Genomic DNA, 72,089 nt, shown 5'->3' with positions numbered 1-72,089 from the left:
TTAGGCCCGGGCCCATTTGGCCCATTTAATTTGGGACAGGCCCATTTGACAACCCTACCTTGAATACAACAAAAACCCCAAATATACCATAATACACACAATCAACAAGTTATCAATTAGCCTAAAATTACAACGACGAGCGACCAACCTACTACCCTACCACATGTGGTGTTTCTCTACGCCCTTCATCCTTCCTATCTCTATAAATCAGCAACACAATAGGTCAACACGAGTGGACTATAAAACAGTCCAATAAAAGTAAAATTTATCGAACTCACGGCTTACGATCACCGTCCCATGAGTTCTAACTATTAGGAAATAAATCTATCAACCCTCCTTGATATTTAAAAGCTTAAATACAGAAATTAGATGTTTTCTTAAGTATAAAGTACCTTCCAAAACTCAAACTACAAAGGAAAAGAGAGGTGGTATAGCGATACTTACGTCGTAGGGATCGTTCTAATGTTATCGCCTCTTGATTTCGTACTCGGGATGTTAATCTTCTTTGAAACCCTTGTAGAGAGCTTAAGGGTAATTTTATGGGGGTTCTCTGGTCGTTTTGTATGAAAAATGAAGAGAAAGATTATATATATATATATACATATATATATATATATATATATATATATATATATATATATATATATATATATATATATATATATATATATATATCAACTTTTGAAAAGTCAAAGAGGTACTAGCTTGGCACTCTAGCATTGGCCCTTCTTGCTATGCTTTTATATATTTATCCGGATGTCCTATGAACAAATGGTTAAGAGAATTGGAAACTAAATTCCAAGAACTTAAATTTGGTATATAATATGTCCCAAAAAGACCTCATATAACACACGAAACATACTGCTCAAAAAGCTTCAGTGACACACCTACTTGTCATCTATGCAGTCTGCGCAGTCTCACGAAACTACAAATATCTATTTACTATGATATTGTATCGATGAACGGTTTAATGAGTTAGAAACTAGACTCGTAGATATTCAATTTGATATTTGGATCATCCCGTAATTCAAAGTATATTGGAAGAAAAGCTCCGCTATATTTTACCTAATATTCAGCACATTTATGATTGTAACTTGTCATGACTTTTGCCAATTTTTGTTACACAATTCACTTGACTTAAAAATATAACACACGACTATCATACGACTAAAATAACTCATAAAATAACCTCCTTATCATGTTAATAACCCTAGTATCACCCCTAAAGTACATGTTATAACATTCTCAACTTGTCGACATTCGACAAAACTTATTTTGTTCAATTTGTGTAGCTTCTAAGCCTTTCAACCCTCTTGGTACTTGTTATCCATGATCTTAAATATTTGTAACCTCCAAGGTAATATGATTAACTTATTTTATGTACTTTCAAAGATTATCTCATTTCTGAGCGTACATCAATTGACTTATGACGGATTCTCACGTACAAAAATATGGGGTGTAACATCATTCCTCTCTTTGGAACATTCGTCCTCGAATGTTGACTGATGCGCCTATCAGTATCATAACCTATAGGTTTTATGAATACTTTAATATTGTCCTTGCCATCTAGGTAACTATTCTGTGAATAAATTCAAAGGCCAGGGCATTCCCCACTTTAGGCCTCTTTCTCACACCATGACTTGTGGTCGGAATCCTTCCAATCTTGTCACTGTTGCTACCTTCTGTGATGCAGCCTGTATGACTCTGTCCTTTTAGGCGCGACTCTTCTCTCCTTTTTCCTCCAACTTTTAGCCCATCTCGTGGCCTCACTTTGTGAACATATACAGAATTATAACAAGTTATCCCTCTAGGAATCTATAGGTGTACTGAAGTTGTTGTCTTATTACTTTGTCGAACTTACGACTATTGCTATATCTTATTTCAAAGCCTCGGTTATCTATGCTTATGGATTTACTACATCTAGGTAGGTCATACTATACCATAACTCTTACTTCAGTTTATTATTACCGGGGTATGCTACCCAACTCCAGGTTACTCTCTCGCTTCTTATCCTATATGTATAATTCTAAGTCCTTTAGTTCTTCTTCATTATTGTTCATCTTAAGAATGACGACCTAATCTCATCTCATACTTTGTAACTTTTATCCATCCATTGTTGATTCACCTTAATGTTGATCAATAATCTACCATTGATAACTTGAAACCTCTTACGTTATACATTGTCACTAGGGCTCACATCTCATCGGGGAATATTTGAAGTGATTTTCCTAATCCACCTAGCGATGATACTATACTTCAATACCCATATTTCATAGTATCCCAACACGATTCATCACATGGGTTCTAATTCCGTGCAATTCATGAAATTCCTTTTCTCAAAATCATTACTCAATCAAAGGCCGAAACGGCATCCTCTTATCTATCACCATTACACCCTTATTCTACTACCAGGGCAGCATTTCATCTCTTCTAATTTATCCTAGTCTTAGACTCCTCTGAGTCATTCAGGCTGTACCGAGCTTTCTTTAACTTAGGGAAGCCATCAGCTCTCTTGTTTTGATGGGTTTAATCTCGAGGACTTACCTATTCTCGTCACCTTTTCACTCACCTTTTCTTATCCTTACTCCTATCTACCTAAAACCTTGTCGCTCTACCATACTTTAGCTTGCGACCTACATATATCTATTCATACTACTCGCAACCTTTCTTTAACTTGTTAGCACCATAGATTTCCTTTTGTTCCTTCTCAGTTGCCTTTAAACATAAGCAATTACTTTTCCTGGTCGTTCAGCCACTTGTTGCATGAATTCATGGCTTATCTCATTGCCCACAAATACTGGGATTTCTGATTTTTTTCTTCTTCCCGTTCATTAGCCATGATAGGTGTCACTTTCTTATGGAGCGCATACAATGTTGTTGTGAGACTGTTGTTACAAGACCATTTCTTCTTTATGGCACTATACTTAAGTTGAAGCCTTCTTCCTTATTTCCTCAACTAGTCTTTTTTTTTAGTACTTAAGGGAGACCCTTTGACTCCTGTAAAGCTGGGAGCTTATTACATCGTATACCCTAAAGAATTTAGTTGATGTTCTTACTCACCTATAATTATCCTTATCTACTTACCCCCACGCCCTTGTGCTCGTAGGATTGCTTCTGAACTGAAAGTTTTGACTGTCTCTCTCTCTCTCTCTCTCTCTCTCTCTCTCTCTCTCTCTCTCTCTCTCTCTCTCTCTCTCTCTCTCTATATATATATATATATATATATATATATATATATATATATATATATATATATATATATATATATATATATATGCGAGACTGAATTCACTATGTTGGGGTTCACTACGTTTATCTTGCATAATTTGCTGAGTTGTCGGTATCCTCTTGTCTAGCTATAACTAAGCTCTTCCTGAATCAACTACTAACTACTCGTTGGTCCATTCTCATATCTATATTATGTGTAATATCTCTTGGGTTATGTCCTTTGTCCTAACTTACCCCTCGCGCTGGCTTCTAATGTATCAAGTGTCCATTCGCATTGGCTTCTAATGTATCAAGTATCTATTCGCACTTATTTATCAATAACATCCTAGCTGGGAACTCTTACTGCCTCTCCCCGGCATCGTGCTTGCATAATATTCTAGAGTCGCGACATATCTGTAGGAGCTGAATAAATGAAACCTCTTCCTTTCGCCTTTTTACCATATTCTTCCTTTACCATTCCATAGTTACTTGAACCACTTAACTCTGATTTAATACCACATCACACCATCTTCCCCCCTTTAGGGGAGTACTAAGCTTTAGTGCTACGGCGATCTACCTATAGATGTTTTACGTCTTCATCTTTGGCATTTTTTCACATCATAAATGACCCTTACTCGCCTTAAGGTAACCCTTCTGTACCAGGGATAACTGAATTCCTAATGCACAAGGGTGACACCTAGTGTAACTGGCAAGCCTAGTCCTTTAAGCTTAACTCTGCTCACAGTGCTTGCTTTAGGGAAGCGTCTTCATGAATGACCTTTAAAATGTTATTTTGTTGCTGCCCATTCTATTATTGTCGGAACACGATCTCTGAAATTCTCACGATGCCGACTATTATCAAATCTTTCGATCCCTAATTCATGTTCAGTTTATCTTGTTCACTAGTCCATACTGATTTCTATTTCTCTGTGGGTCTAACCTTTCCTTCCGGTAATCACATTGGACTCACCAACTCATTTCCCGAAATGAGGATATGACTGTAGGGCTTATACTCTTGTACTGTTTCAAGGATTGTCTCCTCTTGTCTTTTCCATCACTTGACTATAGACTCTGTCATTCTATCGTATTTTGATTTACCGTTATCACCCATTTATCACATCTGACTCAAAATGCTTCATTTACTCACTTCTTATTCACCTACTAATATTTCCGTCTATCACTTTATTCTGAAAAATTCAACAAAATATTCTTTTACTTTTAGCTCCCCTTGCTTTATCTCACTAGCTCTTCGGGTCGCCTAACATTCTCTTTTTTCCTAGGGGCGGGAGTCATACTAAGGTAAATATTTATCCCTTCTAGGATTCCACTGCCTATCTTCTGAAATTTTTAAACATTCTAGTATTCATAAATAGCTGTACTAATCTAGAGTGCACTATCTGGGTGTCTCACAAGGAGATCTATTACCACGTTTGCACTATCCTTCGAAAATATTAGCTAATGATAACAATCCATCCACCATTTTGGGTTACTCTAACCCCACTTGGATCCTGATATCCCATCCTTCTCTTAAACTATATCTGTTAGCTCCCATAGGGAATAACTGAGATGGGTGTGGCCAATTGTACATACCTTTGTTACTGTTCAAGGTAACTCAAAATACTTATATTTCTCTACCTAAATTGTAAATACTAATAATCTTCACTAACTGGGTACCTCGTATCCTTCTTCGCCTTGCTTCTTTTACTTGTTAAAACTTGTATCTACCTTCTGATTTTCTCGTTGCTTTTTACCATTGGGGTGGATAGATATTCATGCCTTATGGTTCCTTATCAAGAAGCTTACACATCTTAGTACATGCATGATCTGCTGAAGACCTTACATTTACTCATCATAAGCATGATGCAAAATCGAGTTCCTCTTACTCAACTCTTCCACAGCCATATTCAATCTCTTACCAAATGTCTTTCTGGATGTAGATATCATTGCATTACAAATAAAATAGAATAATTTTTTGAGACCCATGAACAAACGATATAATAATAGGACGCATGGGGAATCAAGAACATAGGCACCCCTAGTACTTCTAAGAGTAGAGTCATTTGTGAAAGTTTCGCGTTTGCTCGTTTCGTTTGTATCATATGGATCATGCCAAAAAGAAAGAAGGGATAGCCTTAACATATCTCAAGTTGTCAATGCAACTCAACAACAAGCTTACGACAACTAGCACGCCAACCCTATAACAAATAAATACATGTACAACTTAGATGGTGCTAGTATATCACGTATCTCAAACGATAACTCGATTCTAAAATAAAACGGGTAACATTTTCCCTGATTTTACTTCTCCCTCTAGCCTACTAAAAGAGAGATATAAACACAATACATCAACAACTCAAAAACAACCTAACTACAATTCGGGACCTTCAATACAACAAAAAATCCAAATATACCATAATACACCCAATCAACAAGTTATCAATTAACCTAAAATTGCAACGACGAGCGACCAACTTACTACCCTACTACATGTGGTGTTTCTCCACGCTCTTCATCCTTCCTAACTCCATAAATAAACAGTACAATAGGCCAACATGATTTGACTACAAAACAGTCCACTAAAAGTAAAATAAATAGAACTCACGGCTTACGATTACCGTCCCGTGAGTTCTAACTATTAGGAAACAAATTTATCAACCTTCTTTGATATTTAAAAGCTTAAATACAGAAAGTAGACGTTTTCTTAACTATGAAGTACCTTCCAAAACTCAAACTACAAAGGAAAAGAGAGGCGGTATAATGATACTTACGTCATAGGGATCGTTCTAATGTTATCGCCTCTTGATTTCGTACTCGGAATGTTAATCTTCTTTGAAACCCTTGTAGAGAGTTTAAGGGTAAGTTTGTGAAGGTTCTCTGGTCGTTCTGTATGAAAAATAAAGAGGAAGACGATTTAAAACCTATAAAGAGGTGCTAGCTTGACACCCTAGCATTGGCCCTTCTTCCAACGCTTATATCTTTTTATCCGAATGTCGTATGAACGAACGATTAATAACGTTAGAAACTACATTCCAAGACTTTCAATTTGGTATATAATATGTCCCAAAAAGACCTCATATAACATATGAAATATATTACTCAAAAAGCTTCAATGACACACCTACTTGTCACATATGCGGTCTGCGCAATCTCACGAAACTACGAATATCTCTTTACTCTGATGTCATATCGACAAAAGATTTAATGAGTTAGAAACTGGACTCGTAGATATTCAATTTGATATATGGATCATCCTGTAATTCAAAGTATAATGGGAGAAAAGTTCTGCTACATTTGACCTAATGTTCAGCACATTTATGAATGTAACTTGTCATGACTTTTACCAATTTTTGTTCCACAACTCGCTTGACTTAAAAATGTAACACACGACTATCATACGACTAAAATAACTCATAACATAACCTCTTTATCATGTTAAGAACCCTAGTATCACCCCTAAAAGTACATGTTATAACATTCTCAACTTGTCGACATTCGACGAAACTTATTTTCTTCTATTTGTTTAGCTTATAAGCCTTTCAACCCTCGTGGTACTTGTTATCCATGATCTTAAATATGTGTAACCTCCAAGGTAACATAATTAACTTACTTTATGTACTTTCAAAGATGATCTCATTTCTGAGCTTACATCAATTGGCTTATGACGTATTCTCACGTACGAAAATATGGGGTGTAGCATCATCAAAGCGCTTTGACAAATAGGCAAAAATGCAAAGGGCGGATCGGAACAACTACTGAACAGAGTTATTCTTATACTCTCTCTGTTACAAAGTAGATGAGGTACTTTCTTTTTAGCATATTCCAAAATAAATGACACATTTCTAAATTTGAAAATAATTCAACTTTAAATTCTTCATTTTACCCATTTTACCCTTAATAAAAAACTTTTATAACCACACAAATGTCATTGCCCCACAAAACTTTTACCTCTTAAGCTTTTAAGACCACAAGTTTCAAAAGTCTTCCTTTTTTTCTTAAATTCCGTGTCGAATCAAATTATTTCATCTAAATTGAAACATAGAGAATAATAGCTAGTCTCGGGAAATTACAACTGCCAATGGCAAGCTTAGTACTGCAAACTACCTGAACTTTTGTTCATTTTCTGCCATATGACACCTTTAATTTGCCGAATAATCCAAACGTGTTACTTTATCCGTTTCAATTTAGATGACACATTTATCTTATTAGTCTGTTTAAAAAAGAATGACACATTTCTATAATTGAAAATAATTCAAATTTAAACTTTTCATTTTACTCATTTATCTTTAATGAGAAACTTTTATAATCACACAAATGTTATGATCCCACAAAACTTTGACTTCTTGAATTTTTAAGACACAACTTTTATCTTAAACTTTATGCTTATCTGTCTAAATTGAAATGGGGGAGTAAATCTTTTCGGTGCGTACTGTATAGCATTAGAGTATATTTGATACTATTAAATATGTAGTCAATTAATTACTTATTTTAGCAAATGTAACTACACACGTGCTATTCAAGCATGAAAAATATAAAAAGAATACAGTGCAATCAAACGCTCCAACATAAAGTTTGGTAAACTAAACACTGATGTTGAACACTCACAAGTATTTTATGAAGAAGTTTTCTACCATCTCTCCAACATAAAGTTTGCTTAACTGATGTTTGTCATGTCTCATTGTCTCGTTAGGGTAGATTTTTATGCTAAAAGATGCTTCCTCGGATATAGGGTCTGTCGATTTAAAAAATATGAGGATTATCAAATCTAGTTGTTCCCTAAAATGTATAAAGTACATTTTACGTAGCATGCATCTACTTCTAAATATGCTTTGTACCACTATTCAACAGCGGGTGAGACAAAATACATCAACTTTCGTACTACTATCTAATACTTTATGTAAATTTTAGCATTTAAAGATTTAAAACTAACAAATGTAAAGATCCATTTACTTGGAATTGACAAACGATAACAGAAGCTTACAGTAACATATACCCGAACTTTGAAATCCAAGCAAATCGTAGTTTTTACCATAAAATCGAGCTTATAACCTCGGCCCTTTCTTTTGATTAAAATTTTTGGTAATCAAGAAGAAAGCAACCAAGAGAGAGCTTCTCTAGAAAATTAGGGCACCAAAGCGTGGTTGTTATGGGTAATTGTATTAGCTGCATTTTTTAGAATTGTTTTTTATGAGAGAATATTTCTTAAAAGATATACTCCATTAAGGATGGTATACGGTCAAAATCGAGTTTGCCTTTTATGTGACTAATTAAGATTGGGGCATGATGGACCGAGATGTGTCATTGTAATATCGAGCTATCATATGAAGTCGGACTGCTGAGTTCGAGCCCTAGAAACCAACCAAGGTCAGAATCAGCCAAGATCGATATCGAGCCCAAATAGTGGTCGAGCAAATAGAGACCGATCGAGACCGAAATCGTCCGAAACAGATATCGAGCCCAGATAGAGGTCGAGCGAATAGAGGTAGATCACGATCGAGAGCAGCCGAGTTCGGGCTCGAGCCAAGGGACAAAAGAGCCGTTATAGCCGCATTTGGGGAGAGAATCTCGGCGGAAATCAATGAAAAGCCAATTAATTAATCTATCATGAGATCCTCACTATATATTTAAAATTATTTCCAAAGTATGATTCCTTTACTATATTAAGAGTAGGTTATCATTTATTCAAGGGGGAATTCATTGATTCACAGATTCATTCATATATTCATAAATTCTCATATTCAGAAATTATTGAGATTTACATAACATCAAGCAAATATTATCTTTTTTGGGCTTTTGATATTGATTCATCTTGTTCATTTATAAATCATTCTCTATTCAATTTGGGTTTGTATTCATTCCTTTTTACAGTGAATATTTGATATATCTCTACTTATTTTTTTGATTTGTACCAAGTTATACCACGTATCTTTAGAACTACGTATAAATTCAACTTTATCCGTTTTTCGGGTAAACAGTTTGGCGCCCATCGTGGGGCTAAGGATAACAGTGGTTATTTGGTACGAATCTCTGCAAAACACACCATTTTACACTTGCTCTTGAAAGTGTTTGATTTCAGGTTAAAAACGCCGAACTTTCAATTAATGGCCGTACATATCGACAACGAAACTGGCCTTCAAGATAAGAACAACAACCTGACAACTGGAGATGAAAGGCCACTTGTCGATCCCGCTGGAACTCGGGTCGTATATCTAATTGACATTAATTCACATGTGGCCATCGAGGCGAACCAACGTTCCGACCCCGAAAATAGCATTCATGGTGGAATTCGATCTACAATTCGAAATACCCAAAATGTTGGGGAATACGGGATCAGCCTGCGTATAATTTTCGAAATGTTGCAAGCTCAACATGTAGCAATAGCTCAGTTGTAGAGCCAAACCCAAGCACCGAGCAAGGCCGAGCCCGGTCCACCCCGATAAGTCACCCACAAAACAGGGCCAGTTATAGTAAGTTAAAATGAACAAGAATCGACGACTAATCCTGAAATTATTAGGATGCTTGAGGAACTGACAAAATGAATTGAGTCAGGAGAAAAGAGGATTGAAGCAAACGATAAAAAAGTAGAAAGTTATAACTTCAGGGTTGATCAGATCCCGGGGGCACCACCGGTATTGAAGGGTTTGGATTCCAAAAAATTCGTACAAAAGCCTTTCCCCCGGACTGCGACTCCTAAAATGATCCCCAAGAAGTTCCGCATGCCCGATATTCCTAAATATAATGGGACGATCGACCCCAACGAACATGTCACCTCTTACACATGTGCCATTAAAGGAAATGATCTAGAAGACGACGAGATCAAATCCGTATTATTGAAGAAGTTTGGGGAAATTCTATCAAAGGGGACAATGGTAAAAGCACATGCTGGAGCCATAAAGGTCGAGACCAGGAAGTCGGACCTTTTTAAGGTAAGGCAAAAACATAACGAGATGCTAAGAGAGTTCGTATCTCGTTTCCAAATGGAAAGAATGGATCTACCACTGATCACGGACGATTGGGTTATTCAAGCTTTCACTCTAGGATTGAACGAATGAAAATCGATGGCTTAACGGTAGTTGAAGCAGAACTTGATCGAATACCCGACTGTTACCTGGGCCGATGTACACAATTGATATCAATCAAATATAAAACCTCTACAGAAAAAACTAAAAAGGATGTAGAATATGGATTTGATGAAAAAGATAAGGAACAAATAAGAAAGATCAAAATATTGTGTAAAAAACTACCAAAACTATACTTCCCAGATGAAAATAAGAAATTTACTTATATTGTAGAAACAGATTCGAGTAATCATAGTTATGGAGGAGTTCTTAAATATAAATATGATAAAAAAAAAATAGAACATCATTGCAGATATTATTCAGGATCTTATACTGAACCACAAGAAAGATGGGAAATAAATAGAAAAGAATTATTTGCATTATATAAATATTTATTAGCATTTGAACCATATATAGTTTATAACAGATTTATTGTAAGAACAGATAACACCCAAGTTAAATGGTGGATAACCAGAAAAGTACAAGATTCAGTTACAACAAAAGAAATACGCAGACTGGTATTAAATATATTAAATTTTACAATTATAATTGAAATAATCACTACTAACAAGAATGTTGTTGCAGATTACTTATCAAGACAAAGCTACCCAAACTGAACCAGATAATATAATGGAAAATATACTCTTAGCTATGACTACACTTTGTAAAAAAGTGGAAAGCATAGAAGAAGAGATACAGATATTAAAGAAAACAGCTAGTGGTCAGCAGCATGACTTGAAAAATACGGAGATAAGACGATCGGAAGTCTCTAAAATTCCAGAGCTAGAAGGTGACGTTGAGAAACACCTAAAAACTCATAACAGTTTGTTAAATGCAATTGCAGGAAGTAGCACAGCTAGCAGTTTATCTGCAAAGAAGAAGGAAGAAATTAAACCCAGATATACAAATACAAATATGAACAATCTATTTTCAAAACCATTCATACAGAAAAATATCCAAAATACCCAGAAAGAAATATTCCTACCACCACAGATAAACACCTACAAAGAAAGCCTAAACCAAGCCAAAAAGACATACAACCATATAACCCGTACATATATAGACAACATATATAAAATACAAAACTTCCTAAACAAAAATTTAAGATCCCAAACTACCCAAAATCCAGATGAAGATTATATTACTCATTATCTAACAGGATATAATAAACTAATAGCATTACCAAATACAAATACAAAACTAGTAGCCACTTGCTACAATTACGGATTACTAGATACAGTATATACACAGACAGGACAAGAAATAGCTACCATACCAGAAGTATACAGAGCATTTATGCAGTACAAAAGAATAACCAAAGGAACATTATTCTATATACGATTCTATTCAGCTACAGCAGAGATACTATATGAAGAAATAAAACCCATCATACAAGTTATCAAGATCGGACTTACAAGGGAAATGCTAGTACCGGAAAAAATAGAAGAACAAGAAGAAATAGAAAAAATAAATATTCCAGACTTTTATGCAAATAAAAGGATTATCGGAATATCCACTATACTAAATGAACTAGCAAACAACTACCTAAACCAGAATGCTATTTGGAGTTATTATTCAAGAGAACAGACAATGATATATTCAAACTGCAGAGAAATACGAGAACCAGATATGGAAGAATTAAGACAATGGGTCTTAAGTCTTTTGAAGCCAGAACAATCTACAACCACAAGAGCTATAAGGACAAATTTTATTTCTCCAGAATTATTAACAAGATATTGCAAGTTAATCAGTCACAAATATCCAGATCACATATGCTCAAAATGCAAAGGAGAAGATAATATTGTTCCAGACGTACAACTAGAATAAACAAGAAGAAGATTACTGAAGAAGAAGACGACAAGCTAGACAAAGAAATATGGCAGACAAAATAATATGAAAGAGATATTAGATTCCTTTCTTTTCTTTATGTTATTTTGTTTTTTGTAAAAGTCGTAAAGTAAATAGTAATAGTAAGAGTCAGTTTTCATGAACAGTAAAGGTCGTTCATGAATAGTAAGAGTCAATAGTCAATTTTCATGAACAGTAAAGGTCGTTCATGAATAGTAAGAGTCAAGAGTCAGATTCATGAACAGTAAAGGACGTTCATGAATAGTAAAAGTCATTTTGTAATATTATAAATAAGTCTTTCGATTATGAAATAAAACAGGCTACATCTTCAGGCCAAGGGCTTCTCTCTCCTCTCTCTTCTCTTCTCACAAGAAATACTTACAGATAAAATACTTAAAGATAAAATACAGGAAAGCTATGGAAGATAAGCAAGATATGAATCAGCAAGAAAATATGAAAGATCAACAAGAAGACACCATGAATCTACAAAAACAGGTATGTAACACTATGAACATGACTAGCTAAACTAGTATATTCCTGATAATCTCTTATATGTAGATTATAAGTATCCATCATATAATAGTACTGTTATAAAAATCATCTTAAGTAAGTTTGCCATGAAAATATGCTAAGAGTAGGTAAGCCCAGACTATGCATCCTAAGGTTGAAACCGGTAGGCAGAGAGGCCGTTTAGGGGAGTAAACAAAAGTTGAAGCGCTGTTAGGGTAACTGATTGAAGCAGAAAATCATGGTAGTGACCGGAAAAGATGATTAAAATAACTTATTATAATATGATGAATAAGGATAATAAACATAGAGATTAAAAGGAATATGTTTTAGCAAATCATATGATAAGATGAATACTTATCTAATAGACGACGATATTACCTATAAAACACTTATACTTTATATACTAAAACACATTAATAATGATGTAAGAAGAATAATCTATGAAAAAATATTAGCCTTTGAAATAACAGAAATAATAGACCAAAATTGGACAGAACTAATCATACCAGAAACAGATTTATATGAACTAGACCTATATTTTGATAGCATATAATGAATCATACATATCTACAATACTGGCAACAAACTACAGAAAATATAAATTTACTAAAAAATCTAATAGAAAATAATATAGAAGACTATCAAAGAACCCAAGATATAGAATATATAGAATATGTATTAGAATGCATATCAGAAATAATTAGACTAATTCCACTACAAAGAGAATTTTATGAAAAAGCTTTTAGATCAGACTAACTAACAAATGAAACTAATTAACAACGAAAGGGACACTAAAAATGGTATCAGAGCTATAGATTAAAAAATGAACAAAGAAGAATTTGCAATAGATGAAAAAAAACTATGAAAACCAAGACGGATTAAAAATAAAAATAATATTTTCAAACTTAGGCAGAAGATATAAAAAAATAGGAGACCAATTATACTTAATGGTAGAAAAAAAACAGCAAGATTAGAAGATAGCTTAACAGCTATGACAAGAATAAGTAGAGAAAATGAGGAAATTGATAAGAAAAGAAATTGAAATTATTAAAAAACAAGCAAGCAAAGAAATACAACAATTGGAAGAAACCAAAAATACAAAGATTATAGCATTAGAAAAAGAATTAAATATGTTAAAAGCACTATATGAAAACAAGCAAAGAGAAAAGAATAAAGAAATAGAATTAACAGATGAAATAAATAAATTTAAACAAATATTACAAACAGAAGAAACTCTCAGAATTGAAGAAATAGATAATAATGTAGATGACCAAGAGTCAGAATCAAGCGAAATAAGTGAAACATATACAGAACTTTTAGAAAGTATAGAAAAACAAAAAAATGTAGAAGTAAATACAGGAGATGTAAATATGGATGAAAAACCTAGTACATCAGGTGTAAAAAATCCAAAAGGATTATACCCAAATTATTATACAGCTAATTATGAACAACATGATAGATATAATACACTATGGGATAGTAGATTAAATAAAAAATGGACACCAAAACCAATATCAGAACAATATAACTTTTTAGATTTAGATTGCGTAGCAGATATAAATAAAACAATCCAACTATGGATAGGATATGTATCTAAACAATTGGTAGATAATAAAATAGGAATGACAGAAACACCAGGATATATAGAAAGAACACTCATAGGAACGGTAAAATTATGGTTACAAAATTTAACTACTGAAAGTGTAGATACCTTAAGAAGCAATAAAAAATTTAATGGTGAAATAGCAACAACAAATATAGAAATATTATACAAATATGAAATAGCCATAAGAAACGAATTTAGTAGCATGACTACAGAAATTGAAGAACAAAATAAGGAAAAATAAATAAATAGAAATCTAATAACAAAATTAGCAATATGTAATATGTGTTATATAGACGAATATACTTGTGCATTCAGAGAATATTATTATAAAGGAACATATAATGCAGAAGAAAGCAAAGAAATAAGAAAATTATATTTCACAAAACTACCAGAACCTTTTAATTCTAAAATAATAAAAGAATGGAATGAAGCAGGATTAGCAGATACTTTAGGAGCTAGAATAAAATTTCTACAACAATGGTTTGTACAATTATGTGAAAAATATAAAGAAGAAACAAAAATGGAAAAAATATTAATAAAAAACTTAAGATGTTGTAAAAATAAAACAGCACCACAATTTGGATGTACAGATAAATATTATAATAAAAAATAGAAAACAAAGAAATATAATAAATATGTCAAAATATAAAAATAAAAAACCAAGAAAAAGATATTATGTAAAAAATTTTCAGAATAAAAGACCATTTAGACCAAAAAAGAAATTAACAGAATGTACTTGTTATAACTGTGGAAAATTAGGACATATAGCTAAAGACTGTAAAGCACCTAGAAACTTAAAGAAAAAACAAATAACTGAAATCATAATTGATGATGAAGAATATATGCAAATGGAATATATAGACTATGAACTAGATAGTGAAGATAGTGTATATGAAATATCAGATATAGAAGATGAAATAGGAGATGAAATAACTAAAGAAGATGATGAAACCTAATGACTGAAAAAGAAATAAAAATAATAACACGAGAAGAATATAAAGATGAAGAATCCTCAGAACAAAAGATTATATTTGATAATAGTATATTTGAACAAATAAAAGGAAAAGAATTAGACCTCAGTGTTGAAAAAATATTTGAAGTACCTACAATAAAAAATTGGTTCAAAAGACAAAGAGAAGAATACTACGTAGTTAGCCAAAAAGAACATATAATTGACTGTAAATATACAAAAGGAAAAGCCAAAATACCAATAATAAATAAAAAAATAATAAATAAAGAAATACAAGATATAAAGGCAAAAAACCCAATTAAATATGTACACCTAGGAGGAACTGAAATATTAATAAAAGCATGTTTTAGAGAAGGAATAGATACCCCTATAGAAATATATTTAGCAGATGATAGAATAATCCAACCTATAGAAAAAAGCATAATAAGTGCAATAAAAGGAAATCTTATATACCAAAAATTTAAATTCATAATATGTGCCAATTATTCAATAGCAATAAACGATAGGAATATAGATAAATCATTAGTATTATACTGGAAAATATCAGGAATAGAATTAACACCTGGAAGTAAAATATTTACAGCTAGATGTAAAAACTTATACGTTTTAACAACAAAACATAAAATAGCAGCAAAAAATAAAATTAATAAAATAAAAATAGAAAATCCATTTGAAAGAATAGTTACAGTTATTGATAATAATGAATATAGTTATAAAGAAATTGACATGGAAGAAGACTTAGAAATAGTAAAAGAAAGATTAAGTACATCAAGTATACCAAACCAATTAACTTATGAAACACCAACATCATCAAGGATAAGTACATCAAGAAGGGAATATATAATCCCAAAAAACTTAATAAGAAACACAAAAGAAAAAATAAATCCATACCATTACTATATAACTGGAATCATGGAACAAAGAAAATATCAAATATTAATAAATACAGGTCAAGAAGAAAATTATATCACAAGAGAATTAGTAACAGAAACTGAAATAATAACTACTGAACAACTATGCCCTGAATTACCCAAGGAATTAATAATAAATGAAGAAATAACAGAAAAAGAAATAATTATTGGAGGAATACCTTTGATAATACAATTTAAAATATATCAAGAAAACGAAAACGAAAATATTACATTAGGAATAAAATGGTTAGAAAAAGTAAAACCATACAATCTAGGAGATAAACAATTAACCATAACACACAAAGATAAGAAAATAATAATAAAAAGAACAGAAGAATGAAAATATATATACTCGCAAAAATCATAGTAGAAGGATATTATAATAGATACTATACACCAATGATAGATACAGGAGCAGAAGCTAATATATGTAAATATAATTGTTTACCAACAGATAAATGAGAAAAATTAAAAACACCTATGGTAGTAACAGGATTTAATAATGAAGGTAGTATGATTAACTACAGAGCCAAGAATATAAAAATACAAATATGGGATAAAATATTAACTATAGAAGAAATATATAACTTTGAATTCACTACAAAAGATATATTACTAGGAATGCCATTTTTAGATAAACTATACCCACATATAATAACAAGGACACACTGGTGGTTTACCACACCATGTAAAAACAAAGTAGGGAGCAAAAAGAGTAAATAATAAACAAAGAAAAAATACAGAATGGATAAAAGGAAGTGAAAAAATCACACAAAAATTAGAAAATATAAGTAAAAATACAACTACTCAATTAGAAATTATTATATTTACAATAGACAAAGTAAAAATAATCCAGAATGAATTAGAAAAATTATATAATGATAACCCTCTAAAAGGTTGGAATAAACATAAAACAAAAATAAAAATAGAATTAATAGAAGAAAACAGCATAATAACACAAAAACCTTTAAAATATAACTTTGATGACTTAGCAGAATTCAAAATGCATATAAAAGAATTATTAGATAACAATTACATACAAGAAAGTAATAGTAAACATACAAGTCCAGCATTTATAGTAAATAAACATAGTGAACAAAAAAGAGAAAAAAGTAGAATGGTTATAGATTACCGAAACTTAAATGCAAAAACTAAAACATATAATTACCCAATACCTAATAAGATATTAAAAATAAGACAAATCCAAGGATATAATTACTTCAGTAAATTTGATTGTAAATCAGGATTTTACCATCTAAAACTAGAAGATGAATCTAAAAAACTAACAGCATTTACAGTACCACAAGGATTTTATGAATGGAATGTTTTACCATTTGGATATAAAAATGCACCAGGAAGATACCAACATTTTATGGACAATTATTTTAACCAACTAGAAAATTGTATAGTATATATAGATGATATACTACTATATTCAAGAACACAAGATGAACATATAAGATTATTAGAAAAATTCATACATATTGTAGAAAACTCTGGCATAAGCTTAAGCAAAACCAAAGCAGAGATTATGAAGAATCAGATAGAATTTTTAGGTATACAAATAGATAAAAATGGAATAAAAATGCAAACACATATAGTACAAAAAATAATCAATCTTGATGAAAACATAGATACAAAAAAGAAATTACAATCATTTTTAGGACTAGTAAACCAAGTAAGAGAATATATACCTAAATTAGCAGGAAAAAAAAAATTACCTATAAAACACTTATACTTTATATACTAAAACACATTAATAATGATGTAAGAAGAATAATCTATGAAAAAATATTAGCCTTTGAAATAACAGAAATAATAGACCAAAATTGGACAGAACTAATCATACCAGAAACAGATTTATATGAACTAGACCTATATTTTGATGGTCTCCTATTTTTTTTATATCTTCTGCCTAAGTTTGAAAATACTATTTTTATTTTTAATCCGTCTTGATTTTCATAGGTTTTTTCATCTATTGCAAATTCTTCTTTGTTCATTTTTTAATCTATAGCTCTGATACCATTTTTAGTGTCCCTTTCGTTGTTAATTAGTTTCATTTGTTAGTTAGTCTGATCTAAAAGCTTTTTCATAAAATTCTCTTTGTAGTGGAATTAGTCTAATTATTTCTGATATGCATTCTAATACATATTCTATATATTCTATATCTTGGGTTCTTTGATAGTCTTCTATATTATTTTCTATTAGATTTTTTAGTAAATTTATATTTTCTGTAGTTTGTTGCCAGTATTGTAGATATGTATGATTCATTATATGCTATCAAAATATAGGTCTAGTTCATATAAATCTATTTCTGGTATGATTAGTTCTGTCCAATTTTGGTCTATTATTTCTGTTATTTCAAAGGCTACATCGATCGAGAACCAAGGTCGAACAAGGACCGATATCGGTCGTATAACGGAGATCGTAGGGGTAGCGAACCTGCACGAAACCACGTACGAGGCGAAAGAAAAAGTGATCGAGTCCAGGGGTCTCAGGTGTTGATGAACAAGAATGGGTTCGACAGGCATACCGGACCTAAGGAAGCACCATTGTTATCAGAATATAACTTCAACATCGATGCATCCACCATCGTGTCGGCTATCGTACGCATCAAAGATACTAAGTGGCCTCGACCTCTGCACTCCGATCCGGCCCAAAGAAATCCCAATCAAATATGCAAGTATCATGGCACTCATGGCCACAGAACCGAAGATTCTAGGAAGTTAAGAGAGGAGGTAGCCCGGTTATTCAATGAAGAGCACCTTTGAGAATTTTTAAGCGATCTGGCCAAAACCATTTCAAGAAGAACCACAACACATCATCCACATGATCATCGGAGGGATCGATGCCCCTAGGGTCCGGTGCTTAAATGCACTAAGATGTCGATTGTAAGAGAGAAGCGATCTCGCACTCAGGATTACACACCTAAAGGAACCTTGTCCTTTAGTGACAAAGACGCGAAAGGAATCATGCAACCCCATAATGATGCACTGGTAATATCTGTATTTATAAATAAAACTCAAGTTAAGCGTGTGTTCATTGATCCAGGTAGTTCGGCCAATATCATTCGATCAAGGGTCGTAAAGAAACTCGGTCTACAGGACCAGGTCATGCCCGAAACCCTGGTACTAAAGAGATTTAATATGGCATGTGAAACTACTAAGGGCGAGATACTTTTCCAGTAAACATGGTTGGGACCATCCAAGAAACAAAGTTTCCACGTGATCAAGGGCGATATTAGATATAACGCCGTGTTCGGGAGGCCATGGATCCACAATATGAGAGCGGTACCCTCGACCCTTCACCAGGTTCTGAAATTCCCAACATCAGAGGGAATTAAAATGGTTTACGGGGAGCAACCGGCCGCAAAGGAAATATTTTCAGTCGATGAAGTAGTTCTGATCTCTTTACTATTATCGACAAAGGGATCAAATTTGTGGGATACCAAATAGCATCACAAATGTCAGCCTCGACCCAACTAGAAAATTAGAAGACTCGCGAAGATGATGACTATGGGATCCCTCGATCCTTCATAGTCCCCAATGATTCCGACGCTACCAAATCGACGATCGAAGAACTGGAGCAAATCATGCTAATCGAACATCTGCCCGAGTGAAAGGTATACCTGAGCATGGGGTTAGATCCCGAGCTCAGGAAAAAGCTGATTCAATCTCTTACAACTAACATGAACTATTTCACTTGGTCCCATCTTGACATGACAGGGGTCCCACCGTAAATAACCACTCAGAGACTAAGCTTGGATCTGAAATTCCATCCGGTAAAGCAAAAAAGGAGGCCTCGGTCCGAGGTCAAACATGTCTTCATCAAGGACGAGGTAACCAAACTTCTTAAAATAGTATCCATTCGAGAAGTGAAATACCCCGAATGGATAGCAAATGTGGTGGTAGTCCCTAAGAAGGGAAACAAACTTAGAATGTGAATATATTATAAAGACCTGAATAAAGCATGCCCTAAGGATTCTTTTTCTTTACATAATAACGATCGTATGATCTATGCCACGATCGGCCACGAGACTCTCAGTTTTCTCAATGCCTACGTCGGGTACAACCAGATACAGATGAATCCGTAGGATCAGGAAAAGACCTCGTTCATCACTAAGTACGGTACCTACTGTTATAACGTAATGTCATTCGATCTAACCGAATGTTCGAAAAACAAATAGGAAAAATAATGGAAGTTTATATTGATGACATATTAGTTAAGTACCTACAAGTAGAGGACCATTTAAAGTATTTGTAGGAAACTTTCGATATACTGAGGGAGTACAATATGAAGCTCAATCCCAAAAAATGTGCATTCGGGCTTAGCTCGGGCAAGTTTCTTGGTTTTGTGGTATCCAATCGAGGAATCGAGATCAACCCCGATAAAATCAAAGCTATCGAGGACATCACGGTAGTAGATAATGTAAAGGTCATGCAGAGGCTAACGAGACGGATAGTCGCCCTAGGATGATTCATTTTGAGATCCTCAAATAGGAGCCACCGATTTTTCTCACTACTTAAGAAGAAAAGCAACTTTGCATGGACTCTGGAATGCCAGCAGACTTTGGAGGAACTGAAGCGGATTTTATCGAGCCCGACTCTACTTCATACCCCGAAAGTGGATGAACAACTTTACTTGTATTTAGCTGTCTCGGAGATAGCGGTAAGTGGAGTCCTGGTTCGAGAAGAACGAGCTACGCAATTTCCTATTTATTATGTAAGTCGAACCTTAGGCGAGGCCGAAACTAGGTATCCACACTTAAAAAAATTGGCGCTTGCTTTAATAAGCAGCTCTAGGAAACTAAAACCATATTTCCAATGTCATTCGTTACATGTTGTAACTACTTGTCCTCTTCGAAGTATTTTGCACAAACCCGAGTTTCGGGTCGATTGACCAAATGGGCCATAGAAATCGGCGGGTACGATATTGAGTATCGACCCCGAACCGCTATCAAATCTAAAATCTTGGCGGACTTCATGGCCGACTTTACGTCGACCTTCATACCCGAGATTAAAAAAGAACTACTGATAAAATCAGGCACCTCTTTAGGAGTCTGGACCCTCTTTATGGACGGTGCCTCGAACGCGAAGGGGTCCGTACTGGCCATCATACTAAAATCATCCACAGGTAATATAGTTAGACAGTCTATCAGAACTACAAAATTGACTAACAATGAGGCCGAGTATGAGTTCGTGACTGCAGGTCTCGAACTAGCTAGAAGCTTGGGAGCGGAGGTCGTAGAGGCTAAGTGTGATTCTCTCCTCGTGGCAAACCAAGTTAATGGGACTTTTGAAGTCCGAGTAGATTGAATGCAGAGGTACTTGGATAAATTATAGGTGACTCTACATTGATTTAAGGAATGGACTGTGCAACGTGTACCTTGAGAACAGAACAGTGAGGCCGACGCTCTAGCAAACTTAGGTTCATCAGTTGAAGATGACGAACTCAGCTCGAGGACTGTCATACAACTCATAAGATCGGTGATCGAAGAAGGTCACGCGGAGATAAACTCCAAAAGTCTAACCTGGGATTGGAGAAACAAATATATAGAGTACTTCAAGAACGGGAAGCTTCCATCAGATCCAAAGAAATCGAGAGCTCTGCGCATAAAGGCAGCACGGTTCACCTTGTCCGAAAATGGGACGTTGTTTAGAAGGACGTTCGATGGACAATTGGAAATATGTTTGGGACTAGAAGATACCGATTACATCCTACGGGAAATTCACGAGGGCACTTGTAGAAACCATTCCGGTACCGATTCGCTGGTCTACAAAGTAATCAGAGCAGGGTATTATTGGACCAATATGGGCAGGATGCAAGTGAGTTCATTCGAAAATACGACAAATGCGACAAATGCCAAAGGCATGCACCCATGATTCATCAACCCGGTGAGCTACTCCATTCGATCCTATATCCATGACCTTTCATGAAATGGGGAATGGACATCGTCGTCCCCCTCCCATCGGCCCCAGGTAAAGCTTAGTTTATTTTGTTTATGACTGATTATTTCTCTAAATGGGTTGAAGCACATGTTTTCGAGAAAGTCAGAGAAAAAGAAGTGATAGACTTCATTTGGGACCACATCATATGTCGATTCGGGATGCCATCCGAGATTGTATGTGATAATAGAAAACAATACATCGACATCAAAGTAACTAAATTTCTCGAGGATCACAAGATCAAAAGGATCCTATCAACACCCTATCATCCCAGCAGAAACGGACAAACCGAATCGACCAACAAAACCATCATGCAAAATCTTAAGAAGAGATTGACCGACGCTAAAGGAAAATGGAGAGAAATACTACTCGAGGTCCTATGGGCATACCGCACAACATCGAAATCCAGTACCGGAGCAACGCCATTCTCGTTGGTTTATGGCGCCGAAGCTCTGATCCCGGTTGAGGTCGGAGAACCTAGCATCAGGTTTCGATATGCAACAAATGAGTCGAATAACGAGACCATGAATACAAGCCTAGAAATGTTGGACGAAAGACAAGAAGGCGCTCTCGTCCGATTGGCCGCCCAAAAATAACGGATCAAAATGTACTATAGTCGAAGAACCAATCTTCGACATTTTAAAATCAGGGACTTGGTGCTAAGGAAAGTCACCCTCAACACCTGAAATCTGAATGAAGAGAAACTGGGTCCGAACTGGGAAGGACCATATCAAGTTCTCGAAATCGTCGGAAAAGGATCCTACAAGCTCGGTGTGATAAACGGCAAACAACTACCGAGCAATTGGAACGTATCGCACCTAAAACGATGCTACTGCTAAGGTACGACCCTCCCATGTTCATTTGTATTTCGAAATTAACCCTTGCAGGTGTTCGACCATAAACAGAGATGGATTCTTCAACTCAAAGACTTTAGGTCTGAAACCATGCGTTGCACTCTTTTTCCCTTAGACCGATTTTGTCCCAAATGGGGTTTTCAGCGAGGTTTTTAATGAGGCAACCATTGATCGTGCTAACTTCGAACAATTCAACAGTATCCGAGGCCTCTTTACAATCAACCTCGAATACTGGGGGGCATTTCCCTAGAATATATCAAGTTTGATGCAAGGAAAATACTTCATGGCAGCAGGGTCTCGATAGAAAAAATTTGTAAGGGCCAAATGGTCAAACGAACCATGTTCGCGTAGTTTGCTAGAGCCCTGGCACAAAACATGAACGCATGTATAATGACTTATAAAGAGAAATTTCTTATTTACCGATATCTCATATCTCAAAAAGATTCTTCGACTTCATGTTCTCGATCTATTATGTAAACAGGCTTAAGGGCCGACCATGACCGGAGTTCGAATGATTACCCCATAAATCGGATACTGCCATCCGAAAAATCAACAAGATCAAGCTCTACAAAGCCTAAGGGCTATGTTGCTTCAAGTTCGAGCAAACTCTCACTCGACTACAAAGCCTAAGGGCAACCTTAATTCGAGTTCGAGAAATCATCCTCAGTCGACTATAAATCCTAAGGGCTACTTTTCTTCAAGTTCGAGAAATCATTCTCACTCGACCATAAAGCCTAAGGGCTATTTTTTACTTCGAATTCGAGCAAACACTCACTCGACTATAAAGCCTAAGGGCTACATTGCTTCGAGTTCGAGCAAACCCTCACTGATACTACAAAGCCTAAGGGCTACCTTAATTCGAGTTCGAGAAATCATCCTCACTCGACTACAAAGCTTAAGGGCTACCTTAATTCGATTTCAAGAAATCACCCTCACTCGACTACAAAGCCTAAGGGATACCTTAATTCGAGTTCGAGTAAACACTCACTAGATCATAAAGCCTAAGGGCTGTTATTTACTTCGAGTTCGAGCAAACACTCACTCGACTATAAAGCCTAAGGGTTGTTACTTTACTTCGAGTTTGATCTACACTCACTCGATCACAAAGCCTAAGGGCTGTCTTTTACTTCGAGTTCGAGCAAACACTCACTCGACCATAAAGCCTAAGGGTTGTTACTTTACTTCGAGTTCGAGCAAACCCTCACTCGACTACAAAGCCTAAGGGCTACCTTAATTCGAGTTCGAGAAATCATCCTCAGATGACTATAAAGCCTAAGGGATACTTTGCGTCAAGTTCGAGAAATCATTCTCGCTCGACCATAAAGCCTAAGGGCTATTTTTTACTTCGAGTTCGAGCAAACACTCACTCGACCATAAAGCCTAAGGGCTACGTTGCTTCGAGTTCGAGCAAACCCTCACTGAGACTACAAAGCCTAAGGGCTACCTTAATTCGAGTTCGAGAAATCATCCTCACTCGACTACAAAGCTTAAGGGCTACCTTAATTCGAGTTCGAGAAATCACCCTCACTCGACTACAAAGCCTAAGGGATACCTTAATTCGAGTTCGAATAAACACTCACTAGATCATAAAGCCTAAGGGCTGTTATTTACTTCGAGTTCGAGCAAACACTCACTCGACTATAAAGCCTAAGGGTTGTTACTTTACTTCGAGTTTGATCTACACTCACTCGATCATAAAGCCTAAGGGCTGTCTTTTACTTCGAGTTCGAGCAAACCCTCACTCGACTACAAAGCCTAAGGGCTACCTTAATTCAAATTCGAGAAATCATCCTCAGATGACTATAAAGCCTAAGGGATACTTTACTTCAAGTTCGAGAAATCATTCTCGCTCGACCATAAAGCCTAAGGGCTATTTTTTACTTCGAGTTCGAGCAAACACTCACTCAACCATAAAGCCTAAGGGCTACGTTGCTTCGAGTTCGAGCAAACCCTCACTGAGACTACAAATCCTAAGGGCTACCTTAATTTGAGTTCGAGAAATTATCCTCACTCGACTACAAAGCCTAAGGGCTACCTTAATTCGAGTTCGAGAAATCACCCTCACTCGACTACAAAGCCTAAGGGCTACCTTAATTCGAGTTCGAGCAAACACTCACTCGATCGTAAAGCCTAAGGGTTGTTATTTACTTCGAGTTCGAGCAAACACTCACTCGACTATAAGGCCTAAGGGTTGTTACTTTACTTCGAGTTCGATCAACACTAACTTGATCATAAAGACTAAGGGATGTCTTTTACTTTGAGTTCGAGCAAACACTCACTCGACCATAAAGCCTAAGGGTTTTTACTTTACTTCGAGTTCGAGCAAACCCTCACTCGACTACAAATCCTAAGGGCTACCTTAATTTGAGTTCGAGAAATCATCCTCAGTCGACTATAAAGCCTAAGGGCTACTTTGCTACTAGTTCGAGAAATCATTCTCACTCGACCATAAAGCCTAAGAGCTGTTTTTTTACTTCGTGTTCGAGCAAACACTCACTCGACCATAAAGCCTAAGGGCTACGTTGCTTCAAGTTCGAGCAAACCCTCACTGAGACTACAAAGCCTAAGGGCTACCTTAATTCGAGTTCGATAAATCATCCTCACTCGACTACAAAGCCTAAGGGCTACCTTAATTCGAGTTCGATAAATCACCCTCACTCGACTACAAATCCTAAGGGCTACCTTAATTCGAGTTCGAGCAAATACTCACTCGATCATAAAGCCTAAGGGCTATTATTTGCTTTGAGTTTGAGTAAACACTCACTCGACTATAAAGCCTAAGGGTTGTTACTTTACTTCGAGTTTGAGCAAACACTCACTCGATCATAAAGCCTAAGGGTTGTCTTTTACTTCGAGTTCGAGCAAACACTCACTCGACCATAAAGCCTAACGACTATTTTTTACTTCGAGTTTGAGCAAAACACTCACTCGACCATAAAGCCTAAGGGCTTTTACTTTACTTCGAGTTCGAGCAAACACTCACTCGACCATAAAACCTAAGGGCTATTTTTTACTTCGAGTTCGAGCAAACACTCACTCGATCAAAAGGCCTAAGGGATACACTAGTTCGATTTTGATCAAATTATCTGAACCTCGGCCTTAGAAAACAACTTCACAATTCTATAAGGCAGAAATGAAGTAAATTTTTTTATACATGTCAAAAATAATTTACAAGGTAAGCATGCCCCAATCAAATTTCTTTATAAAAGACCAAAACGGTCTTATAAGAAACACAAAAAATACTAAAAGACTTAGTCCTCTCCAGGAGCAGCGTCTTCACCCTCGAGGGCCTTTTCACTTTTATATCCGCTCGCACTCCTGATATCATCATCATCATGAAAGGCCAACACTCTGGCTTCGACTTCAAGCTCCTTATCTTTCTCGATCTCGGTTGTAAGATCAAAGCCACGAACATGGATCTCTTCGAGACTGGCATTTAACATGATCGGCAACCCAATTTGCTCGAGCCTGAGAAGCCTTGGTGAACTCCTTTACTCGAACCTGAGCAGCTTCGGCATCGGATCGATAAAAGGAAACCATTTCATCAGCATTGGCCATGGTCTTCTCGACCTCCGATTTGGCCGTTGTAAGTTCTGTGGCCAACCTCTCTTGATCAGAATTTTCTGAACCCAACCGAGACTGGAACTCCTTGATTTTCTTGGCTTGCACCAAGACTTTCTCTTTCAATCTTCAAAGTTGGGTCTCAGCCAAAGATAGTTGAGTTCGGGCACTCTCCTTTTCTGAGGCGAGGGGGCCCATGTTCTTCTTCCATTCCTCGGCCTCCAATTTCACTACGTCCACTTCAACACGAAGCGTCTTGATCACATCAAACGTTTGCTCGACCTGTGGGACCAAACTGTTAGCCATTACTCCCGAGTTAATATCATTAAATTCAAAGATTCTTCTTACCTGCTCGAGCAGCTCAGCTTGTTCTTTTCGAGATGCTTCCAGCTCAGCCCGAAGTCATTTTACTTCTCCTTCTCTCTGCTCACTAAGAAGATTTAAAGAATCGCTCTCCTTTGTAAGCCTTCGAACTTCGGCTTCATACCTGCTTAGTTCCCCTCGGGATTGGAAAACTGCCTCGTGATGAAGCACAGAAGCCTACAAAAATAAGAAGGGATTATACAAGGAAAGAAAAATACAAGTATGAAAATTGACAAAGTAAGTAACCCGATTCAGGGTCTGTTGGGTTTCGTTAAAAAGGAAAGGTGCTCCCACCCTACTGGAGCTCTTCTTCGGAGCCTCCAAGTCACTCAGACCGGTGACATCTTCTTCCCCGATAAAATAACCACGGAAAGGATCCTCCCCTCCATGGGCTCCTTCCCCGTGACAAGTCTCCACAACTTGAGCGTCACGTATCATTGATTGGGAAAAAGAAGGGAAAGAGGGGAATCCCCAATCTCTATTGCCCCGAGTAAGTCTTTTTGAGCCCCGCCTCCGTCTTGGGGAGCCTCAAGCTCGGTTTGCACACCGGCATCTGCAGCTTCTTCGACGGTCTCTTTACCCCGAGGTAAAATATCCTCGGTCTCCCTCGGCTCGGGAACTTGGATCGAAGTACCCTCTTAGACCTCATCAAGTCTGGTCGGAGTAGTATCAACTCCCACTGATACCGAAGTATTCTGAGTATCGGTTCTAGCTCGTGCACGGGCCAACAGCCCAAAATCACTTTCTTCTTCTTCTTTATCCCTTAGACTCCGGACCGACTCCATAGGCAAAGGGATTATCTTCACATTGGGTTTATGAGCCGCTCTCCTTTTGGGTTTTTGTCCCTAGGAGTCTGATGCCCTTTTTCTCTTAATCACCTTCTCCGGTTTTGAGATAGGCGGTAAAATTTCTTCATCACCTGATGGGGGTCTCATAACCGCATCTTTTCCGAGACCGAAAAGAAATAAAAGTAAGTAAAACTTATGCTTGAAAAAATACTTGAACAGATCGGTGAGCCAAGAGGAAGGTTTACCATGAGTACGAGCCTCCCACCGGCCCTTTGACAAATCGCGCCATGCGCGCTCAACATATGTTGATGTCGAAACTAGGCTCCTAACCCAGTTCTCGAGATGGGGAATTGCACCCGACATCCAAGCAATGGTTGTGTCAAGAAAAACACGGATAAGAAAAGATGAAGAAGTAAAAACAATAAAAACTAAAAACGGAATCACACTTACGGTTCATATTACATTTCTCGGGAAATGGCATACTCTCAGCCGGGATTAGGTCCGAGATCTTCACTCGAACAAACCGGCTCATCCAACCCCGATTTTTGTCTTCATCTATGCTCGAGGTGAATGCCTCGGTGGCCCGGCGTTGAAGCTTTATCAACCCATCTCGGTAAAGAGGAGGGCTATATAATCTTACGAGGTAGTCGAGGGTGAAGGAAAGCCCGTCGATTTTGCTCACAAAAAAACAGAGCAGTATTACAATCCTCCAGAAAGAAGGATGTATTTGTCCGAGGGTCACTTGGTACTTCTTGCAGAAGTCAATGATGACCGGATCGAGGGGACCCAGCATGAAAGGATAAGTGTAAACACTCAAGTACCCTTCCATGTGGGTAGTGATCGCTTCATCTGCTGCTGGTATCACAACCTTTTTGTTTTCCCAACCACAATCTTTCTTCACCAAATCAAGAAGGTTTTTGGGTATCGAGCATATATATTTCGATACCGGCTCATATCGACCAGCAACCGATGAGGGTTTCTCGACCTTAAAGTCGGAATCGATAACACATCCCCCGGGAATGAGTTCTTCAAGGCGTGGCTCTACCACCGGTTTCTCACTGGCTGGCCGAGATGAGGAAGCAACCTCTTTCTGAGGAACGGTTTTAGATACCTTGGCCATCTAAATTTTCAAGAACAAAGAAGATGGTAAATTGAAATATTTTGGTGTTTGGTGAAGAACAAGCAAAAAATATTTTAAACATAGAAATAGAGAACTTTGGAGAAGGCAAAGAACTGTGAATGTTGGAATGAGAAGAGTTGAAGGTAAATGTTTAAAATAATGAAAAAGGGGGGCTATTTATAGATTTCACAATGACGATTCAAAATTGGTAGTGGCCGACCATCGACTGACGCGCATTTAATGCCTTGATAACTGAACCGACGGGACATTTGTCATATACGTCACAATCGGGCTTGACGTAGACGTTAGTGTGTATCTAGTCAGAGGTTGAAAAATCATATCGTTTCTCGCCACATTCTTTCCCAGAAACGAGGGGACTATTTGTATACGGTCAAAACCTAGTTTGCCCTTCGTGTGAGTAATCGAGATTAGGGCATGATGGACCGAGGTTCGTCATTGTAATATCGAGCTATGATGTGAAGTCGGGCTGCTGAGTTCGAGCCTTAGAAACCGACCAAGGTCGGGATCAGCCAAGATCGATATCGATCCCAGATAGAGGTCGAGCAAATAGAGACCGATCGAGACCGAAATCAGCCGAAATCGAGATCGAGCCCAGATAGAGTTCGAGCGAATAGAGGCCGATCACGATCGAGAGCGGCCGAGTTCGGGCTCGAGCCAAGGGACAAAAGATCCATTATAGCCGTATTTGGGGAGAGAATCTCGACGGTAATCAAAGAAAAGCCAATTAATTAATCTACCATAGGATTCCCACTATATATTTTTAATTATATCCAAAGTATGATTCCTCTACTATATTAAGAGTAGGTTATCATTGATTTAAGGGGGGAATTCATTGATTCACAGATTCATTCATATATTCATACATTCTCATATTCAGAAATTATTGAGATTTACATAACATCAAGCAAATATTACCCTTTTTGGGCATTTGATATTGATTCATCTTGTTCATTTATAAATCATTCTCTATTCAATTTGGGTTTGTATTCATTCCTTTTTACAGTGAATATTCGATATATCTCTACTTATTTTTTCCGATTTATACCAAGTTATACCATATATTTTTAGAATTGCATATAAATTCAACTCTGTCCATTTTTCGAGTAAACAAGGATCAAAATAAATCAAGGTTATTAATATATTAGAAAACTTTGCAATGAAACAAGAGAAGAAACTCTAGAAAAGTGAGAAAAATTATAAACATCAATATCTTGAGATAGTTGGGAAACATGACCTTCTTTTTCAATCTGCCATTTGTCACCTTATGGTTCTAGTAAACACAATTATTCATAATTGCGCGCTTTCTGTCACCGCCTACTTTTTAAAACTCTGTCTATACGTTCAATTTTTGTTCTCTAAAGTCGACATGGAATGATAAAAATTTTAATCTCCAATTTTCATACGCAAAAGTCGTTAATCAAAACATAACATCGGATCCCAGCTTTATTAAATATTAAATATCCCACCTACCAAATTAACCAGGTGTCCTCACTTCTCTTAACTCCATCTACTATTCTCACGATTTGTCATGTTTTCTCTAAATCCCCAGAGATTCTATTAAATTAAAAAATGAATACTACTTCATTTTCCTCTCTCATGGCGACTCTCATCTTCTTCTTTTTCATCAGTTTTATAGCTCCACTTTCTTCTTCCCTTGAACACCATTCCCACTTAACCAAACACGGTCATCTTCGCCAGAATAACACTTCTTCACAGCAATACTTAGAAATCACTCGTCCATTACCATTCACTGACCTCACTCCTTCCTACACTTTTCATATCCTCACTCATGACTTCGCCAACACAGTGGGTCTCCCGCCGGTCTCCGTCGCTTACTCTTCGCCAGCCAATTGCTCTTGGACTCATGTGGCTCTTCAGTTCAATGCTTCTTCTAGTGGTTTTCAATACGACCGTATCGCCGCCGTTTGGCTTGACGGCGCCGAGATCCTCCGTACCAGCACCCCGCAGTCTACTGGAAACGGCGTTTTCTGGACTGTTACTAAAGACGTTACCAGGTACTCCTCCATCCTCGTCAACGCGAATAGTTCTCTCTCTGTCATGCTTGAAAATATGGTCAACGACATTTATACAGGTGTATATCATGTCAATATTAGTTTCCTGTACTATGATGTTAAGAACTTGAATGTTCCATTATCAAATAGTACTAGTACTAATCGGAAACTGAAGCTGGAAAATGATGTGTTTGTGGATAATCCGATTAAAATGGGAATGAACAATTTGAGAAGTGACTCTGAGAATGACAAACCGGCTGACTTGATATTGCCAATATCGGGAAATGGGAGTGGAGGATTTTGGTTCCGAATTCTAAACGAATCAGAGTTGCATGGACAGAGAGTTATTATTCCAAAGAATACATATAAAGCTGTGATTGAAATTTACGTATCATCTCACGGGTATGATGAATTTTGGTACTCAAATCCTCCTGATTCGTACATAGAGATGAATAATTTGACTACTAGGAGAGGCAACGGAGCGTACAGGGAAGTTTTATTGAATATAGATGAGAATTTGGTAGGATCCGTGGTTCCATTCCCTGTGATTTTCACGGGTGGAATTAATCCTCTGTATTGGGAACCACTTGTTTCAATAGGGGCATTTGATCTTCCTTCTTACGACATTGACTTAACACCAATTTTGGGGCTTTTACTTGATGGCCAATCCCATTTTCTAGGGCTTGGGGTTGCAGATAGTATTCCATTTTGGCTTGTGGGTGCGAACTTGCACCTTTGGTTGGATAACAATTGCGCATTGCCATGTGAAGTGCAGGCTAAAGCTCTTGATTCGAGTACTCCTAAGTTCAAGATTGAGCGATCTTCGAACTTTGTAGGACTGGATGGTTCATTTGAGGTTGAGATGAAGAGGAAGAGCAAGTTTTCTTCTTGGGTGAAGTCAACAGAAGGCAGTTTGACAACTAAAGTTTCGCGAGAACTGAAGTTCAAGAACAAAATAAAGTTTTATCAGAACGGAACTGAGAAGAAGATTAAGCAAAAGGTAGAAGAAGATATTGAAGTTAGAGTATTGTCAGATAGTGGTAACACGATATCTAAGACCAAAGTGAAGAGGAAATACCCGCTTACTATAACTACGAAGAGTTTTCCATCAAGAGAGGATGGTACGAGGTTGATGCTTTCTAATTTGGATCATAAATGGAAGGAGAAGAAGAAATCGAAAGGATATTCTTCAATCTCTTTGACCAATAGGCAGCAATGCAGCGCGTGGATGGTTGTTCAAGATCACAATGTTTTATACGACGGAGCAACCACTCAACAGAGTTATTCTTATGAGGGTGAAGCTGGTTGCTATTCTCGAGTCATTTCAGCTGTCAATGGCAAGCTTATGAATGACAATGCAGACCGTCTTTGTGCAGCTCCGTTGACGTTTGGTTCATTTTCTGCTTTGTGACACAAATATGGTTGAAGAATCCTTTCTTACTCTAGGTCCATTGCATTCGGAGGAGTAAGATTCAGGATTTGAAGTTTATGGGTTCCTATAACGATATCAAGTAAATATATAATAAGCAACTGGTTTCATAATCGAATATTTATGGATATTTTGTAGTAGATTTTTTAATATATATATATACAGGGTATGTCCAAAAGCTAGATCCTCGGCTGATGATTGCATTCCGTTTGTAGCATTAGAGTAGACTTTGATTCCCTACTTGTCTAAATAGTTTGCCTGTATGATTTAATATATTGTTTTTTTGGTGAAAGGTTTAGGCGTCAATTAGCATGCGAAATGTCAAAAAATGAACATTTTTTTGATGATTTGCTTGATATAATACTTTTTCTTGTCTCTATGTTTGATATGAACCTGAGAATTGAGTCTTTGCCTCTTTTGGAATGTAAGAGGAATAACTGAGGAGGATTTCTTCTCGCAATTTTACTATCATAATATGCTACAAGACAACTCCATGAAATTTTTTCGATTTCTATTTAAGGACTTCTCTGCGCATCAGGATAACAGCAAAAAACGAGTTTATCCCATCACATCAATAAAACTATTTGTACATATATGTACTAGAAATTATTTTCTTGAAGTACAGTCTTGGCGTAACTGGTAAATTAAAGTTGTTGTTATGTGACCAGGAGGTCAAGGGTGCAGAAATACAGGGTAAGACTGCGTACAATAGACCTTTGTGGTCTGGCCCTTCCCTGAACCTCGTGCATAGCGAGAGTTTAGTGTATATAACTTAAATTCAAGGATAAATACAAGTTACCATTAATAAAAAGTAGAATTAGTCTACATGTCACAACAGGTTAATTAAAATATACTTGTGACATATTATGATAACAAAGATTGCATGGATGAGAAACCTAAATTTTCAGATTTTATTGATGACAACAAGTGGATATAAATAAACGAGAGAAATAAGAAAAAAGAAATCAGAATTTGTCAATATTTGAAGGATTAAAAATGTAATTTTCCTTAAAACAAATTAATTAGCCTATAAATTTTAATTAAGGAGGTCACATGTCAGCTGTCGAGAACTTAATGACTATACTTTTTTTTGTTTTTTTTTTTCCTTCCTCTTTTTAGGGTAGAGGCTAGCTAGTGGAGTGGTTATCCATCGTCAGCTCCGCTGCATAGAAAAAGGATATAATTCTATTTTAGAAAAACTTTATAGTTATAAAAACAGAGTAACAGATAAGAAAATTAAGAGCCACCATGAAAAAAAATTTACCTTTGTTTCGAAATTTTTTCACTTTTCTTGAAATTAGTGTTTGGTATAAAATTTTCAATTTTCAATTTTCACTTGAAAATGAATTTTGAAATTTTTCGAAAATTTGAAAAACTCAAAAAAACTTTTTTTCAAAATTTTCACTCAGATCACTCACAAAAATTCAAAAACAACCCAAAATTATATTCATGTCCAAATACAACTCTAATTCTCAAATACCATTATTCGCTTGAGAAAAAATTTAATTTTTTTCGAAATTTTATAATTTTTATGTCAAAACGCCCACTTAGAGTAGATTTGACACCTTTTGCAGTATCCTATTTTGTTAAATCTTTTCCGTGTGTATTGTGTAGCATTAGAGTAGATTTAATTTGATATTAACATATGTAGCTGAAGTTCGACTATTCAATTAATTATTTATAATGTTTGTGATATAACTGCTAAAAACTGATGTTGAGCACTCCCCAAGTATTTTGTGAAGAAGTATTCTACCATGATTTCAATATAAATGTTTCATCGACTAGATGTGGTAAATGTTTATGCTAAAAAATGCTTCCTCGAACATATTCGCTAAATTGTGAGTACATTTTACATAGCATGCATCTACTTCTAAATATTCTCTGAACCACTCTTCAGCACTTATGAGACAAAAGGCATAACGTTGGACCACTATCCATTACTTTATGTAAATATTAGCATTAGAAAACTTAAAAGTAACAAATGACAAGAACCATTTTGGAGTTCGACGAAGGTCCAAATATACCTTTTTATTTTTGAAATAGTCTAAAAATACTCCTGATTTTATTATTAGATTATTTATACCTCTGCAGTCATACTTTGGGTTCAAATATATCCCTCATTTAAACTGAGTGACACGTGTCATCGTCCTGTTGGCCAATTCTAAATATCTTCTAATTAATTAAAAATACCTATTACCCATACCCGAAAAGCAATTTTCTAAAGCAATTTTTTTGATAAAAACTGGAAAAAACTAAAAAAAAAATTACTAAAAACTGAAAAAAACGAAAATATTTTTTTTTAGCAATTAAAAACTGGAAAAAACTGAATTTGTTTTACCTAAAAACTGGAAAAAAAAATATTTGTTTTTCAGTTTTTACAAAAACATTGCTTTAAAAAATTGCTTTTTAGTTTTTACAAAAAAACAATTGCTTTAGAAATTATTTTTTAGTTTTTTTAAAGCAATATTTTTCTAATAACTGGAAAAAAAAAATTTCAATTTTTTTCAGTTTTTACAAAAATATTGCTTTAGAAAATTGCTTTTCAGTTTTTGTTTTTCAGTTTTTACAAAAATATTATTTTAGAAAATATTTTTCAGTTTTTTTTAAAGCAGTTTTCTTGTAAAACCTGGAAAAAAAATATTTTTGTTTTTTTCAGTTTTTACAAAAAAAAAAAATTGATTTAGAAAATTGCTTTTCGGGCATGGGTAACGAGTCTTTTTAATTAATTAGGAGATATTTAGAATTGGCCAACAGGACGATGACACGTGTCCCTCCGTTTAAATGAGGGGTATATTTGAACTCAAAGTATGAGGGGTATAGATAACCCAATAGTATAACAAGGGGTATTCTTAGACCATTTTCGAAAGTAAAAGGATATATTTAGCCCTTAGCTGCTTGGAGTTTGACAAAAAATAACAGAAGCAAAGAAACAAAATATACCTGATTCTGAAACCTAAACAAAATATTTTAATCGCCATAACATGGGGCTGATTCTTCTCCAGCATTACTTTTGATTGATATTTTTTGTAATGACGAAGAGAGAGCTTCTCTAAAGATTAGGGCATGGAGTTTATCAACCAATGCGTGGCTGTTATTAGGGCAAACCCGAAATCAAAATTAAAATTTGGATTTTTGGTTTGGATTTCGGATTATGAATTAGATTTCGAATTTAATTTTTAAAAATTTTAGATTTCGATTGTATATTAGATTCAGTACTTCGGATTTTTAGATATTCAAAAATTTAAAAACTTTATATTTTATATTTGATGTTATCCATTAGACATTAGTCAATTATCTCATGTCAATGTCCAATACGTTACCCATTAAACATTAGCTTATTTCTTTTTGGATATGATTTTACTATTGTTAGTTCATATCAACAAGAATGATGAAAATTTTGATATTTTTTCGAGAAAGGAGTAAAATAAAGCAATCCAATACGTTAAAATAGTATTTTGATATTTTTTTTGAGAAAGGATATTGTATACGGTTAAAACCGATCTTAGTCATTCATACGGGCTGGTCGAAGATAATGGTGTATCGATCAAAGGACATCTGCATAACATGCCCGGTCAAAATACGAAATAGGGACGTCGAGCTCCGAGCCTCAAGACCGGTTAATGACCTGTTCGATATCGAGCATCGAGAACAACTATGGTAGCTCGATATCATTATCGGGCTCATACCCAAATCAGATTACGAAGCAAGGTAGAGACCATCGACGATACGGAGACCGACCAACTTGCACGCTAAACACCGAGATCCCCAGGTCAGAATCGAGCCTTGACCAAGGCCGATAGCTCGATCCAGTGTCGAGCTCGAACCAGTATCGAGCTCGCGGACAAAAGTCGTTGCAACCGCACCAAGGTAGAGAATCTTAACGGGAATTAAGGAGGAGACAAATCATCATGGGTCCTCCACTATATGTATTATTTTATATTTTGTTGTAAACAGAGCAATGACCCTCTCTTATAAAAAGGGCATCCTTGTAGACAAGAAAAGGATGGATAGAAACAAAGAGATCTACTTAAGCCTGTTTTAGATTATCCAATAGAGGGAGCTTCCTGTTCATCTTTCCTGCTCTCATAGCTAAAATTCTTATATTGTCATCTTTGTATCAAAGATTTTACGTACCCTTAGAACCATACATAAATTCAACATTATCCGATTTTTCGGGTAAACAGTTTGGCGCCCACCATGGGGCTAAGGATAACAGTAATTGTTTGATATAAATCTACAGTATACTCCAGCTTGCAACTTGAAAGTCAACAATGGCTATGCCTATCAACCTCGACGCCGGCCTTCAAGAGGAAATCAATAACTTGACACCCAGGGCCGGAAGGCAAATTAACAATGTCACCAAAGCTCAAGTTGAAATACCGTCAGATGTCAATTCACAAGTGGCTCCTGAGGCAAACAAACATTCCGAACCGGAAAAAAGTGCTCAGGGCGACACTCGATCTATAGCTCGAGACACCCATAACGGGGAGGAGATCGGAGTCAGCTTACGGATGATCTTCGAGATGTTACAAGCCCAACAAGCAGCGATAACCCAACTACAGAGCCAAAATCACATACGTAGCACACCGGAATTCAACCCACTTCGAGAAATCACCCCGAGAACGGAACCAGCCGTAGAGAAGTCGAATGAACGGGAATCGGGGACTACTCCCGAAATTACCAAGATGTTCGTGAAACTCACTAAACGAGTCGAGGCCAACGAAAAAATTGTAGAAACGTACAATTCCAGGATCGATCAAATCCCGGGAGCTCCACCAATGATGAAAGGGCTAGATTCAAAAAAATTCATTCAAAAGCCTTTCCCTTCGAGTGCGGCCCCAAAGCCAATCCCCAAGAGATTTTGTATGCCCGAAATACCCAAATATAACAGAACGACCGACCCCAATGAGCACGTCACTTCTTACACGTTTGCCGTGAAGGGCAATGATTTGGAAGATGATGAGATCGAATCAGTGTTATTGAAAAAATTCGGTGAAACCCTGTCAAAAGGGGTTGTGGTATGGTATCATAATTTACCATCTAACTCTATTGACTCTTTTGCTATGCTTGCACATTGCTTCGTAAAAGCGCACGCCGGAGCCATCAAAGTAGAAACCAGAAAGTCGGACCTGTTCAAGGTAACCTAAAAGGATAACGAGTTGCTAAGGGAGTTCGTGTCTCGTTTTCAAAGGGAACGAATGGATCTGCCACCGGTCACAGACGATTGGGCTGTTCAAGCTTTCACTCAAGGTCTAAACGAGCGGGGCTCGATGGCATCACGACGGCTGAAACAAAATCTGATCGAGTACCCGGCTATTACTTGGACCGATGTGCATAATCGATATCAAGCCAAAATAAGAGTTGAAGATGACCAGTCGATGTCCAGGTCAGTTACAAAAAGAACTACCGAACAAAAATCGGCCGGAGATCGATACCAGCCATATAGAGGAAACAATGCTATTGCTAAGTATCCGAGGCCTTTTTAAAATCAACCTCGCATGGGGGGCTTTACCACTAAACACATCTGTGATGATTATCAAAGTTCAGAGCGAGGATGTTACTTCGTTATTTCACGACAAACAGTGTCCCAACAAAACAAACAATGCTTATGTAGTTGGCCCGAGCCTGATGCAAAACATGTACACATGTATGATGACTTGAGTGATCAATCTTCTTTATCGATATTTTACGATTAATTATGCAAACAGCATCGAGTTCGAACAAGCATTCACTCGACCACCAAGCCTATGGGCTCCTTTTATTTTGAGGTCGAGCAAAGCGCTCACTCGACTATTATGCCTACGGGCTATTTTTGTATCGAGTTCGAACAAGCATTCGCTCGATCACCAAGCCTACGGGCTCTTTCTATTTTGAGTTCGAGCAAAGCGCTCACTCGACTATTATGCCTACGGGCTATTTCTGTATCGAGTTCGAACAAGCATTCACTCGATCACCAAGCCTACGGGCTCTTTCTATTTTGAGTTCGAGCAAAGCGCTCACTCGACTATTATGCCTACGGGCTATTTTTGTATCGAGTTCGAACAAGCATTCACTCGATCACCAAGCCTACGGGCTCTTTCTATTTTGAGTTCGAGCAAAGCGCTCACTCAACTATTATGCCTACGGGCTATTTTTTGTATCGAGTTCGAACAAGCATTCACTCGATCACCAAGCATACGGGCTCTTTTTATTTTTGAGTTCGAGCAAAGCTCTCACTCGACTATTATGCCCAGGGGCTACATGCATCAAAGTTCGAATCCTTCGCTCGACTGCAAAGCCTACGGGCTGCTTTTACCTCAAGATCAGCACTCACTCAACCATTACACCTACGGGCCACATTATTTCAAGTAAAGATACTCATATCTCTGAATTCAAACGAACAGCTGACTATTTAAAACTGAAGGATGTTCGAGCCTTTCAAAACAAAGGGGACTACCCACAAGGCAACAGAGATTAAAATTCAAACTATCTACTTAGCCCGTGAGGCTATTTTGCTTCAAAAGAAGAGAAATTTATATTTACAGAGACATCTACTCATCCAAATGGTTCTTTATGCGAAAACCAAAAAACGATACCAAAAGAACGCGGACGACCTAAGCACTTAAGTGACTCAATCTTCACCGGAGGCTGCATTTGCAGCATCGTCCTCATCTTCAGACTCACCCGAATCATCGGAGTCCTCTTCGGGAAAGGCCAACCTCCGAGCTTTGTTCTCTTCTGCCCTGGCAACTTCAATCTCGATCCCAACATCGAAGCCCCGAACTCTTACCTCCTCGAGAGCCTCTCTCCGAGCTTGCCATCTTGCATGTTCGACCATGTTCTCAGCTTTGGTTTGGTTAACCTCGACATCAATCCGGAACTGAGCCACCTTGGCATCAGCTCTTTTATTGGCCTCGATCGCCTTGGATCGGGCCACCTCAAGTTCCTTGGCCGAATTTGCCTTGTCGGAAGTGGCCAAATCCAATCGATGCTGAAGATCTTTCATCTTTTCGATCAGCCCCGAGGCGTTATCTTTCGCCGATCGAAGTTGGGCATCGGACAGCTCCAACTGAGCTTCAACGGCTTCCTTTTTCGAGGCAAGTATATCCATACACTTTTTGAATTCAGCTGCCTTGGCCAGTAGCGCTTCTACCCGCGAGTTAAGTCGTCCAACCTGCTCGATCCGCTGCCGAACCTACAGAACCGGATCATTAGTAGTTATCTCTTTTTCATCTTCACTATCATGAAATATTCGGAATACCTGCTCGGCCATCTCTTCATGTCCTTCCCGAGCCGCTGATAAGTCAGCTCGAAGATTTTCACTAAGGTGTCTGTACGAGTCACTTTTCTCAGTAAGGCTCCGTACCTCGGCATCGTGCTCCTCCCGGATGCGAAGAAAGGCTTCGTGATGCAACACTGAAGCCTGCAAACAAAAGAAGAAGCATTAAAATTACCAACAAACTCTAATGTAAACCTAATTACCAGTAGATTTACCTGATTCAAAGTATGTTGGGCCTCGTTGAAGAGACAAGCAGGCCCCACCACATTCATCACTGATTGATCCTCTTCGGTCATTATGGGCCGAAGATAACTGGCGACCCCCACGGGGGAAGAAAAAATCCGGGTATCCACAGGTACGGAAAACTCTATCTTCCGCCTCCGGTCAGGATCGATACTTGGGGCCGGAAATCGGTTCACCAGTTTATAAACCAACGGAGGTTCGATAGAACCTGACCATGATGCTTTTTTGGGAACCGCCATTCCACCAATACCAGTGACCTCCTCCGAGGCACCTGTTTCGAGCCCCTCCAGAAAACCATGAATATAGGTCGACTCCTGAATACCCTCATAGGACCGATCCTCCAACAAGACGGCGTCTCGAATCATGGCATCCGAAATCTGAGGGGATCCGCCAACGTCAACTGTCCCGAACTCCTCTCTTAAAATATCCTCTACTGCTCGAGAAGATTCACCCTCGGCTTTCCTCTCTATCAACTTGGTTCGAGATGGAATGATCTCGACTTCATTTTGTTCGAGAATTATGGCCAGGTTTCCCTGATTTGCTTCCACCGAATCAAAAGACTGTTGAATCACAACATTAGCCTGTACGCGGGCGAATTTCTCCTCTCCTTCTTCGGGTTCGCCCCTTGAATGGCGGACCGCTTCCGGAAGCACAACACTAGAGCCCCCCTTTGGATTTCGAGATCTTTTAGCCGGTTTCCTCTTCTCCGAGATCGGGGGACTAGGTACGTCTTTTCTCTTCTTTTCCTTTACCGGCTTCAGGACAGGAACGTTTTCGTCACCAGATGGGGGCCTCATTACTACATCTTTCCCAAGTCCTACGAAAAGGAAAATGGGGATTCAACATACGAATCGATGGAAAAGCAAGTCTAAAAGGGATTTACCATGACTACGACCCTCCCATCGACCCTTTGATAATTCTACCCAAGCACGCTCGGAGTATGGTCTCTGCAACACCAGGTTTTTGACCCATTGCCTAAGGTCCAGGATCAGTTCCGACACTCGAGCTATGGCTGCAATTAGGAACGAAAAATGGATCAACAAAATAGAAGGCAATCAGCAAAATCAAAACAGGCAAATAAAAACTTTTGCTCACGGCTCATATTCCATTTCTCAAGAAACGGTAAGTCATCGGCTAGTATCAGATCCGAGGTTCTGACCCGAACAAAGCGGCCCATCCAACCCCGATCCCGAGTCTCGTCAATACTCGAGAATGGCGCTTTGGTTGTTCGGTGAGCAAGCTTGATCAACCCTCCTCGATAAAGTCGGGGACTGTAAAGGCGCATAAGATGGTCGAGGGTGAAGATACGTCCCTCGACCTTGCTCGAGAAAAATCGAAGAAGAATCACTATCCTCCAAAAGGAAGGGTGAATTTGGCCGAGTATCACGTCGTACCTCTTGCAAAAGGCAACGACGACAGGGTCCAGGGGTCCCAACGTGAAAGGATAAGTATAAACACTTAAGAACCCTTCGACGTAGGTAATAATTGATTCATCGGGTGGTGGGATTACCACGAGTTTGTTATCCCAATTACATTCATGTATAACTTTATCAAGAACTTTTTCGGTAATCAAACATTGGTACCTCGACATCGGCTCATACCGACCCGGTATCGGAGAAGGCTTTTCAATCTTAAAATCACCTACAGTCGAACACCCAATCGGAACAAATTCCTCAAGGCAGGGTTCTCCCACATCCTCACCACCAGAAGGCCGAGAAGAAGAAGCGGTCTCTTTTTGCGGAACAGACTTGGACGTTTTTGCCATTTGAAAATGCCGTAGACAAAGAATGAGGATATTTTGGTGCTCTAAGGAAGAATTCTGGGGAACTTGAAAAATTGGGAAGTTTGAAGACATGAAAAATGACGAATGGTGGAAGAAAATGCCATTTATATATTGAAGCATTAACGGTTCAGTATCAGATGTGGCCGACCGCCGCCTGACACATTAAATGCCTCGGTAAAACCAAATCGACGGGATAGCTATCATCTACATCATGGTCGATATCGATGAAAACGTCAGTATATATTTAATCGAGATGTTGGAAAATCATATCGTTTCTCATTAAATTCTTCTCCGAGAAACGAGGGGACTATCTGTATACGGTTAAAACCGATCTTGGTCATTCATACGGGCTGGTCGAAGATAATGGTGTATCGATCAAAGGACATCTGCATAACATGCCCGGTCAAAATACGAAATAGGGACGTCGAGCTCCGAGCCTCAAGACCGGTTAATGACCTGTTCGATATCGAGCATCGAGAACAACTATGGTAGCTCGATATCATTATCGGGCTCATACCCAAATCAGATTACGAAGCAAGGTAGAGACCATCGACGATACGGAGACCGACCAACTTGCACGCTAAACACCGAGATCCCCAGGTCAGAATCGAGCCTTGACCAAGGCCGATAGCTCGATCCAGTGTCGAGCTCGAACCAGTATCGAGCTCCGCGGACAAAAGTCGTTGCAACCGCACCAAGGTAGAGAATCTTAACGGGAATCAAGGAGGAGACAAATCATCATGGGTCCTCCACTATATGTATTATTTTATATTTTGTTGTAAACAGAGCAATGACCCTCTCTTATAAAAAGGGCATCCTTGTAGACAAGAAAAGGATGGATAGAAACAAAGAGATCTACTTAAGCCTGTTTTAGATTATCCAATAGAGGGAGCTTCCTGTTCATCTTTCCTGCTCTCATAGCTAAAATTCTTGTATTGTCGTCTTTGTATCAAAGATTTTACGTACCCTTAGAACCATACATAAATTCAACATTATCCGATTTTTTGGGTAAACAGATATATATTCTGTTTTAGAAAATTTTGCAACGAAACTTTAGAAAAATGAAATAATTCAAAAACGTCAATGTCTCGAAATAGTTGGGTACCATGACCCTTCTTTTTGAAAAAAATCTGCCATTTGTCACCTTATGGTTCTAGTAAGCACCATTATTTCATTGACTTTTCATAATTTTCTTTTTCCTACCGACGTTTCATAATTGTTTATAAAAGGCTAACTCATCATATCTTGTTTTCGTTTTTAGTTTTTTATTCGGATAAATTGAATTTGTGCCGCGTAAAATTTATTAAAGAAGGAAGTGTCTTTTTCATTTAGAAAGACTAGAACCCTCCCACCACTAACTTTGATGTTTGTATTAGTCAGATCTCTGGCTATTATACTATTCCATCAATTTGTGTTCTGTAAAGTCGACATGAAAGGAGAAAGATTGCAATCCCAAATTTTCACACGCAAAAGTATTTACACCAAACTTGAATCAGCATTTACATCTTCCCAGCATACAACTGCTTTCCTAAAGATTTAGTCAAAACCACACATTGGAATTGGATCCCTACACCTCACTACTCTTAGCTCCATCTAATCTCAAGACAAAGATTGCTCTCTAAAAAATTGAATACTCCATTTTCCTCTCCCATGGCGATTCTCATCTTCTTCTGTTTCATTAGCTTTATTGCCCCACTTTCTTCTTCCCTTGAACACCATTCCCACTTAACGAAACAAAGTCTTCGCCAGAACACTACTTCTTCACAGCAATACTTGGAAATCACTCGTCCATTGCCATTCGCTAATCTCACCCCTTCTTGCACTTTTCATATCCTCACCCACAACTTCAGCAATACAATAGGTCTCCCGCCGGTCTCTGTTTTATATTCTCCCCCGTCCAATTGCTCTTGGACTCACGTGGTTCTTCAGTTCAATGCTTCTTCCAAAGGTTTCCAATACGATCGTATCGCCGCCGTTTGGCTTGACGGTGCCGAGCTCCTCCGTACTAGCACCCCCGAGCCTACTGATAACGGCGTTTTCTGGTCCGTTACTAAAGACGTTACCAGGTACTCCTCCATCCTGGTCAACTCGAATAAATCTCTTTCTGTCATGTTAGAAAATCTGGTCAACGACATTTATACAGGCGTTTATCAAGTTAATGTTAGTTTCCTCTACTATGATGTTAAGCCTGTGGATAATCCAATAGAAATGGGAGCGAACAATTTGAAAAGTTCCTACGAAAAACCGGCAGATTTGATAATACCAATAACATCGGGAAATGGGAGTCAAGGATTTTGGTTCCGATTTCTAAACGAATCAGAGTTGCATGGACAGAAAGTTATTATTCCGAATAACACATATAAAGCTGTGATTGAAATTTATGTATCATCTCATGGGTATGATGAGTTTTGGTACTCAAATCCTCCTGATTCGTACATACAGAATAATAGTTTGACTACCCGAAGAGGCCACGGATCGTACAGGGAAGTTTTGTTGAATATAGATGAGAATTTAGTAGGATCTGTGGTTCCGTTCCCGGTGATTTTCACAGGTGGAATTAACCCTCTGTATTGGGAACCACTTGTTTCAATAGGGGCATTTGATCTTCCTTCTTATGACATTGACTTAACATCATTTTTGGGACTTTTACTTGATGGCCAAGATCACTTTTTTGGGCTTGGAGTTGCGGATGGTATCCCATTCTGGCTTGTGGATGCGAATTTGCACCTTTGGTTGGATAACAATGAAGTGCAGGCTAAAGCTTTTGATCTAGGTACTCCTAAGTTCAAGATTGAGCGGTCTTCGAGTTTTATAGGGTTGGATGGATCATTTGAGGTTGAGTTGAAGAGAAAGAGCCAGATTTCTTCTTGGGTGAATTCGTCAGCAGGCAATTTGACTACTATAGTTTCGCGAGAATTGAAGTTCAAGAACAAGATAAACTTTTATCTGAACGGAACTGAGAAGCACATTAAGCAGAAAGTGGAAGAAGAGATTGAAGTTAGAGTACTATCTATTAGTGGAAGCACGATATCTAAGACCAAAGTGAAGAGGAAATATCCACTTACTATAACCAGTAAGACTTTGCCATCAACGGAGAATGGTACAAGCTTGATGCTTTCTGATTTGGACCACGAATGGAAGGAGAAGAAGAAATCGGATGGAGGTTCTTCAAACACTTTGACAAATCGACAACAATGCAACGGGTGGATGGTTGTTCAAGATCACAATGTTTTATATGGTGGAGCAACCACTCAACAGAGTTATTCTTATGAGGGTGAAGCTGGTTGCTATTCTCGAAGCATTACAGCTGCCAATGGCATGCTTATGAATGACACTGCAAACAGTCTTTGTGCAGCTCCTTTGAAGTTTGGTTCGTTTTCTGCTTTGTGACACCCTGTTTGAAGAATCCTCTCTTGCCCTACGACCATCGCGTGTGTAGCATTAGAGTAGATTTTGGTTCCTACTTTTCTGTTTAAATAGTTTGCCTGTACGACTTATGTTTTTGTGTGAAAGGTGCAGGCTTCAATAAGGATGTGTAAAGTGTCATGAAATGAATTTTGTTTGATGATTTGCTTGATATAATGATTATGATATGAACCTTTGAGTCTGCTGAGTGTTTCTTGTCTTCTGGATATGCAGGAGGAGTAATTGAGAAGATAATCTCCTCTTGCAAATCTGTTCTCATATTTTGCTCCTGAAATAAACAATAACAACAATGACAATAAAACAAAAATAAGTACTACATGACAGAGGCGGATCCAGAATTTAAATTTAATGGGTTCAGCTTTTAAGATTTTTAGTATTGTACTGTTAAAATTATGAGTTCAACATACTCCGTGTCGAAAGTTGTGAATTCAGTTAACCCCTAGCCGAAAGGCTACGTTTATCCCTGCTCCATGGAATTATCTTGACATCTACGTGAAAACTTTGCAAGCATGAGCATAACAGAGAAGGAAGCAATGGATCCATAACATAGCTAAACCTGGCATTTGTTTCTTTTTTATCTTGTGTTCCATCAAGTGTTCATTTTACCCACTGTAGATAACTGTGCCAAAAAGCAAACATCTTTCGTCTTCAGAGACAAAATCACTTTCCTTTGGGAAGTATGTATTTGTATAAATTTGAATACTTCCTTAAGAGGAAATGAATGAATCAACATTCAGTAGAAAAATTGCTATAATTTCTTGAGAACTATGGTATTCTCTCTCTACAAAAAAGCTGGTATGCCAAAAGTAAAGTTACTGTATATAAGTGTGCCAAGAAGCGAACATCTTTTCATTTTTAGAGACAAAAATCACTTTCCTCTGGAAGTATGTATTTGTATAAATTTGAATACTTCTCTTTGAGAGGAAATGAATGAATCAATGGGATACATTCAGAAGAAAATTTGTTATAACTTGTTGAGAAGTATGTTTTCTTTTCTCTCTTTCTCTCTACAGATAAACTGGAGACATATATCTGTAAAATATACAAAACTGCTTAGGACTTTCATATTTTTGCAGTGTCTTTGGGGCGCCAAAAATCCTTCTTACCAACAAGAAACTGCTCTTGATGCAGAGTTACTGACCAATGAAGTGAACGCAGAATTGAGCCAAGTTGTTTAATCATCTGAAAAGTATCTTGAACTAATAGATATCCACCCGGTCTCAGCATTCTGTCCATCTCTACAGCTACATCCACTAGGTCACATCTGCAAAAAAGACAAAAAACTAAAAGTTCACCTCAAAAGAAAAAATTTGCCTACACCTGTTAACTGACAGTTCTTGCTAAAGCAAATCGTGCAAAAATTAGTTCAAAGTAGTAACCAGGAAGTAGTGACTGAACCTTTGACTTAAATTTCCAAAGAGGAAGCTGGAATGTAGAAGATCATATGTCCGCGGATAGGTATTGAAGGACTCGCACCAGTCATGGTATGTGCCAATCAATCCCCTATCAAAGATAATGGGTAAAGTATCCGGTCCACTGATAGGAACGACGTTCATTACCCACAGGGGTCGATCAATCAGTGCTGTAGCAAATCTGTATTAACAATAGGAGTATCAGTAAGACAATGAGGAAGCAGCACAAGTTAATATGCTTCCAACAAAATAAATTTGTCTTACCCTCCATAGCCTGCATTCATGTCCATCACATTCCTCACATTTGACCAATTTATAGCAAGGCCACCTAAGTACACATCTGATACCAGGGCTGCCCAGTGTTTTGTATCCGCATTGAATATTTCTTCAGTGTCTGTTTCAAGGGATAGACTTAGAGGTTTGTTGTTGAGCCTTTGGGGCCAGGGTGCAGGCCACTCGTAGCTACTTGTGGCGAGTGGTAGAAGGCAGCTGTCCAGTGGCGTGTACCTGTATATTGGATGTGAAATACAAGATTAAGGAAACAATGTGATAATCTTCATCAAATTGTTTCAAGCGTACCATGAACTATTCAGCCTATGGTTCTGGTTGCACATAGGGGGATTATTTTCTTTAGGATTCTCATAGCAGGAAGATGAATCTGGCTTTTGATATATAACTAGCCCGACTCTAGCTCTTTTAAAGTAGGTCTTTGCCACCATCTTCCAGCACATTGCTTCGGTCAGATTAACCATAACTGCAAAGAACAAGACAGAAAATCATGCTACCAAGCATAACAAATACAGAGTAACTCAGTTCCAGCTTAACTTCACCATTACAACTTCTGTATTTCTTTCCTTTAAGCTTGCCTCTTGCAGTCATTTTCTACATAATTCACTGACAACAAACAGACAGAACATAGAAAAAACTAAGTATCAATGAGCGAGAACCTTTCCAGACATTCTTATGTCCTTCATCCTTCTTATAAACTGGAGTTGCAGACCATATGAAGTACCCTCCTGGCCTAAGAATCCTGTTGAGCTCCATCAATGGTTTTCCTCCTGCAGTTTTCAATTAGTTACGATGTTGACAATGTAGGTGGTAGAAGGACTTCGAAATTTGAGAATAGTCATTTACCATCTGCGTGCCAGTGAACCCTGCATCTTGCACAATGAATCATATCGTATGCATTATCTGGAAATGCAAGCTTTTTAGTTGCAATGACTGAGAGAGTAGCAGGGATTCCACGCTCGAGTGCAAACTGTATCTGAGCCTCATGTTCATCCTTTGGAGCAAATGACATGGTAATGACATTTTTATCCAGCAAATAACCGCCGAAGCTAGCAACACCACATCCAACATCTAAAACGACCCTTATGTTCTTTCCCCATTCAATTGTTGGAAAAGTCTAAATAAAAAACAAGAAGAAACTCAGATAAAATAGATACCACGAGAACACTAACAAAGGAAAATTAAAATGAACACTAACTACTTGTTCTTCCACATCCTTCCAGAATGATCAGAACTCAAATTAAATGCACAAAGAATTTAATTTCATATTCCTGCCTTTTCAGCACAACATCCCTCATTAAAGAAACAAAAAATCTAGGAAACAATGAAATAAATAGGTATTGAGTGTGTACAAATCCATTTTGAAAGCAAATTACAGACTCCACCAGATAACTTGTATCTGAATTATTAGCATTTTGGTTTTTTATGGTTACCAACTGCATGAAGTTAATTCATTAGTAATTAGTACAAACTGTTAAACTATACTCAAACAATCTCATGAATTAATAAGAAATAATCATGTAATAGAGCTCGATTTAAAGATCAAAGGAAACTATGATCTACCAAGGTACAGACATTCACCTGCATGTACATATAACAAATATTATGATTAGGGGAAAGGAATTTGCTTTGGTTTGACACGTCTAGGAGTTCTTTTTTGAAAGCGCCAGTGTCTCTTCCTCAAGAGTGAAGCCTCCTAACTTAATATCACAAAATGTCGCTTCTACTGATTATTTAGATTTGAAAGACATCAAGGTACAGACATTAACAAAGAATATTACATTCATTAGATGATTGTTGTAGATGAAAATTAAAAGCAACACAATTGAACAGAAACAAACATATACTGTAGAAGATTGTTGCTTGGGGTGTTGAAGGACAAGAATGCTACAAATAAACAGAGTACCTTTTCAATGAATTCGATGTAGTGATTTACTCCATCCTTGAATTGTGTTCCACCTCCAGGAAAAACAAAATAATGACCAGATTGCTTTACCCAATTTTGCTCTTTCTTATATTCCACAAGCTTAGGATGAGGAACATTGTCATACCATATCTATCGCGCAAAAAAAACAAAAAAATGAGGAATAGAACATAAATAGTATGACGAATAGAAAGTGACTCTCTAAGAAAACAAAATTAAGCTTTAGCAAATTTAGAAGTTGCTCCATTTACATAAACAGAAAAACAATTATTTGGAACTATAATTAGTAACTTCCAAAAACCAACTAAAACCATATCTAGCTCCATGTAAGATTCAAATGTCAGTTGAGACAAAAATACTGGTAATTTCGTTTCATCTACCTAAAGAAATTTTGATGGACAGAGTTAGCAATCGAGTTGCGAGCAAGCAGCTTCAGACACTAATTGTTATTAAAGAAAAAAGGTTAAGGCAAATAAAAAATCATATAAGTTCGAGCCTCCAGCGATCATAAAACCATTGGTTTACAAAATCCCATTAATTATCATTTAAGCAAAGCACCAAAGGGAAGAAAGAAAACAAAAATCTTACCACCAAAGAAGTGAAAATCTCACCATGTCCCTGCTCTTAGGCCACGAAACCGGCAACTTATAACCAACCGGCAACGGAATCAAACACCTGGGACTAGGAACAGGGCAATGCCTTTCCCTATGCTCCATATGCCTTCTTGACCTTATTGCCTTTATTGCTTTCCAATTATCAAGGCACGGTATGTAATCAACCGCCACGGGACCGGGACACAGCTTCCAATCATTAGAGAACGTTTCCAATTCATTGTTGATTAATGTATCAGAATCAGTATTGATCGTATAATTATTATTCAGCGGGCCATTAGAATCAGGGTTGATCGTAATATTATTACCCCGCGGGACGTTTTCAATTGAAATAGTGTTAGGATTCAAGTCCGGATTATCAGCAGGGATTGATGATTTGGATTTAGAGGTACGTTGAGCAAAGTCGATGGCAACGAATATGGGAGATTTCTGGGAGTTTGAAATAAGGAGGAAAGTGACGAAGATTAGTAAAAGGAAAAAAGAGAAGATGAATGGGTATTTGCGTTGCTTTAAGATATCTTGCATGGACGATGAAGATGATGATATAGCCATTTTTTTGGATTGAAAATTCTGTGTCTGTTCTTTTGTGTTCTCTCTAGCCAGAGAGATGAGGAAAAAAAAAACGATGACGTGAAAAAACGCAATGCTAATTCAGCATATGCGAGAGAGAGAGAGAGAGAGAGAGAGAGAGTCAAAAGTCCAAAGGCGAAAAAAACGAAACTCATGATTTGAAATATGGTTAGAGATTACAAGGATCTGGGGTGTGAGGGGGCCACACAAAGGAGGCAAATCTGTTAACAGTAGAATATCATTATTGTTTTTATGGCTTGTGTATGTAAACAGTGCCACCGACCCCCAGGCCACGGGGTTTGAGCTTACCCTCCTTTATTTAGTTTTTTATTTTATTTCTTAATATCCGAGTTTTTCATTAACAAAGTCCTAGTCAGAGTGCAATTTTTGCTGTGAATAGCAAACTAAGGTTTTAACAAGCACATGGATTTTTGGACTACCATTTGTAAATAAAACAGATCCAGGATTTAAAGTTTATGATTCTTATAACGATCTTAAATAAATATACAATAAGTAAATGGGTTCACAATCAAATATTTTAGGATATTTAGTAAATTTTGTAATATATATATACAGGGTATATACAAAAGCTACTGGATTCCCGGGAACCCACATTTAATAGGAGATCCGCCCCTGCACCGAGTCCCATGATTTTTTATTTATGCAAGTGGAATATTGTAACTAAGAATCTTAAACGGAGCAATCGAATCAGACAACTGCTTACATAGTAGTTTGAGATTATGACTGAAATGCCAAATATCCGAACTACTCTTACTCTATATGTTTCCATATTTACATTATAATCCATAACCCACTAAAATATGAGCCTTCCATCTACTGTTTGGTGAAAAAGAATTCCAAGAGCATAATTTTAAAAAATATATATATAGGTAAGAGGTGGCTCAACAGCAAGGAACGACTAGGGCAGAGGCATCTGTCTATTTACAGAAGATCAATATGATTTCAAAAAGTAGTTGATGGCCGGCTAGCTTATTAACGTTGTCGCGCACTTAGCTCAGACACGTACTTTTGATAGGTCAAATATATTATTTTAACATGCTTCGTGGACATTGTGCCATCAACAATCCCCTTTGTAGCTAAATTTGTATTTTACCAATAGCCGTAAGGACTTAACCTCAAGGTTGATTTTGTATACCATCTCAAATACTTAAAAAGAGAAAGGCCAAAAATAAGCAAAAGGGCTTAACAAAGGACAGAGAAAAGAGTAGACAGTTAGGTACGAAAATGCGGAGTGTAGTTCAAGTCCACAACAAGCTTCAGTTTCAATCTGTTATTCCAGTTCCTGACTTTTCAAGATCAATTTCTCCCATTCCTGTATCTTCTTCCTCTTCACTATCTTCATCACCACTTCTCTCCTCGTTTTCACGTCCAAGTTTAGCCATTTGTTCAGCAAGTAATTTGTCTTCCCGCTCACTCACCTGAAAAGATTTTTATCACATCAGAGCCGCAAGACAAGAAATATTAGTCACGAGACAAAAACAAAGAAAAGTAGTGACGAAACTATACAATTGTAGGGTTATTTTTATATGTCGGAACTATACAATTGTACAGTTAATCTCGGTGCTCAATTCCAGTCAATCAAATACTCCCGAGGAGTATCAACCGAGTTTTTTAATCCAAATCTTAAGATCTAATTTGATTCAACAGGAAAATAGTTCAAAAAAATAATCGGAGCGCTATATCTGTTGAGCTCCTAATAACAAACCCCCTGAAGTGTCAGCTTTACTTATCAGGGGGGAAAAGGAAGGTCTCAGGTCTTCCCCAGCATCAAATATAACTATCAAGAGATTTACAAGCTTTATTAATTATTGTTTGTTTGTGCTAAATCTTGCAAATCTAAGTCTAAGCTTGATCCATATCTTGATGTGTCAATTATCCCAATGTCAAAGTAAAGGTCTCTCAGAGTTGGGAAGAAGAAAATGCATGACTATAATTGGAATATAAAACAGTTTTAATGAACAAAAATCTCTCACCGCTCGAGGGGCCTCCTTGACTGTAAGTTTTCCTTTATGCCGTTCTATTTCCTGGGTGCAAGCCGCAATTGCTTTACTGAGGACAGCTATACCTTGCTCCTGCTCCAAGAAATAAAGTACATATTGTCATCTGAAATTTGTATTCTATTTGAAATTTGACATAAATTTAAGAGGCAAGAAAATTATAGGGCAAGACATAATTACAGATTAAATGCTTCATAAATCAAACACATAAACTCTGTGAATCCTCAATACTGTAGAAATAGCAAATCACAATCCAAGTGCCGCACCAAAGAGAGTGACACTCTTTAGCATTTGCAAAGTTCTTCTGAACAATGCAATGCACAACCACTACACTGTTTAACTTTTTGCTGCAGCATTTGGAGTGATTTATGGAGAGCACCACTCTTAAGAGTGAGTGTGATTCTTCCAAACAATTCAATAGCAGGAGCCTAGACTGTCTGACGCTATTACGAAGCAGAATTTTTGCAACCAATCCGTCACAAACTCACAATCTATTAATTTTCTTTTGTCCCTGTTTTCCCCCTTTCTGTGACTTATTTTCAATGGTACCAGTCAACATTCATGCCCTGAAAGTATGCTTTGCAACAAAAGAATATTAAAGAAACTAATGAGTAAAAAGGAAGGCAAAATGAACATAAATTTTCACAAACAAAAGAATATTAAAGAAACTAATGAGTAAAAAGGAAGGCAAAATGAACATAAATTTTCTGAATTTCAAGTCTAAGTTATGTATTTAAAAGTATTTATAAGGGAGTTCAAGGGACCCACTTAATCACATTGTTGTCAAAGGCGCGCTTAAGCCCTAAAGAGAGGCTCAAAACATGTGGAGCGCTTTGCCTCGCTTTGCGGGCGCTTCCGTATCGCATCAAGGCTCTAAGGCATATTTTCCTTGCCAATGAGTGTAATCCTGAAAATGCGACACTTATTTCACTTTATCGTTATTTTTTCTTCAATTTTTTTGTCCATATATTTGTTATTCATGCTTATAATTATTCGTCTTGGACTACATATACATATTTTTACTTTTTCCTCCCGTTGTGCCTTTTTTCATTAAAGCTCACGCTTTATTTGTGCTTTGCGCTTAAAGCCTCAACAAGCCTTAGAGATTTTTTGCGCTTTTCGCCTTTGATAACACGTCTTAATCATATATACTGAACTGCAACAACAGAGAAGAAACTGGACATCTAGAAAGCATATAAAAAAGGCAATAAAAAGAAAAATAATTAATTTATAAGACAATGGCTAGATTGGACATTGCAATGAGAGTTTTGTGGCAAAATGAAACATTATACAAGCCTGTAATTTTTTATTTTTTTTGAGAAGGTCAGAATATACAATTGTGTTAACTTCTCTCTTTTTCTGTTTTCATGTGTAGGCATGGCAGTACATATAAGAGCCTAAACAGCAATAGAACCACAATTAGACATTACATAAAGTCTTTTTGGCGGTATGCAGAATAGAGAAGCTGTTCTACAATTTCCCTACTCCATGCTAGTGGATCATCGACCACAGTATCCAATACACTAACTTGGTTTATTCCAGGGTTGGTCCTTTAGTTATTCTGCTTAGTACATTGGTTTATTCCACTGTTGATCCTTCTGTTACTCCACTGGTACAACCTTGAATTAAATTCAATTCAATTATAGGTACGACCTTGGTCCAATTATCAATCAAAGTAGGCTGAGGATAATTTGTACTAGGATAATTTTGGTATTAAGAGAAATAATCATAGCTGGATCTCTCATTCTTCTATTAGCTAGGGTTTTAGGAAGAAGTCACTGGCGATCTCTTGCAGCGTATATCAAATTACGTTTAATCTTCAATGTTTTCTTCACAATTTGGTGAAAACCAAGTATAGCCCCTCTTTCGTCCGCTAAAGATGCCAAAAGGAGTTAATCTAGAAACCAAAACCAGTGGAGTAATCATGACCATGAGAGGCATCTACTTCTACACCCCAAAAGCCCCTAATGAAATCGATAAAATATTTTGCTTGGAAAAAAGAGGAAGAAGAAAACAATAAAACAATCAAAGCAGCCTTAACAGAGCAAAAAATCTGAAGAAAATCAAGGATAAATGTAAGTAGAATTCCTCTATCAGCCGAGGAAGAAGACTGCAGATGGGTATAGTGAAGTTGGATTTTGAAGTATGCCGTTCTGCATTTTGGTTGTGACTTTTGTTTGACTTTTAGTGAACTCTATGGCTTTGATAGCAAAGTAGATTCCTTTTTCTCAATTTATTTTGCTTATACTGAATTGGATTTTGGTATCACTCTTGCTTTCAGTTAAAGAGTTTGCTGTTGGAGTGCTTCATGCCTTTTTGAGTTTTTTTCCATTTCTTTGACTAGTCCCATTTTCTCCATTTAACTGGTCAAAAGTGCAAAAGATTTGAATCGCTGACAAAATTGTAAACAATGTCTTACTCAAGCAGCAGCATCAACTCCTCCACCTTGATGCGCTCCTCCACAAGCTTCTCTAGAAAGGCGATCCATGATCTTAACTTCCATTAGTTTGATCCATGATCTATCAAGGTTTCTCCCTTCTACTTCCCACCCTTTGGGCTCCAGTACCTTGGTCCTCTTCTTCAATAATTAAGAAAAAGCTTTTCTATTTTGTCTGTAGCTATAATTTTTCTCATAATTCACGAATTGCACAAGGTAGAAATTAACATTTGTCTATTACTGTTCATAATTGGACCAAACTGCAATTATGGTGTAATTGAAGGTCAGATGTGCTCAGCAAAGTTATACAGGAAGCAAAATTAGAATAACCCAAAAATTAAGGGACCAAAGCTGCTATTTTCTTAAATATAAATATAGCTGACGAAGTGATATGTAGTTATTGGGGAAACTAAGAATATATTTGTTAACAAATTAGAATAGAAAATTAAAATTTAATTGAAGTACCATATATCTGGTCACTAAATTTGAGTTAGAAACTTAAAATTGTATATTTGCATCTAAATAATAAATTGTAAATGATTTCTGAACTTGATTTACAAGATTAGTATTTACATGATTAGTATTCCGTTTTCTTATGCATACTTCATACCACTTAATGGTAATCTTTTAAATCCACTCTTCCATATAATTATTGTTATTATTTTAGTTTTTTTTAATAACGATGGTGCCCACTGCCCGGCTAGCTTGTGTGCACCTCGACTATTCCACCGGGTACCTTCTACATCCCGCCAGGTGACCTTGCCCACCAGCACTTAGTCAGATGGGAAGAAATCACCTAGTAATTTTTTTATCTCTGATGAGATTTGAACTCTGGTCTCCAAGGTTTGTACACCCTATGCCACATCCTTATGTGCTTTTTTGTTTAATTAGTTTTTCTTGCATCACATGTATATTTCAATTATTTCCTCATTTACGCACTTTTCCTTCAATAAAGTGGACACTTTAAGTGCTTCATACTTAAAGCCCTAACAAGTGTTAGAGCTTTTTACCCTTTAGCCTTTGATAATCTGATTTGCCAGAGTTAGCAGCATATGGAAAGTGATAAATGGTGGAAGCGGATGAGCAGATTAAGCTGCTTATTTTTCCCTTTGTGATTGATTTCCTTCTTATTCCGTCCTACTCTAGAGATTCTGGGCAGGTTCACTATCCTGAAACCCATTATCATTTTAACATCTTTTCTTTTAATACAGAACAAAAGGATAGTTGGCAAAGTCCCTGTAAAGGAGAGATATAACAATATATAAGAGATGGTCTTTGCAGAATTCTAGCAAGCAAAAGAAGTCCAGCTGTAGAGCTTCACAAAAAAAAAAAGTACACCGAGCAGATCACTAAGAGAGACATCCTTGTTTGTTGTCAACAGAATTACTAGGAATGAGAGGGAGCATTGAGGAGGCTAGAGAGTCTTCCCAAGCCTTTTTTTTTTTATAAGGTTCGTTTTTTATTTTGGAGAAATTTCTTCTTCTTCTTTTTTTGTGAAAAGGTCTTCCCCCAAGCTATTTTGGTGAAGCAGTAATAACATATGGAATATAGACTCAATAAATTTCTCCTAGAAACTCATTAAGGGATGGCAACAAGTATGCTTTCAGCTACTTCTCACTGAAGGCAAGTAGATAGAGTCTTAACTCAAACATCTGGTAGAAACTCAAAGCCCTTTAAGCGACCATCCTTAATTCCTCAAAATTTTACTTTTTCTTTATCAAGTTTTCCTTAAAAAATCACTTGTAAGCAGCAACAAAGAAATGTCGCAATGCCGCACACGCTCAGTAGAAAACAAAGAACATAAACAGTACTCATGCACAATATAACACCATTCAGTCATTATCTGGTAAAACACACAACATTTCATCAGGCAACAAACAAGATGCCAACAATTACATACAGCAGTCTATTACCTTGTCAAGAGTCTGAGCGTTCAGCACATATACTGGAGGCGCAACAAGTTTAATTTTAACTGGGCAATCCTGATTACCGGCAGCTTCAGCTTTACGCATTGCTTCCTGAATCAGATGGTTAATAAACCATCAGTGCAAATTTAAGTAGTCAATGTTCAAAAAAACTATGCCCTCTACAAGTGTTGACAATAGGTTGAAGAAATAAATAATCACATGAAAAAATGATTCCAACTTTAATAACCTTAATGTGAATAACACCATCAAACTGAAAACATTTCATCTCAATATCTGCTCGGATCTTCAACGGTTGTGGGGTCATCCTCCTCCTAATGTTCTTGACTAATACATCTTTAACTTTCTCTGATAGAGCAGGAACCACCTTAGTAACCTTTGGAAGAATAAGACAGTATACATCATTTTAACACCAATGGAAGAAACTAACCTAGAAAATGATATGACAAAAGACTACCTCCTGCCCGTCGGGGCCAGTTTCTTTAATTTCACGGGTGAGGGAATTAAGGATTGGATCTGGATCGTTGACAATTAGTTTGAATGCCTGGGAATCAAAACCAAGAAATCTACAAATGACAAATCTTGATAGTCGTTAGAGAAAAAAAGGGAGATTGGAAACAGATACCAATTCTCACCTCAATAGCATGACCATATTTTCTGTATAAAGGCCAACCAACATGGACATAAAGGTCCTGCAATAAACAGATCAGATGATTAATCGAAATTCGAGAGAAGAAATTCTAAAGATCTGGACAGCTTCAAGAAAAAAGAATTGATCTGAGCATAATAGCACAGAGCAGAAAGTAGATCATGCACAAACAATGCTTGCGTTCAGAAAAGAAAGCAAATAGAACAGTTTAATCTGCAACACCTCCCTGACCAGTAAATTACGATGATACTTTGAACAATGCTCCCAGCAACCAATCCAGCAGAAAGAAAAGAAAACAGTCAAGATGCTTCTCTATTAATTCAAAAAAAAATCCACCAGATATCTCTGTTATTTTAATTTTGAAGCATGGTGCTAGGAATTAGCCTCATGCTTCGAAATGGACATTGCTGTTAAAACCAAAGCAGCAAAAAGTGCTTAGCAAAAACAAGGGGCATATAAATAAACAGTTTCCACATTGCACTTCCTCTGATCCAGCATCAATTTGCTTCATCAAACAAATGAAAACAGTCATGATGTTTCTCTGTTATTTTAATTTTGAAGCAGGGGACTTGAAATGAGCCCAAGTAAATGCCAGCTAGTGTCCTAAAGCACGCTCCCTTTCTTTTGGTATCTCTCACTTGGAACCTGATTCGCAAAACGGATACAAAAAAAGTGCCAAGTTTTTTCCCAATCAAGAATCATTTCCCTCGGTGACTCTAGAAGGGGACCAACCAGGTCTTTATGTTGTTCCAGCGAAGGTCGTATCATAAGTTCGAGTTAAATATTAGGAGAGATATGATAAGGCACAATGCCTCAGAGATCTAGGTAGACCACAGTACCATAACTCAAAAATATAACAAAACTGAGGACAAACAGGAAGTAGAAATAAAGCAGCAGAGCACGGCATATGGTATCATGTCAACACATTACGGAGTAGTAGGGGCAGGGTAATTGCTAAATTCTCGTATGTAGATAGCAAAATGATATGTGGTGGTAGTCAAAATCTTCCCTCTCACTTGCCCTACTCAAACAATTGATTTCTTCCTCTGAACGCTAACTTATTTGAAATTTGTCAATGCTCTCCCCACCACCCAGCCTGTGCCAAACATACACCCAATAGAACAGTTTCATCCTCCAATATATGTTCTTTAAATTGCACTGCACAACATTAGGCACAACAAATTGCAGTAGCAGCACAATTTTTGTCTTACTCCTCATCGACTCCCCAAAGAAATGAAATTACATCACGGTTTCAAAATGCACAACAATAAATTTTGCATCCTATGATTCTGAAACAACATGGAGCCTTAACATGGGATCCATTAGCAGTATCCGGCAAACAAAATGAGAACCTGAACGCTTAATGTGGCAATTAACTCAAATTGTCACTAAAATGTAGGTAATAAATAAAGTAAACTCCTCTGATTACTCAGTGACTACACATGCACCTTCAAGACCCTTCACAAGGAGCCAAGCAAAGGAGCTTCAAGTGCTCGGGTTGTTGATCTCCAAGATGGACGCCACCAAGGATGTCATGGAGAGGTCTTTGACTTATTACACATTGCTAGAATACAAGGAAGGACCTCCAACAGAGATGGGAACTGAAGAAGAAGACATGGAGGAGCTGTGGCAGATTGCTGGAACTGGAGCTGAAGCTCATTTATTGCGATTGCGGAAGCATATAGCGATCGCACAAGAAGGCCTGAAGGATTTTCAGCGCGATCGGCACCTGTGGACACAATTGCGCAGAAGGATGACTGGAGCTCAGACTGGGAGGACATTGCACAGCACAATTGTGCAGGAGGGCCACATTGAAGCACGTTCACACACCTCTAAGCGCTCTGAAGACGGGCCAGATTCTGATTTTTTTCCAAAGTGGTTAAATTACACCTTAAGCCACTCCTTAGGGCTATTTTAGGAATTACTTATACCTAAAATAGCTAGAGTACAAATTGTCAATTCTTGGTACTTCATAGGTTTAGATTTCAATGAACAAAGACAATGATGCCATTTATCCTTTCCTTTACATTTATGCATTTATGAGTTTAAGCTTTTAATTCCTTTACTGCTTTCTTCAATTGCTTTGATTAGTAAGCACTTAGCGTTAATTGGTAAGCGATTTGGTTGTGAATTGCTTAATTGCATATTAACCTTTGCCCGGAATTTGCAAGAGTAATCAATCTCTTGAGGATCTCATAGTTAGGTGCATTCTTAACTGGGCTTAAAGGTTATTAGGGTTTCTTTATCCTAATTTCTATTAGATTCAAATTAATTTTGTGTCTAACTTCTATCTTCCATTTCCTTGTTTTTCTACACTATCCAGGTTTTTGCTTCCGTTTGTGATCACTTAGTACCATGGTACGAATACAAGACTTGGCACAAAGAACCAAGCTCCCTCTAAATTCTTGCTAGAAGACAAATATTTTTCATCATATGCTTGACCAGTGGCGGAGCTAAAAGTAAGGATAGTCCGAAACTATATTGTGCAAGTATAAAAAATAATTGTATATATATAAACTATTGAATCCTCTTAATCTAAGGGAAGCTTCTAGGTATAGCCTTTTTGCATTTTTTTGAATCCCTTGTTAGCATCCCTGGCTACGCTATGTGCTTGACTATTTAGTGTATTGAGAAATTGAAAGGAAAGGTGATTTTAGTCATTCATCCTTTATACTCAAAACTCAATTTCAGATACAATTGCCATAACACCTGCAAACACTTCATTTTCCATAATTTGGACAGCATGCCAAATGGTGATTTGGATGAGTTTTGAAATAATGCCGAATAACAAAACAGTCAATTTCTACTTACATTACACTTCAACAACATATCCATATTCACAAGTAATTTCTCCATAACCAATTAAATTCAACACGAACCGAAGAAACTTAACATAACAAGTAGCTAACCTCCAAATCGATGTTCATAGTTTCAGCAACGTGGCGCATAATGGAATGAATAAGCTTGCTCTTATTGTACCTTTCCTCACAACCCTGAATATCTTCCTCAGAAACCCTTCGCTTACTAAGATCAATATAACCTCTCTCATGGTCAACCCTAAGAACCATAACGGGCTCGATTCGGCCAACTTTAATGAGACTACTGATACTCCTAATTCGACGGCGAGAGAGCTCGGAGAAAAGGATCATTCCTTCAATGTTATTGTACTCGAGAAGGGAAACATAGGCGCCACTATCAGCCATGCTCTTGACCTGTATCATTACCGCTTGGTCCACCTCAGGATACTTGGCCTCGTACATTCGGCACTCTAGGTTCGGACTATTCGTCGCCATAATGTGTCGAGCGCCGAGCAGTACTAGGGTTTAGGGTTTTGGTGAAGAAGAATCTGTGAAGTATGAATTGTCTCGTGATTCTAGCTGTTTTTGGTCTGTGGTAAGATTGTGAAAATGTATACTTATATGCATGAGTGATGTTATACACTACTTCATAAAATCCTTGAGTAAATAAGTATACATTAGAACAAAACTGAGTATATAAGTATGCATTAATGGAAAAAGTATAATTTTTGTGATAGATTAATGTGGATTGTTGCATATTGACTTTTTTGTGGAAGTCAAGATAATTGGAAATTATGTGAACCTACTAAAATGAATGATCAAAGTTTAATTAGAGACCTTTTATCTTTGCACGAACTTAGGTAATTTCATGAGAAAAGTTGCTAACTCCATTTTTTGCTTGATACAGGGCTTTCGATGGGCTCTGTCGTCTGCCCCGAGGTCGACGCCTAAGTTGACCTCGAAGAAGCCAGGAGGGTGCTGCAAAGTGCCCTTGCTCGAAGCAGTGCTCGCAGATCTGCTTCTAGTGAGGACGCCTCTACTCGGTGTCCCCAGTCCAAGGGCAAGAAATCGAAGAGAAAACGCCCTTCCTCAGCTGGGACTCAGGAGAAGAAACGAAAGAAAACACCATCCGAGCCGACCACAGTGGTTGTTGTCGATGACGGGGAGGCCAGTGATAAAGAGGCTTCCCTTCAAAGAAGAAAAAAGATCTTTATCAGCTCAACGGGATGCTCAGCCGATAGAGCTTCAAAATCCAACCGCAAAAGAAACCCAAGCACTTTGGGGTGAGATGGACCTGGTAGACAATGTTGATTCTCGCTTTCCAGTCCCCAATGTTGTCTCCGGTCCAAGGAGTTTTGGACCCTGGGCCTCTTTTGCCTTCGACCACTAAGCAAATAATAATCAACCATTCTACCACCGCTGTTTCTTCACCTTCCACACCAATGGGTTCACGTCCACCGACACCAGCCGCTCATCCACCGACAATAGACAATCGAGAAAGGAATGCATACCCTCCACGGTCTCCCGTCTACGGGAATTTGGGGCATGATTATTCAACCCTTCCCCAGATACTCGAGGGAGGAGAAGTGCCACTCTTTCGGCTTCAAAAGAGTGCCATGTTTCGTCCAAGTCGGTGGAGCTTGCGAATTATCTAAAGTCATTGGCTTCGGGGAAAGATTGGAAGAAAATGCTCTCCCTTTTTGGGAAGTGCCTGATAAACAATGCCATGCACAGCGCGGCGCATGTACCGTACTGGTTTCCTCGTATTTTCTTTTATATTCACCTGTTGCAATGGAAATCCTAACTTTGATATTCTTTCTTGCATGCCAATTTTCTTGGTTCTGAAGGCCTACAAAGGTTGACTCTTGACAAGCAAGGACTCGCTTCCGAGCGGGATCAACTTTTGGCCAAGAGAAACCAACTTGTTGCGCGCCTCCCGATACTGGAGGCAAAAGCTGCTGAGATGGGCGAGCTCGAGGCTCGGTTGCAGCAGAGCGAGCAAGATAAAATGGCCCATAGTCAAGAAGCTGCTCAATTGCACGAAAAGCTTCAAGAGGCCAAGGCTAAGTGGGCCGAGCTTCATGACGCTGCGCTTCCTGCTGCTGAGCGCGAGTCTGCCTGTGAGGAGCAAACAAATAATTTGAAGGCAAACTTAAACTCCAAAACCGAGGAGGCCAATGTTGCCGAGGAGAAGAGGTCCCGAACGGAAGAGAGGCTTAAGAAGGCCATGGATCAAAACCGGATTCACTCAACTACAAATGTTGAGCTCGACTCTCGCCTCAGTGCCATGAAATCTTAAAGGGAAGAGCTCCGGGCCGAGGTCGATAAGCTTCAATCCAAACTCCAAGAACAAGATGACTCCCTCATTTTTTAGAAGACATATGATATATATCATATGAGGAGGAAAACCTTGGAGGAGGCCAAAGTGGACATTTCTAACATAGACAATTGCATTGCCTAAGCTAGGGAGCTGGAGTTATCTGCTCGCCAAAATCTTCCTGTTCAGCCCATTGCGGCTGACTCTTCGAGTACTGGTTTCTAGTACTCGGGAAAAGAAGGGGATACTGAAAAAGACGAAGATCCTGAACCGGTAGTGAATCCGCCTTCCTCTACCGGGGGAAATATAGATCCATCTCTCCCTTCGGGTTATGGGGGCAACGATGTATAACTTCTTCTTTTTCCTTTGTATTTTGTAATTGTGCCAAATCTCTTACTGAGTTTGGCACTTGAGAAATAAATAAAGATTTTTTTGCTTAAGTGTTGTGCAAAAATATTCCCTTTGTGTTTAGTTTGTTAAAGATTGAGGTATATTTTCATCCGATAGCTTTTGATTTCGGGCATAAACCCTTCCAGAATCTACCCTTTACTATGAGGATTTCATAAGAGAGGGCCCTTATATTTACGGTGCTCTTGAAGGTACGTCTCATGTTCATTCCGACACAAGCATTTAAAGTTTTAGTAAACTTTCAAACGATTAAATTAACTCATCATTTGGACAACCAATAAGATAAAAATAAAAGGACTTTATTTTATTCCTTCTATCTTTAAAAATACATAAGCATTTGTTTGCTAGAGTAATTAAAAATACCAATACATGTGGCTAACTTGTACAACTTATTTCTACGGGGCTGATCATGCAGTCCACGGTTCTGATGAAATATTGATCCTCATTCTAATAGTCCTTGCTTTTCGTGGCACCCTTAGTGCCGTATCAGAAATTATCAACCCCCCCCCCCGTGTTCAAATGCAAAGCATGCGGATTCGAACACTAGAAGTCTTGCTTCATCGATGGAAATAACTCGTGAACATTTAAGTAATCTTTTCCAGTGATGGAAGGTAAAGCTTGCCATCGTACCAAAGATTACTTAACCATCCACATCGATGTTTTACCATAGATGTGATAGTCTTCGCACCTTCATATCTAAAGGTATTTTCTTTGCCGATGACACTCCCTTCGTAGTATGCTTTTCGTTGCTGCCTTGTTAAAAACTTTGCCAGAAAAATCCGACCGGGACAAAAACTAGATGAAGAAAAAAAGAGTGCAGCACATACTTTCAATATTGATAGGATCAATCAACAATAATACCTTTTGAGGTGAGTCACGTTCCAATTGCTGAGCAATTTGACTCCATCTTGATTTTCTAACTCGTACGACCCTTTATCGGTGATAGCTGAAACCCGATAAGTGCCTTCCATGTTGGTCCCAGCTTCCCGGCGTTGATTTCCCGAGTGCTTTGACACACCCTTCTCAAAACCAAGTCTCCAACCTTAAAGTAACGGAGATTGGCCCTGCGATTGTGATATCTTTCCATCATTTGCTTTTAAGCCACCATCCTCACGTATGCCAAGTCTCTGTGTTCCTCGAGCAAGTCCACATTCACCCGCATCGCTTCATTGTTTGCTTCTTCATTTGTTCGGAAAAATCGTAAAGTCGGCTCCCCCACTTCTATCGGTATCAGAGCTTCTGCGCCATATACGAGAGAGAAAAGTGTTTCTCCCGTGCTCGACTTTGCCATTGTCCGATATGCCCACAGTACTCCCGGTAGCTCATTGGGCTATTTGCCCGTAACATCTTCTAACTTTTTCTTCAGGTTTTGAATGATTACCTTGTTGGTTGATCCCGCCTGCCCGTTAGCACTAAGATGGTACAGTGAAGATGTAATTCTCTTGATTTTCAATCCTTCCAAAGATTTGGTAACTTTTGAGCCTATGAATTACGGTCCATTGTCACAAGCAATTTCCTTCGGTATTCCGAATCGGCAGATTATGTGGTCCCATATGTAGTCCATCACTTAGTGTTCACCGATCTTTTGGTAAGGAACTGATTCAACCCATTTAGTGAAGTAGTCAGTTAAAACCAAAAGAAATCTTACCTTTTCGGGACCCGGTGGTAGAGGACCAACTATATTCATCCCCCATTTCAAGAATGGTCATGGGAACAACACCGAATGTAAGAGTTCCCCCGGTTGATGTACCAACTTTGCATAGCGCTGACATTTGGCACACTTCTGAACGAACGTCTTTGTGCCATGTTCTATTCGAGGCCAATAGTAACTTTCCCTGATCAATTTTAGAACTAACAAATCTGCACAAGAGTGATTCCCGTAGACTCATTCGTGAACTTTTCTCATCATGTAGTCCGCCTTCGAGGTCCCCAGACATCGGGCCACTGGTCCATGGTATGATCTTCTGTATAACTACCCATCTATGAGGCAGTAACGAGCTGTTTTGGTTCGTAATGCCCGGGATGCCTTCGGGTATTCGGGTAACTTACCATGCTGAAGGTACTCAACGAACTTATTCCTCCAGTCCCAGACTAAGTTGGTTGAATTGACCTTGCAGTAACCGTCCACATCCAATACCGAGTGCAAAAGTTGAATCATTGTACTAGAGTCAGATCATTACATCTCCATGGACAACCCCCAAATTGTCCAATGCATTTGCTTTCACATTTTCTTCCCTTAGAATGTGTATGATTGACCATTCCCTGAATCGTGCAAGCAACTCCTGGACCTTGTTCAAATATTGTTGCATGCGTTCTTCCTTTGGGTCGAAAATCCCATACACTTGGTTACTACCAGCTGGGAGTCACATTTAACTTCAATGACCTTAGAGCCTAATCCCCGAAAAAGTTCATGTGTTACACCTCATGTTTTCATATGTGAGAGTACGTCGTAAGTCAATTGATGTAAGCTCATAAATAAGATCATCTTTGAAAGTACATAAAGTAAGATAATCATGTTACCATGGAGGTTACAAATATTTGAGATCATGAATAACAAGTGCCAAGAGGGTTGGAAGACTTAGAAGCTAAATGAATTGAAGAAAGTAAGTTTCGTCGAAAGTCGACAAGTTGGGAATGTTATAACATGTAATTTTGGGGGGAGACTAGAGTTCTCAACATGATAATGAGATTATGTTATGAGTTATTTTAGTTGTATCATAGTCGTGTATTACGTTTTGAAGTCAAACGAGTTGTGGAACAAAAGTTGGCAAAGGTCATCACAAGTTACATTCATCAATATGCTGAAAATTAGGTCAAATATAGCTGAGTGTTTCTCCCAATGTACTTAGAATTACATAATGATACACCTACCAAATTGAAGATCTACGAGTTTAGTTTCCAATGGATTAAACCGTTCATTGATACAACATTGGAGTAGAGAGATATTCATATTTTTGCGAGACTGCACAAACTGGTAGGTGCATCACCTACTTGCCAAAAGGATAGTCCTCAATTAAAAGCTCCTAAAGTGACTAGAGAGGGGCGGACAAGAGGAGACTTTTAAGGACTTATTAACTCATTTCTTTCACTTAAGGAATTTTGACCGGCTTTCGGCCGCTCCGATATATCCCAAAACTATTTAGAAATGATGGCGTTCATTAGGTAAGGTAGATTGACACGGGTTTTGATCCCAAATAAGCAAGGATTGGGGAAAATTGGAAAAGGGGTTGGTTTCTATTTATGTGAATTCTCATATCCATTATTCGGTGAGTTTGGTGGAAATTTTGGGGAAGATGATGACTGATTAGGAAAGAGGGGAGGATGGGGATTATTTGGTGAGAATTTGAGGTTGTTTGGTGGTGGCCCACCGCCGTAGGCAATTTCGGCGGGCGGCGGGCGGCAGTGAAACAATGAGGTAAGAAGAGAGGGTTTGAGAGAGGGTTTGAGAGAGTGTTTGGGATTGGGGGTCCGATCCGACAGATATATGAGATGGGAAATTTAGTTCTCAACCGTTAGATCAGGGGGAAATGAAAGGCTGGGATTAGATTGACCACATTTGACTCAATACGACGTAGTTTAGCATTCATACTACGTTATTTTGGGTGCCTGGAGGTTAAAGGGACTTGGACCGGGCAAACATATGGGACTTGGGCTGGCTAGAACGGGTATTAAGGTGACTGGGCTACCAATTCTTTTGGCCTAATACAATAGGGAATGTGTGGCCCTTTCTCTTTTCTCTTTTCTTTCATTTTTAACCACTAATCGACTAACAAAATATGTAAAACTTAAATTGCAAAATTAACCTATTCACTACTTTATCTAACAATTAATTAATTAAGCTATGATTTATAAACTAAGACTAATTAATTAATCAAAATAACTAATGTATTATTAGTTTTTTGTGATTTTGTACTTAGTAATGCAATTAACATATATTAAGATCAAAAAATTTGAAGAGCAAAATATGAAATATTTTTTGTCATTTTTATGATTTAAAATGTTACTTAAAGATGCACCAAACACAAATAACTCACGAAACAAATCAAATAAAATACAGAAAAGTTCCTAAAATTCTATAAAAAAAATAATTAAAAGCTATTTTGAGTTGTTGTAGGAGTAATTTTTATATCGGTCAAAAATTACGTCCTCACAGTAAGTTTGGGTCCAGACTCAGTTTGTGAACGGCCACCTCTAATGAGATACTCATCATATCCGAGTGCGACCACGCAAAACAATCTACGTTAACTTTAAAAAAATTTATAAATTCTAATATGAGTTCTGAATTGAGTTATGTCCCCAAGTGAAACTTCCTTTCCAAAAATTCATCGAACATGGCCACTTACTCCAGTTCTTCCACGGTTGACTTGGTCGCATCCATTTCCTCCGGTACCTAAACATATCTTGGCACCTGGTGGGATTCCGACGACTCATCGCCCTTATTGTCTTCCTTCGGAAAGGGAGAAGGCATCGGTTCCCGTAATTGCTATTTGTTGGACTCTTTCTCCTTGCTGCTGGGAATTATTACTGCATTCATCTACCTTGCTGCCGATTGGTCTCCTCTTACCTGCTTGATTCCTTCTGGGATTGGAACTTCAACAACTGGTGATACGTTGAGGGCACGACCTTCATCTCGTGTATCCACGACCTTTCGAGGATTACATTGTAATCCATATCGCCATCTACCACTTCAAATAGAGTGGTTTTGATCAACCCTTCATCGTCCATGGGCAGCAAAATCTCTCATCGGGTTGTCACACTTGTCAAATTGAATCCAGCTAAGAGTTTTGTCATCGGAGTGATACTTCCGGTCAATTTTTCTTTCTCCGTCACTCTCTATTGGATAATGTTGTCTGAGCTTCCCGGGTCAACCAAAACACATTTAATTTTGAAATCTAAAACATTAAGATAGATTACCAAGGCGTCATTGCGTAGAAGGAGAAGTCCTTAAGCGACTTCCTCTGTGAAGGTGATATCATCTTCTGCAACTGCTCGGAGTCTCTTATTGTGAGTCACCGATATCTTTGTTTTCTTGGCCACTGAGAAGGTTACACCGTTGATTTCATTCCCTCCGAAAATCATGTTGATAGTCAACCAAGAGGGTTCTTCTGCCGCCTTCGAAGGCTTTGTACTATCCCAGCTTCGGCTGTAGTTGTTCTTGGCTCGACCACTTAAAAATTCCCTAAGATGGCCATTCTTTAACAATGTCGCCACCTCTTCCCGTAGGTGCCGACAGTCCCCAGTTCTATGGTCATGAGTCCTATAATATTCACACCACAAATTGGGATCCCTCTAGCTAGGATCAGATCGGATTGGCTTTGGGAACCGTGCTTCGTTGATGTTCCTCATTGCTGATACCAGCTCTACTAAGTTGATGTTAAAGTTATAGTCTGACAACCTGGGATATGTGGAGTCCTGGCCCCCTGTTACCTCCTTCTCTTGTAACGAACTGCTGTTACGACCACGATCGGTTCTCCTATCGGGAGTGAACCTATTCGACGATCGAAACCCTTTGCTGTTCCGACCTTTGGTTCTTTCATATAGCAAAAATGGCCTCTAGAGGACCGCCAATTTGCATCAAAGTCACTTTTAACCTTATCTTGGTTTTTATCTCGATCCCGTCCCTTGGTTGATATCGGGAACCCGAGCTGATTCTTCTATCCTTAGTTTAGACTCATAGTGGTTATGGATATCTGCCCATGTGGTTGCTTGTAACTCGAGCATGCTTTCCTTCAAATTTCAGGAAGCGTCAGAGCTCCGCGGATTTAGACCCTTTGTGAACGCCTCCGCTACCCACTCATCTGGTACCGTCGGTAGCAACATCCTCTCCTTATTAAAATGGATCACAAACTCTCGCAGCAGTTCGGACTCGCCCTGCACAATTCTAAATATGCCTGCCTTTCTGGCTTGAACCTTCCTTGTCCCGGCATGGGCCTTAGTGGACGAATCTGCAAGCATCTCAAAAGAGTCAATTGAGTGCTCGGGTAAAAGAGAATACCATGTTAGGGCCCATTTTGTGAGGGTTTCACCAAACTTCTTCGGTAAGACCGACTCAATCTCATGTTGAACCAAATCATTCCCTTTCACAGTCGTGCTGTAGGTTGTGATGTGTTCCTACGGATTTGAGATCCCATCATATTTTGGTATGTCCGGTATCTTGAACCTCTTCGAAATTAACTCTGGCCCTGCACTGACTTAAACGACAATTACGTGTATTTTTTTGAATCTGGGTTTTTCAGAACTGGTGGTGCGCCCGGAATCTGATCCATTCGGGCGTGAAACTCCTTCGCATTTTGATCTATTCATTCGTTCATCTCCCTCATAAACTCATGAGCTCGGGTTTGAAGGGATCATCCGCGTCATTATTCCTAGATCCGCTACCGGTCCCTCCGGCACCATCGAAACCGACTTCACCCATTGGGGTGTTATTATCTACTCTCCGAGCTGTTTGATTTGCGGGAACACTAGAGGAATTGGGCCCCTTCCATTTGCATTATTGGAGATATTTGACAATGCTTGCTTTAACTCTGTCATCACCGATCCTACCTTGAGAGGTGACTCATGATTGCTTTTTGCTGTTCTCTTATGATTTTCACTGTTTTCACGACTTGTTCCTTCTCCGCATCATCGGGAGTTGGCTCCCGCACATGCCGAGGGTACTGTCCTTCATGAACCGGGGTTGTTTCATCCCCTTCGTTATGGGTGTCACTGATTCAGTCATCATGTTGAGGCAAATCTTCGCGTTCCTCAATGTTGTGTGTGATATTGACATCATTAGCTGCCATATATGATTTCTTTATAAGGAAAAAATCAAACAAGTTAGTAATAAACGAATGAATCAAAACAATTGCGCAACTGTCTATGCCCCACGATGGGCGCCAAACTGTTTACCCGTAAAACAATACAGTTGAATTTGTTATGTGGTTAATAGACAAGCAAATTAATTTGATCCAAGGAATGATAAATAGTTAAGATAAATATTAAGATTAGTAGTTGAAATTGAAGAAGATGACAAGCCTGACTCTGTCACGGCCCCAAATTCCCTCCGTAGAATGTCGTGATGACACCTAGTCTTACTAGGTAAACCTAACAATATGCAGAAACATTAAATAAAACTTAGAATCTCAAAACTCCAACAATTTCATAAATAGAATCTATAAACACAATGCGTAATCTATAAACACAATGCGTACAAGTCCCCAAAACCTGGTGAAATATAAGTCACAAGCTCTAGATACAGTGTTGGACAACCCTATACATCACTGTCTATAAAAGTATAAAGAAATAAGGAAGAACAGAATGGAAGGGGACTCCGAGGCCTGCAGACGTGGGCATGTGGATCTTGAAGTTTCCAATAGCAAGATCACTGCGCTACTGCGGGACTGATAAGATGTACCTGGATCTGCACAAAAATATGTGTAGAAGCGTAGTATGGGTACACCACAATGGTACCCAGTAAGTGCCAAACCTAACCTCGGTAGAGTAGTGACAATGTCAGATCAAGGTCATACTGGAGATAATAAGAAACAAGACAACAAATATAATGATAATGACAAAGGAAGCGAAACAATGAAGAATTTACGAAAAATTAACAACACGAAATCAAGGCAGTTAATATAACATGTAAAACAAGGATTTTACATGTTAAAGAAACAACAACCAAACAAATACAACAAATAGAGAAGATCAACAGGGGGCCCTACCGAGGTACCGCCTCGTAGTCCAAAATCATAAAAGTAACTCACAGTCTTTTCTTATATCACTGTGGGAGCCTTACATTTAGTTTTGAAAATTATTATTTTTTCGAAATAGCACCTCGCGTTTTAGCCCACCTTATCACACCGCATGGCTTCTAGTAGTTCCCCTACTAGCCACACGTATCAAGCCCACCTTATCTCACAGCATGCGCTTCAACACCCAGACCTTATACCACCGCATGCGTATCAATAATAACAACGGCACGACAGAAACCTTGTGCAAAACAACCAAACAATCATCTCAACAATAACACAAATGCCATAACATAACAACTCAATAAAATGATATTTCAAAACTTACACTTTGCCTCAATAGAAACCACGGCCTTTGCAACTCAACACCAAACTCAACAGCAACGTATTTCAAAGATAGCAAATTTCAAGTAAAGAATCCCACAGTTAAATAATGACTGTGAAATTAAGAAAGCAAGTAACTCAACTAAACATGTAGTACAAGTTTCCCATAAGAGATAAGACAAGTAGACATATGAAATTAGACAAAACATGGTAACTATAACATGCTAAAGTAACTCAATTAAAGCATGAAAAGGAAACTACGTAGCTAAAACCGGAATCTCAACATTTAGCCCATGTACGCACTCGTTACCTTGCGTACAAGGCCTCTACATATTACAATTATCACAACAATACCAAATCTTAAGTGAAATTTCCCCCATACAAAGTTAGACTAGTCACTTATCTCAAACCACGCTAAATCAATCAACTAGAAGGCATTTCCCTCAATTTTCCAACTCCGAACGGCTCAAATCTAGCCAAAATAATTTCATACTATAAATATAACTATAGGAACTAATTTAAATAATAAAATTATGATCTTAGCAAAGAATTGAAAAATCGACCAAAAAGTCAACTCGGGCCCGTGCCTCGGAACTCGACCAAAATTATAAAAACTGAACATCCATTCGATATTGAGTCCAAACATACAAGAATTATTCAAATCCGATCTCATTTTGCCTTTCAAAACCCAAAAACCCAGTCTAAAAACTTATACACCTTTTTCCCAATTTCCCCCACTCAAATCCTTAATTACACGGTAATAATAATGATAGATTAGTATAATTTAATCAAAATCGAGTCAATAACGCTTACCCCAACAATTCCTATGAAAATCCCTCGAAATTTCGCCTTAAACCGAGCTCCCAAAGTCTCAAAATGAATTATGAAATCAAACCCTCGAATTCCTCTTTTTTGCCCAGCGACTTCCGCTTCTGCGGTCTATGGGTCGCTTCTGCGACGCCGCATATGCGGAAAAAACATTGCATGTGCGGAAAACACTTAATTCCCAAAAATTCGCTTCTGCTGACCATTGCTCGCACGTGCGATCCCGCTCCTGCGAAGGACGACCAACCGCCCCTCTTCCGCATTTGCGACCACATCTCCGCACTTGTGGACGTGCAGATGCGCTCCATTCCTCGCACTACGGTCAACTCCTACGACTTAACCTTCAAACTTAGAGACTATGTGTCCCATTTCACTGCGAAACTTATCCGAAACAAAAACCAAACACCCCGGCAAGTCACGTAACCACAATATAATACAGAGGAGACAATAAATAGGGAATTGAGACTAATACACTCAAAACGACCGGCCGTGTCATTACATCATCCCCCTCTTAAAACACTGTTCATCCTCGAACGAGTATAGAGACATACCTGAAGTGGTGAAAAGATGAGGATAACGGTTACACATATCATGCTCGGTCTCCCAAGTCGCCTCCTCGACTGACTGACCCATCCATTGAACTTTTACTGAAGCAATGTTCTTCGACCTCAACTTTCGAACCTACCTGTCCAAAATGGCCACCAGCTCCTCAACATAAGATAAATCCTTGTCCAACTGGACTGAGCGGAAATCCAACACATGAGACGGATCGTCGTGATACTTTGGAGCATAGAAACATGGAATATTGGATGAACTGCAGCTAGACTGGGTGGTAATGCAAGTCTGTAAGCCACCTCTCCAACCCTCTCAAGAATCTCAAAAGGTCCGATATACTTAGGGCTCAGCTTTCCCTTCTTACCGAACCTCATAACATCCTTTATGGGCG

At 38.0% G+C, this 72,089-nt stretch overlaps 4 protein-coding genes across 4 annotated transcripts; 2 read left to right on the top strand and 2 right to left on the bottom strand.

Annotated features, from left to right (window-relative positions):
• The first annotated feature begins 30,227 nt into the window (after positions 1–30,227).
• LOC107810933 (peptide-N4-(N-acetyl-beta-glucosaminyl)asparagine amidase A-like) lies at positions 30,228–32,492 on the top strand. The gene has a single exon (XM_016635768.2). It carries the CDS (start codon positions 30,329–30,331, stop codon positions 32,180–32,182), a length of 1,854 nt encoding a protein of 617 aa, XP_016491254.1. The 5' UTR covers positions 30,228–30,328; the 3' UTR covers positions 32,183–32,492.
• A 10,302-nt stretch (positions 32,493–42,794) lies between these two features.
• LOC107786253 (peptide-N4-(N-acetyl-beta-glucosaminyl)asparagine amidase A-like) lies at positions 42,795–45,091 on the top strand. Its single transcript, XM_016607699.2, has one exon. The coding sequence runs from the start codon at positions 43,135–43,137 to the stop codon at positions 44,872–44,874; it is 1,740 nt and encodes a 579-aa protein (XP_016463185.1). The 5' UTR covers positions 42,795–43,134; the 3' UTR covers positions 44,875–45,091.
• Positions 42,883–49,923, bottom strand: LOC107786252 (putative methyltransferase PMT22). Its single transcript, XM_075252150.1, has 8 exons — positions 49,146–49,923; positions 48,517–48,666; positions 47,457–47,727; positions 47,270–47,380; positions 46,902–47,076; positions 46,587–46,829; positions 46,309–46,503; positions 42,883–46,174 (listed from the first exon to the last, which is right to left on the bottom strand). Exons 1-8 carry the CDS (start codon positions 49,695–49,697, stop codon positions 45,973–45,975), a joined length of 1,899 nt encoding a protein of 632 aa, XP_075108251.1. The 5' UTR covers positions 49,698–49,923; the 3' UTR covers positions 42,883–45,972.
• A 900-nt stretch (positions 49,924–50,823) lies between these two features.
• LOC107816022 (eukaryotic translation initiation factor 2 subunit alpha homolog) lies at positions 50,824–60,195 on the bottom strand. Its single transcript, XM_016641689.2, has 7 exons — positions 59,654–60,195; positions 56,731–56,787; positions 56,553–56,639; positions 56,325–56,471; positions 56,084–56,188; positions 51,710–51,808; positions 50,824–51,154 (listed from the first exon to the last, which is right to left on the bottom strand). The coding sequence occupies exons 1-7, from the start codon at positions 60,035–60,037 to the stop codon at positions 50,999–51,001; spliced, it is 1,035 nt and encodes a 344-aa protein (XP_016497175.1). The 5' UTR covers positions 60,038–60,195; the 3' UTR covers positions 50,824–50,998.
• Between the last annotated feature and the right edge of the window lie 11,894 nt (positions 60,196–72,089).

This window comes from Nicotiana tabacum, chromosome 4 (assembly GCF_000715075.1).
Source record: "Nicotiana tabacum cultivar K326 chromosome 4, ASM71507v2, whole genome shotgun sequence".
Taxonomy (NCBI): Eukaryota; Viridiplantae; Streptophyta; class Magnoliopsida; order Solanales; family Solanaceae; genus Nicotiana; species Nicotiana tabacum.
This window is presented reverse-complemented; position numbering and strand designations above follow the sequence as displayed.

Excerpts from the sequence above, each read along its gene's own strand:
- LOC107816022 (XM_016641689.2), bottom strand. The coding sequence starts at position 60,037 with ATGGCGACGAATAGTCCGAACCTAGAGTGCCGAATGTACGAGGCCAAG. Across the intron at positions 56,472-56,552 it reads CTGGCCCCGACGGGCAGGAG|GTTACTAAGGTGGTTCCTGC; the intron begins GTAGTCTTTTGT and ends ATTCTTCCAAAG. Across the intron at positions 51,809-56,083 it reads ACGCTCAGACTCTTGACAAG|GAGCAAGGTATAGCTGTCCT; the intron begins GTAATAGACTGC and ends TTCTTGGAGCAG.
- LOC107810933 (XM_016635768.2), top strand. The coding sequence starts at position 30,329 with ATGAATACTACTTCATTTTCCTCTCTCATGGCGACTCTCATCTTCTTC.
- LOC107786252 (XM_075252150.1), bottom strand. The coding sequence starts at position 49,697 with ATGGCTATATCATCATCTTCATCGTCCATGCAAGATATCTTAAAGCAA. Across the intron at positions 47,728-48,516 it reads ACATCGAATTCATTGAAAAG|ACTTTTCCAACAATTGAATG; the intron begins GTACTCTGTTTA and ends TTTTTTATTTAG. Across the intron at positions 47,381-47,456 it reads GGTTCACTGGCACGCAGATG|GAGGAAAACCATTGATGGAG; the intron begins GTAAATGACTAT and ends TGAAAACTGCAG.
- LOC107786253 (XM_016607699.2), top strand. The coding sequence starts at position 43,135 with ATGGCGATTCTCATCTTCTTCTGTTTCATTAGCTTTATTGCCCCACTT.